This window comes from Manis javanica, chromosome 2 (genome assembly GCF_040802235.1).
Source record: "Manis javanica isolate MJ-LG chromosome 2, MJ_LKY, whole genome shotgun sequence".
Classification (NCBI taxonomy): domain Eukaryota; kingdom Metazoa; phylum Chordata; class Mammalia; order Pholidota; family Manidae; genus Manis; species Manis javanica.
Genome location: NC_133157.1, coordinates 146,989,695 through 147,061,783, shown reverse-complemented (window position 1 = coordinate 147,061,783; position 72,089 = coordinate 146,989,695). Strand labels below are relative to the sequence as shown.

The 72,089-nt window shown below is 37.1% G+C and overlaps 1 protein-coding gene and 1 long non-coding RNA gene across 2 annotated transcripts; both read left to right on the top strand.

Annotated features, from left to right (window-relative positions):
* Positions 1-5,744: 5,744 nt before the first annotated feature.
* On the top strand, positions 5,745-8,529 carry LOC140845289 (ankyrin repeat domain-containing protein 26-like). Its single transcript, XM_073219277.1, has 2 exons — positions 5,745-5,882; positions 6,567-8,529. The coding sequence occupies exons 1-2, from the start codon at positions 5,832-5,834 to the stop codon at positions 7,431-7,433; spliced, it is 918 nt and encodes a 305-aa protein (XP_073075378.1). The 5' UTR covers positions 5,745-5,831; the 3' UTR covers positions 7,434-8,529.
* Positions 8,530-35,054: 26,525 nt separating this feature from the next.
* On the top strand, positions 35,055-66,236 carry LOC140845281 (uncharacterized). The gene is made up of 4 exons (XR_012124087.1): positions 35,055-35,166; positions 45,117-45,199; positions 50,913-51,043; positions 65,472-66,236. It is a non-coding gene; the product is annotated as an uncharacterized lncRNA (long non-coding RNA).
* Positions 66,237-72,089: the final 5,853 nt, after the last annotated feature.

Sequence of the window (72,089 nt, the reverse complement as noted above, 5' to 3'; positions counted from 1 at the left end):
GTTGTTTCATTCCTGGAGATCCTTTTATCTCTCTCTTTGTCAGCTTCTATACGTTCCTGTTCTCTGGTTTCTTTTCCTTCAATGGCCTCTTGCATCATATCCATTCTGCTTATAAATCCTACCAGGGCTTGTTTCACTTCTGTGATCTCCTTCCAGACATCTGTGATCTCCCTCTGGACTTCATCCCATTGCTCTTGCATTTTTCTCTGCATCTCATCCCATTGCTCTTGCATTTTTCTCTGCATCTCTGTCAGCATGTTCATAATTTTTATTTTGAGTTCTTTTTCAGGAGGACTGGTTAGGTCTGTCTCCTTCTCAGGTGTTGTCTCTGTGATCTTTGTCTGCCTGTAGTTTTGCCCTTTCATGGTGATAGAGATAGTTTGCAGAGCTGGTACGAGTGACCGCTGGAAGAGCTTCCCTTCTTGTTGGTTTGTGGCCTTTCTCTCCTGGGTTAATAGCGACCTCTAGTGGCTTATGCTTGGCAGCTGTGCGCAGACAGGGCTTCTGCTACCTGACCGTTTGCTATGGAGTTTATTCCACTGTTGCTGTGGGTGTGGCCTGGCTGGGGCTGCTCCTCCAAAGTGGTGGAGCCCCGTGGGACAGGGAGCGGCCAGGAGGCTATTTATCTCCGTAAGGGGCCTCTGTGCTCCCTGTTGCCCAGGGGGTTAGAGTGCCCAGAGATCCCCAGATTCCCTGCCTCTGGTCTAAGTGTCCTGTCCTGCCCCTTTAAGTCTTCCAAAAAGCACTCTCCAAACCGAAACAACAACAGCAACAACGAAAGAGGAAAAAGAAAAGAAAAAAAAAAAAAGGAAAAAAATGCGCGATTTACTTTGTCCTCAGGCGCCGGTCCCAGGAACCCGCTCACCGGTCCTGCTGCCCTGCCTCCCTAGCACCAGGGCCCCCATCCCTGCAAGGCCTCCCAAAACCACTCGCCAAAAAAAAAGCAAAAATAGCGCGACCATCTCCGTCCCCAGGCGCTGGTTCCAGGCACCCGCTCACCGGCCATGCCACCCTGCCTCACTGGCACTGGGATCCCTGTACCACTAAGGCCTCCAAAAAGCACTCGCCAAAAAGAAAAAAAAGGGAAAAATGCGTGATTTTCTTTGTCCTCAGGCGCCGGAGCCCAGCCCCCACCCACCAGTCCCGCCGCACTGCCTACCTAGTATTGGGAAAAACGCGCGATTTTCTTTGTCCTCAGGCACCAGTCTCAGTCACCCGCCCACCAGTCCCGCCACCCTGCCTCCCTGGCATCCGGGTCCCCGTCCTTTTAAGGCTTCCAAAAAGCACTCGCCAAAAAAAAATAAAGGGAAAAACGCACGATATTCTTTGTCCTCAGGAGCCGGTCACAGACACCTGCTCACCGGTCCTGCTGCCCTGCCTACCTAGCACCGGGGTCCGTGTCCCTTGAAGGCTTACAAAAAGCACTTGCCAAAAATAAAAACCTCTCCAGTTTCTTTCCACCCACAGGTATCCGGGGGAAGGGGCTCTCGGATCCCGCCGGCTGGGGCTTTGTATCTTACCCCCTTCGCAAGGCGCTGGGTCTTCCAGGTGTGGATGTGGTCTGGATGTTGTCCTGTGTCCTCTGGTCTCTATTTTAGGAAGAGTTTTCTTTGTTATATTTTCATAGATCTATGTGTTTTGGGGAGTAGATTTCCACTGCTTTACTTACGCCGCCATCCTGGCTGCGCCTCTAAAATAAAACCTTTAATTCAGAAGTTTGTACTTTTATGTTTTGATACCCTGACATTCCCAGTTTAAAATCCCTGTATATCTTAGGGAATTCCCAGAGGTTAATTATTAGACTCTGAGAGTTTTCCAGTGTTTTAGAAAGCTTATTTGAATTCTATGCTTCATGTACCTAGAGTAAAACTTCTTTCTTACATCTCAATTGTTTTTATCACATCTTAACACTAATGATATTAAGCCACCCAGACGTTCCAATTAGCAGTATGTGTGTGTGTGTGAGAGAGCGAGAAGTCTTTGATTATTAAAAATGGACAGTGTAATTATACCCTAATAAATATTTGGTAGATTTTTAAAACAGTAATTCTGAAATGTTTTGGTCTTAGGACTCCTCTGTATTATTAAAAATTACTGAGAATTCCTAGGAACTTTTAGTTAAATGGGTTGTATCTATTGATAGTAACAACATTAGAAGTTAAAACTGAAAATGTTTAAATACAAATGTACATGATCATACATCACATTAGCCATTAGAGCTCTGATGTTTCACATACCATACCATTTCTCTGGAGCATTACACTGTGTGCTTGTAAAGAGAATGAGAATGGAAATGGCAAGTAACATTGAACTTTATAGCAAACATACTTGGACCTCTTGGACCCCATGAGCAGATGGATCTTGGGACTCCAGGGACTCCCAGGTGATGCTTCACAACCACCACTTTAAGCCAGGCTGGGCCTATGGATGAAACTTTTAGCAGTCCTTGTGATGGAAGGGCTTCAAAGTTTCCATCCAAATTTCTTTTTCTTTGCTCACTTGTTTAGAAAAGTTTAAATTTGATGATTTTGTCTTAAAAAGAAAGTGTTGTTATTCATTTCCTATCTCATGGCACTCTGGCCTCGACTAGCCCTCTTTTAACATGGAAACAGGTCACTCAAGGCTCTTTTCTCACATAAATTGACTGTGTTTACCCAGGTTAACAAGTGAATTCTGAAAATACTGGTGCATACTGTATGTAATTAAAGTGATGCCATTCCCTGAAGCTTTTTTGAAATCTATGTCTCAAGAGCACCCAGTACCTTTTATGCATGTTTAACATAAGTTGTTACCCATAAATTTCATTAATACGAACAAAAATCATACCTTGAAGAGTCTTAATTCCTGATAAACAAAGCTCTACAGAATATAGAATAGGTAATAGAGATTGATGAGCAAGTCAAAGTGATAGTAGAAAACATAAAAGTAGAAAAAATGACGGACCGTGGTTAATTAGGCTTGCCTTTGTGAATGGCAATACAGAGCATATAAAATGCCCATGTAAGCGGTGAGGGAGCAGTGTGTCTCAGTGGGGAGGGGAGGATGTGGGAGAGCTTCTCTGATAAACACGTTGCGTAAGTTAGCCAAATTTGTATCATTACTTACAGACTAACACGTGGAAACCTTGTTTTCCGATTTTTCAGGTTCGAACTCTCCTGGTATCACTGTCAGTGATGTGTCCAGTCAAACACCTCGGGATCTGAAAACTGAAGGTAAGTGTCCATTTGTGTCACTGTCAAGGAACAAAAATCAGTCAGCAACCACAGAATTTGGACAGATGACTCACAGAGATAAAGGAAAGATTAATATTGGAGCTGTGTTTCTGTTAGAGGATTATAAACTCTGACCTTTGTGAATCACAGCTTCCAGAAGACAGAGAAAGCACAGAAGGTAAGAAAAAAAGCACAGGGAATTCAACCCCTGATCACCTCTGCATGGCTTCGTGTAGTTTTGATTTTTCAAAAATCATTTTGTGACAAACTCTTTGTGGCAACCTACAAGCAAACAGAATATCTTTTAGCAAAAATTGGCATTCTTTCTCTCCCAAAACAACATATAAATAACAGAGAATTAGGAGAAAGAGTAATTTCTTCTAGGCTAGTATTGAGCATATACTTAAGAGTGTGTAACAGGATTGAGTTTAGAGTTTAGAGACTGTTTGGGAAACTAGGTAGATAGGTAAAGATTGCCTACTCAGACCAAACGTAGTCTCCTAGCTTTATTTTTATAGCCCTGAATTCACAAGTATTAGTTACAGCTACATTAAGTGTAACTAAAAGAGCACCTTTCAAAGCCAAAAATTAAAATATTCCTTGTATTTTCTATGACTTTACATAATTTAGAGTTGGCTTTCCCAGGAGTAATGGGAATTATTGGGAATTTACTACACAGTGCCGCCTCCGATATGTACACATAGTCTGTCAACTTGTCTTACAATTTTTTAATGAATAAATAATTCACAAGGAGTGTTGGTTATTTTGAGGAATGAATCATTTAAAACTAAAATACAGAAAACCAATTTTAATACTGCTAGGATAACAGCCTGTTATGAACCACATGTAATATGTCTGCTGATTAACCACATGTAATGTGTATTCTAACTTTATGCACCAGTTAATTCAGTGCTCTTTATCAGTCATAGGCTCAGGTATGTACTAAAATATTATATAATATTTTTCCTACCCCTATAGTTTTATCTTCTTTTTCTTTTTACCTTTAGAATTAACAATGTAGTTTAGAAAAGATTTTTAGTTATATCTGAGAGTAGTGATGACATTGAGCTGTCAGCCCAGTTATTTACCTGTACAACTAACTCGTTTGCTCTATTTCCTCGCAAGTTGGGCAGACCCAAAAAGCAGGACATTTAAAACAAAACAGCTACACAAGTTCCTGCTGCATTGGAAGATGTGAGATAGAAATACTACAGATTTAAATATAAGCAACTTAGACAAGTTCATGTGGACCATTGCTCTTCTTAGCTAATACCTATTACAAAGTAATGAGCAGAGTTAGTTTTCCAGGGACCTTCATTTTATGATGAGCCCTGGTAATTTTGTATCCTAAATATATTTCCAGAATCTTCTCAGTTCAGGCCTGTATCATCTTTATTTTACATTACTGCTTTATAATATGTCTGCTTCCATTTATTCCCTTGCTCTCCAACCATATTCATCCCTCCCCTCAGTTCTTAGAGTGACCTATCTCAGCTACAAGTAACAACCATGAAGCACCCTAAAACACATTTACGTCCAGGCATCCAAAATTACATATAAGGAAGGCTTTGGTAATCTGAGTCCTACCTAACTCCCTACCATCAGCCTTTTCTACTGCCCACCCTCTTCTCCGGCATTCTGAACTGCTGGGCATGCCAGCCTAACCAATCCCTGTATTTCAGTCAGATAGTCACCCCATCATGTGCTGCTCTGCCTGTCTTGCAGTGGTCCTGCATGCCCTCCGCATTCCTGCCCACTACCGATTTGGTTCTGGCTAACCTCACTGTTTAAGTCAGCACAGGTATTATCTCTAAAAACCCATTCCTGATTCCTGTTGTCCACAGTCTTCTTTAAACCTTTAAGTATTTAGCTGGAACTCAATAAATAACAATTGAGTAAAGTAACTAATGACTATTTATACAAAGATGATTTACAAGACTGTCCCCTATAGTTTCGGAGCAAAGGGACAAACACGTAGATGATAATTTATGGCTCTTATGGTAAAGACATACAAGAGACTATAAAACACTAAGGTAGGCCCAAAGAAACACCTATTCATAGGGGGAAAGACAGCCATAGTAAGGGAGGGCTTTGTACAGCAGTCTGAATCTTGTAAGAGGAAGAGGAGTTTGTCAATAATAGTGCAGCCAAACATTTCAGGTAAAGGAGGGGTGGTGTATACCCCAATAAAGTCATAGAAAGTAATAATTTTGGTTCCTGAATAATGTAGCTGAAGCCTAGCATGTTGTTAAGATCGTACACTTTTGAGGTAGAAAATAGAGTATCTTGTGGCTTTATATGTTTCTTCTGCATTTTTAAATTTTGGGTTTTTTTCTGATTATTTTGTTTGATGTCGGATGGATTTTTGAATGAGGCTTTTACATGTTTGTATGCATTTATCCTGGCAATTTCTAGTATTTCCCAAGTGTTTGTTGAAGTTGTACATAAGTTAGAAATATTTCCTAAATAAGTATTCAGATAAAGATGAAGCTTAATTTAAACTCTCAATTGATAAAATGTTATTTTCTCTTTGTTTAAGAGTATGGCTTTTATTGAACCATTCTGTTGTAGTTCAATTTAACTGAATATATCAATTTGTCAGCAGAACAAGACGTCATAATGATGTCAAAGAAAGAACGGCCTGATGGAAGTGACTATAACCACCAACAGGTATATAAAAAATTTTAATTTCTGGTTTAATATTGTTGACTATTCTTTAATGTTGTAACATAGTTTAAATGAAATTACCTTTTCAACTAGTCCTTCAGAGTCAATAGATCACTTCATAGGAAGTCTACAATTTTACTACTTGCAAGAATGAATGAGAAATGTCATAGAATACATCTATATATTCAGGTCTTCCTCATGCAAAAGTGTGAGGAAATGTGGATCAAACTAGGCAAATTGAGTAAAAAAAATAATTTAAAACTCATCACAAATGAGTTAAAGCAGAAGTTTGGTGATCTTTAGGAAAAAGAATTTTAGGAAATAAAATATGCCCAAATATATGCCGATCTAAGGCTCTTACTCTAGGGTAACTGAATTGGTTAGATTTCAGACTTTGAAGTCAATTTTTCAGTGTAGCTAGATTCATTATTATTCTAGTTTATGCCTTCTGAGTCGTAATTCTTCAGTTAAATTTTGAGTAAAGTTTGAGATTTGGATCCAACTTAGTTTTTTTTCAGTTGGATATCCATTAATCACAAAATTTTTCATTGTATAAACATTCAGGTTGTCCCCTATTTTCAGAGGAAATCATGATAAGTCTTTTAACTGAGTGCTAGCTGAAAGTTTCCTTTTACTTAGATTTCTGATAGTCACGAACATCTATTGCTTAAAATCTACATGTTGCAGGATAAAATTGCCATGCTAAAACCAGAAACACAAGCAATGAAAAATCAGAAAGAAAAGAAATATCTTGAGGACACTGAAATTATAAAAGAAAAAGATGATCTTCAAAAGAAAACAGTGATTAAGGAAACATCTACAAAAGTAATGTTCCAGTATGGTGGACGGCTTGACTTCCTGACATCTGAGAATACAATGCTACATTCTAAGTTGCAGAATGAAAAAGCAAGCAAAGAAAGATTGGAGACAGAAGTTGTATCAGACAATTCTAGACTGTCTACTGCTACCCGTGATCATGAGCAAAGTCAGGCATCAGAAAGAGAACTAGGATTTGCTTTCCATAGTCTTAGAGCAAGAAATGAGTGGTTTCTGTCTAGTCAGGAAGAAAACATGAGCATTCTTTCTCAACAGCTTTCTAAAGCTGAACGTAAAGTCAGTAGCCTGGAAATTGAGCTGAGTCACACCAGAGATGCCCTTAGAGAAAAGACTTTGGACTTAGAAAGTGTCCAAACAGACCTAAGCCACATACCCCGTCAAAAGAAGAACAGTGAACACAAGTATGAGAACAAACAAGATAAACTGAATAAATACATCAGAAAGCAGGAGTTCTTAGAAAACAGATTATCTCAACTACAAAGTGAAAATGAGTTGCTCCGACAGCAACTGAATACTGCTCAGAACAAAGCTAAAAATGAACTCCAAACTGAAAGGGAAAAATGTCTTACCCTAGAAGGAAGGAATAAAGAATTACTCGATGATTTTAATCGTCTCAAAGAAAGAATGAAACAAGGTGAAAATGAGAAAAGAGAACTAGAAGTAAGTATCCAGGAAAATAAACATTTTTCAAAATTCCTGAAAGAAAATTCAAAGTAATATTTGATTATGGAAAAGTGTTGAGTCTATTGAATATAAAAAGGATATAGACTATAAATATCTTAAAGGCATGCTTGTAGCCAGCAAAAAAATTAATTTGGCAGGTGCTTTGTTTTGAAGAAAGACATTTGTGTTGACTATGTTCATTTATAATTTAGTCTTATACTGCTTAAATAATAATTTTAGTCTTTGTGTTATCACATTTTAATACCGTGATGAAGCAGATAAGTGGAAATGCTCATACTTAAAATGAACCTCTAGATTCAATCAAGTGGATCACCTTGACAGTTATTCCAGATTTCCCAGATGAGATGAAGGGCCGATGCTGTATGTCACAGTCCTTTTCCTTCAGTAGCTTTTATACATTTTCAGTTGGTGTAATTTTATTGTGATTCATGTCAATTTGAATTAATTTGGAAACATTTTAGTCTGAAATCGTGTATTATGACCTTTTCAAAGGCATCTGCTCTCCAAAACATCATATTTTAAGACAAATGTGGTGACATATAGCAAAAAAACATATTTGATTTTTCCCATTGCTATTTAAAATCTACTTCAAACTTATTTACAAATAGTTTGCTCACAATTCTCATTTCAAGGAGAAATGTAGGTTAGTACATAACAAACTTACTGGATATAATAAGTGTGTCCAGTACAAAGAGAACTGTAACTGTCAGTGATTGGAGCTCTTTTTCAGACTAATGTGCAGTGGCAGCAGGATTTGTCTATAGCAGGAATGGAGTGCATTATAGGAGCCAAGGTCAGGGAGGCAGGTAGAGGCCTGGTTACCTAGGGCCTGAGTCCCACTGACATGACTTCACATTTATTCTCAGATGGGGATCTGTTGCAAGGACTCACACAGAGGATTCAGTATGTGAGGAACTCTGAAGTCAGTTTAAGTTACTAGGAAAAAAGAGGGAAAACCTTTCACAACATATAATTTACCACCTCCAAGTCTCACGTATATGGGTTGTTTTTTTTTTTGAGACTTCCCTAGGTGGTAAAGCTCTGCAAATTCTTAGGGGGAGTGGATAGTGGGGCCGAATTCATTGTCTTAAGTATACAATACTGATTAGGCAGGAGGATCACACAAAATTCAGTAAACAGGAATGTGTATGCATGAGGAAAAGGTGAATTGATGAATGCAGTAACATTTTTCAAAACACGTATGTTAGAGTTACATATTAACAACAAATATGTTATTAGGTACTTGTGAGACACAAACTCCAACAAGAATGGGCTGATGTGGAAATACAACGATTTGAGTCAGAGAGATTGCTAGAAGCTGCCTCCTACTATACCAATGAGAGACAGGACTTAAAGAAGAAATTAAATCAAGCCCTAAGTCAGGTATGTGTAAAATTTAACATACCAACAGTTAATCTATAGCTAATGAAATAATACACAGTGTTTTAGAATATTAATTTCTGTGGACAGCTTTTACATTTTCATTACAACAAATTTATTACAATTCTGTCTTTACAATGCACTTATTAAACTCTGACTTTAGTTCTGCCATTTATATTATGCATTTTTTCTTACAATATTTATCCTTAGGAAAACAGAATTACGCATCACTCTTCACATCAGTTGAGGCTTTATTTTTTAGTACCAACCATTGTTTTTTTTTTACAGATCTCTCTTTTGCCATGATGAGGCAATCCAAATAAAATCACAGCATAATGTTTAATGGAATGTTTCAGAAAGTTGTAATTTTTGTTACCTTCACTGTTGCAGATGTAGAATACACTTATTTTGTGGATTTCACGTTAATTGTACAAAAGGTCATTATATAAACCAGTTGAAATGAGATACTTCCCTCATTTCCTTCCTCTTTACATATTCCGTAAAAATATGGAAAAATTCAGATCATGTATAGTATGTATCCAAACATAGAGAATTAAGAAAATCATCTACATCCAGCTGTTAGTCAGAAAAATAGATATGAGTGAGGTGGAAAAAGAGTAAGGACAGGAAAAAGCCCACTGAAAAAGACCCAGAGTTAATCAGTTAACGCTCAAAAGGCCAGGATCAACTTGGCCTGGAATGTTTGAATATTCCCCAGATAAAGGAGGGTACCTCAGCATAGTCCATGTCTTTATTGTGTTAATTATGCAGGCCCAATTTATTTTTTCACTTTACCTATCTGCTGGTCTGTTTCTCCTTCACCACTAATCAAATAACTTGCAACCCAGGCAACTAATTTAGCATGCAGGCCCAGCTGTAAACAGCATAGTAAAAGGCAGGAAGTTAAGTAAGATTCTTATCTTACTCTTTCCCAAGTGGTACTTGAGGGTTCTGATGCTTTTCTACATTCTTACCATATCTGTCATCATCTGTCTTTTTTATTGTAGCCATCCTATAGTGGGTATGAAATGGCATCTCACTGTGGTTTTGATTTGCATTTTTCTGATGAATAATGTTTTTGAGCATCTTTTCCTATGCTTATTATCCACTCAGTTATCTTCTTTGAAGAACTGGCTGTTCGATTCCTTTGCGTATTTTAATATTGGACTGTCTTCTTATAAGTGAATTAAAAGAGTTATTTCTATATTCTAGATACAGATCCCTTATCAGATAAAGGGTTTTCAAGTATTTTCTCCTATTCTATAGCTTGCCTTTTCACTGTCCTGATGAATCCAGTTAATCTGCTTTTCTCCTTTGGTGTCATCTAAGTAACCATTGCCAAATCCAGTCACAAAGATACACACCTTTGTTTTTTCCCTTGGGTTTTATAATTTTTGCGCTTACATGTTGAGTTGACTTTGTATATATGCTACAAAGTAGAGGTCTGATTTTATTCTTCTGTATATGGATATTCAGTGGCCCCAGTACCATGGGTTAAAAAGATTATTCTTGACCCATTTAACCTTTTGGCACCCTCATTGAAAATCAGTTCACCAGAGTTTATTTGGTATTCCCAATTCTAATACGGTTGCAGCATGTCTATCCTTATGCCAGTACCAAATCAAATATTGTGAGGACTCTTTCACGGTCATCTTGAATATTACTACTTGCTTCTCTCAGCTCATGCAGACACTTTCAGCTTCAGAGAGCCTTTGTCCAGCTTGTGCCCTGCTGGCTGTGCCATGATGGGAAGTCAGGCTAACAACAAAGGTAGAGCCCATTCCCTTTCTTTTCTCCATTCACACCTTTAGTCTCTCACCAGTGTTCCTCCACCTCACTCCCATTTGCATGTCTGGGTCGTAGGATCTGCTGACTCAGTCTGTGTAGTTCATTATGTTTCGGTGACTCACTATAGGGCATAGACTGATCCATAGATTTCACCATCTAGGAAGGAAGAGATGAAGTCTGGGCTTTTGGCTTTCTCTTTGGAAGTCTTGCTAATCTGTCATCTTGCAATTCACAATTAAATCTTCTTTTGACCTGGTTCTTGTGTGTAATCCTGAGGCCAACCTTGTTCTTGGTGCTGATCCTATGTTCTCAGAAACCTCAGTTCTCCGTATCCACCTCCTTTTACTTAAATCGAAAGAGATGGATAGCTATACTTTATAGCTCAGTGCATAATTGACAGAATCCTATTTCTTCCTATCCCAAGAAAAAAAAATGTCAAGAGTACAATTCTTAAAAGTGAGGTAATTATTCAACCAAGTCATTGAATAAACAATTGACTTTATCAGAATTTCAAAGCTAAATTGTATGATAGGCAGAAGTACTACGGTGCAACATAAAGATGAGATGGTCTTACCTCCCCATACTGACAACCTTGAGGTAAGATAAAGGAGAAATTGTACTTAAATAGTCCAAAGGACACTGCAGTAATTTTACTACTGAGATTAAAAAGGATTCCTTAATGTTCTCTTTATTTCCTCACTGAGGAAAGTAAAATGAAGATTGAGTGCTAGACTGACTAATAAATACTCCATGCTGTCTACTAGAATTTCAGTTAATTAAAATCGGACAAAAGGCGTCATTTTTGGCTACGAAAGTATTTCAGTTGTTATTCTTTAAATCCTATGTCTCTCCTTGCTTACCAGTCTTCCCTATCCCCTAACTTGAGGAAAAATTCTGAAGAGGCATGTATGCCTAGGGGTAAGAATTTGTAATTGAAAGGAACCCTAGAAAAACTTCTTAGGTCTTCTAGTCATCTGCTTCTTCTCATTAGCATTGTTTTCCATTAATAAATTAATCTCAACATTTATTATAACCCATTTTAAAGGGGACTCATTTCTACTGTTTGGCACCCTTGTTGAAAATCAGTTCACCACAAATAAGTTAGTTTTCATATTATCCCTTTTTTCACCACTTTTCTGCTTATCTGTTTTACCCTAATAACCTCCCAGGTTCAGTAGCTTAAATAACATTATCTTATTCACAAAACTCCATCAGGAAAGTGTGGCCAGGACAGCTTGTCTCTGCTTCCTTCAGCTTTAGCTGGGACAGCTCGAAGGCTGAGGCTGGAATCATTTGGAGGCTAGTTCACCCACATGTCTGATTGTTGGTGCCAGGCCCTGGCTGGGACTTTAGTTGGGCTGGGCAGCTGGAACACCTGGCCTATCCAGGCCAACCAGCCTTGGAATTCATACAGCATCACCTTCACCATATTCTGTTCACTGGGAGAAAGTCAGTAAGGTTGGCCCATAACCTTCCTTTTAAAAAGAAATTAATGGATGTTTTAAAAGTAGAGACACATTTAAAAAGCACAAATTTAAATTACCCTCCCACATGAAAAACATACTCCAATCACTATGTTATATACTTGAAACCAGTGTAATATCATATGTCACCTATACTTAAAATAAAAAAGCCAAAGAGACAACAACAAAGTATATATCCATGTAGCCAAAACACTGGTCAAGATATATAAAACATTTCCATAAAAAAGGAAAAGGCAAAAAACACACACTCACCCGTACCCTATACCTGCATGCCAAGCCTCAGTGACGATGGCATCCAGTTCAGGCTGGAGTCTGAGATCTTACATCTTCATCAGGTGCAGATGGGACAGGAGCCTGGGCTGTGGTTTCTACAGTTTAGCCCTTGGAGTACAATTCCTCTCAATACAAAGATTGAGAACTGAAGAGCCAAGTCATCTACCACCACCCACAGAGCCAACATTCTGCTGACCTGCTCAAGACTCTCATTCAGAATGGAAAATGGGAGACACATTAGTCCATAGCAATTCTGAAAGGCAGCCTGCTGCAGGCTGCTAGTTCTCTGAGGAAGACTTAGTCCTAATCATGGGAATGCCTCTCCGTGGCCCTTTGCTGTGCCTCTGAGCTCTCAGTTCTGTCTTGTTCATAAGAGAGGACCTGTGTTTGCATCTGTTTTTTCAGCCTGCTTCCTCCCTGTAGAACTTCTAAGACCCAAAGGCCTCTTTTCATTTGTATTCTCTCCATCTCTCAGTCCAGGCTACCAGGCAGTGTTTTTGCTAATACTGTTTTTAAACAGTTTCCTGTGAATTTTATTGGGGTTCATGCCAATAGGAAAGGGACCCTCATGAGTCATTTTGAGATAAGCTCTTCACTTTGGGCTTCCTGTGAAGCTGTTGTAGGATGGTGCCTTAAAATGTATAAACTCTGAAGATCCTTAGAAGAAGTTGAGGCACCACCATACATCTTTCTGAGATCCTAACAAAGGATTTTACAGTCTTGGCTGCAACGTTTGGTTGTGTTTTCTCCTGGCAGCACCCTGGATTTTATCTCAGTTCAGAAGTCATTTCTTTTAGAATTATTTGGCAATTAGACATGAGGAAAGGCTGTAATTGGGAAACAGATATCTGACCCGAGTAAGCCCTAGTTCCTTTATGTGTAAAATTCTTCAGCTTATCTTGCTCACCGATCTTTACTTCCAGCTGCTTTGGAGCAAGAGTCCCCTTTCCTCCAGGTTCCAGTGTCACTGTCTTTCCCTGCCTAGAAGCCCTTGCTGTCAGCCTCTTCAGGGGCCGTCAGGCTTCCACTAACATGCTCCCGGAGGCCCTGCTGGTTTTCATTCTGACTCTTCTCCACCTCCTTTGAGGTTCCATCTATTGCCCTGTTCAAAGGCACTCTTTTTGTGTTTTAGTTGTTTTGTTTTGTTTTTTAATGGCAGCACCCCATTTTTAATATCAGTATCTGTGCCAGTTATTTATTGCTGCATGATGAACCACCTCAAAACCTAGTGGCTCAAAACAGTACTTATTTTGTTCACAAATCTACAGTTTAGGCAAGGCTCAGTGAGGCGAGCTTCTTTCTTCTCCACTTGGCATCATCTGGGATGATACACCACTGGGGACTAGCATCACCTAAAGGTGCCACATGCACTTGTTTGGCAGTTGAAGTCAGCTTTTGGCTGGCACAGAAGCTACATCAGTCTCAGTTGGCACATCTCTGTGAGGATTCACTAGGTGCCCTGGGTGCTTCACAGCAAGGGGGCTGGGTTCCTAGGGTAAGCCTCCCTAGAGAGAGAATAGAGAATATCAGATGGAAGCTGTATTTACACTTTCTAACCAAGCCATGGGTTCACACAGCAGTTCCACCATATGCTCTTCACTAGAAACCAGGTAGTAAGGCCACACATATGAAAGAGTAGGGAATTTCACAGGAAATGTAAAATTTGTAAGAATTTGTAAAAACCACATCCACTCACCTTGTCTTACCAAATAACCACTGTATCTAAACAAAAGTAGTTCTTCCCAGCTCGGTATCGCTGAAATTACAACAGGTTTTCTTTTTGTTAATTATGTTTTCTTATTTGGTGGTAAAAAACAAAAGATGACAAGATAGCACTATGGAGTTGTGGTATTGTTCAGAAAAATGTATGGATCATCTCCCTAAAATTCCATATTGCGAGATATGAATTCTCCTTAACTGTGACAACCCTTTCCTTGGAAACTGATTTGAATTAGCATAAAACATTTGTAGTTGAGAAAAAGGCTTATGGCATTAGAATACATATTTATAGATCATTAGAGTCTTATTTTGGGAGGCATTTATTGACTTAGGGCTAAATAACTCAATGTGATAGTTCTGAAACTTTTTTTTAATTATGAAGTGTTAGGATGGGGGACCTTTCCTACTGAGAGGTGGCATATAATAACTTTATGGAGAAACAACATGGGAATAAGAGCATTAAACCAAGTGCAAATGTTGTAATGGCAAAAATGACAGCAAAGGGTGTATTATTTTGACTCCTGGTAGTTTTAATTTTGTTCTTGATTGTCTGAGTAATTCAAGGTTCAGTGTTCTAAGATTCTACTATGGTATGAGTAACATTTTATAACTTAATTTATTTTAATTGATACTGGCTTTGACTTGGGCTATTCTCAGTCTACCTTCATTACAAAGCTCACTTATTTCATTCATGTAGGTTGTTGATCTTTCAAGAAAACTGGAACTTTCATCTTCAGAAGTCAGAAACCTTAAAACTCACATGGCAAGGATGTCACTAGAACACAGTAAGATGGAACAGTACAGACGGGACACTGAAGAAAGAGCAAGACCGAAAGCAGTAGAAAAATTAAAAGAAGTCGATTGGTTTTTACAGGTTAATTTATTAATCTGTAATGTGCCTTAATTCATCTCCCTGCAGATTACATTTTTGATATATACATTTATCTCTGTTTCCTCTACTTTTATGCCAGTTGGTTTCATATATTTCTGGGAGCATGGGAGCATGTGTTTCTCCTAAATATTTCAGTTTCCATCATTATCACAAAATCCATCTTTCAGAATCATTCTCATTAGACAATCAGAACTTTTAAGACTGGTTGACAAGAGGAAAAGGAAATTGTGATTTAAAAAGTATACCATATTCTTGGATTATATTGTTTAAATATTTTAACTATAGATTGTTATTCTTTGAAATGTCAGATTATATGAGTACTAAAATAAGAATGATTCAACCTTATTTTTATAATGCACATTTAATTCAGATGAGGTTAAGGTAAATATATTAAACTTCAAGTCTTTTTTTTCACATTTAAAATTGCTTTCTGAAACACTGAGTCAAAACTAAGGGAAACAAATATGCTATAATTATTCAGATTATACTTACTTAAAAAACGCATTCTTTTAATTTGTTTTAAAGGATGAATCACAAAAGAGATTACAGCAGTGGAGAGAGAAGGATAATTCTTCATTTAGAATGCAAATGGAATTCAGAATTAAAGATCTGGAACTTCAACTCTCCAAAAAAATTTCTCAAGAAGATTCCATTAGAGCTGAATTGGAGAAATATAAACAATTACACCAAGAAGAAGTAAATACCACCCTGTCATTGGCAAAGCAACTAGACAAGTAAGTCAAAACAGAATCATAGAAAATAAATTAAGCTCATTAGTTTGCCTCTAAAGCATTATTTCTATGGAGCCAGGTTTATAAGATTAGTAGGACTGAAAGCTAACTGGATAGTATATTCTGGAAAATGATATTTGTAAATGAACTTACATTTAAAATGTTCCTTCAAGACAGTTTTTGTACCCCTCTCCCCTTTCTTGGTTTTAAATGACTTTATTTTTTCCTTTTAATATTTTCATAGTTAACCTGATCTACTAGTCTTGAAGCTCATTGTTTTTGAAGCTTTCTAACTTAGACAGTGATATTATTATAAAATGACTTCCTAAAGAATTCCACTAAATAGAAATATTAATGAGTTTAACTATTTTTTGGAAGATTACATCTTAAACTCAAAGGGCCAAGTACTACTACTCAGCTGTCTTGCCTGAGGGCTTCAGCCCCAGGCAAGTTCTCTATGAATTCAGTGAGATGGAGAAATGACAAGGGAACGTTCCTGGGGTTAAAAGGTTTCTACCTGGCTTTATTCTCCCATCAGTAGTTGGACACTAGAATCACATGCACCCAACACTCTGCAGGTCCGTAATCCACATCTCTGCCTCTGGGAAGGGTTCTTTATATAATGACTCAGCCATTAATAGCTTATTGCCTATGGGTGTGGAAGCAGTGGCCTAGCAGCAGGACAATTAAATTGACCAGTTTAGGTTCTGGTGAGGATCCTGGCAATAGTAACTTCCATTTTCCTCACATTAGCACATCCGCTGCACGGAAGTTTTGTTTTCCTGATTGTAATCTTTGGTGTTATCACTAGAGGGCTTCATGGAACAAACTATCATAATTTTTCTACTCTACATAAAGGCATTCGTGTGAAATAAAGACTGACATAGGGATGAACAGCACTATAATTCACAAAGTGGTTAAAAATAACACTGTGGGGGGAGGAGGAGACAAGATGACAGCGTGAGTAAGGCAGTGGAAATCTCCTCCCAAAACCATACATATTTTTTAAAATAAAAACAAATACAACTATTCATAAAAGAGAGACCAGAAGATACAGTACAAAACCAGGCTGCATCTACATTTGTGAGAACTCAGCATCTCACGAAGAGGGTTAAGATACAAGCTGCAGCCCGGTGGGACCCGAGCACCCCCACAACCCCAGCTCCTGAGTGGGAGAAAAGGAGTTGTAACGGGGAAGGAGTGGGAGCCCAGGACTGCTAAACACGCAGCCCTAGTCATCCACACCAGGAGTGAAAACACACGGTACGTAGTGCACTGGAAATTAGGGAAACGGAACAGTAAAATCTGTGAGCAGGTCCCCGCAAACAGTGCCCGTTGGACAAAAGAAAAGTGAGTGCTTTTTCAAAAGTCTTAAAGAGACAGGGGCCTCACAGCTGGATGGAAGGATCCTGGCACACTCAGATCAGCAGCTGGGAACCCCAGAGAACTCTGGGTACCCTACCCCCTGTAAGGCAGCACAGCTCTAAGGCCTCTCACGGTGATAAACAGCCTCCCGTCCATCCCCCCTCCGGTGCAGCCCCAGCATGGCAGCGAGTAGCTTGGGAGAGGCCAAACCCACAGCAACTGCCCAGAGCCTACTCTGCAGCCATCAGGGGAAGACTCAGAGGCACCATCTGTGCACAACTGCCCAGCACAAGCTGCTAGGGGTTGCTGTTCTCACAGGAAAGGAAGGTGAAAGGACTTTGTTCTCCCAGCTGAAATACACACCAACTGCCCAAGACTACTTCTATCGCCATGAAAAGGCAGAAGAATTTGATCCAGACAAGAATAACCCTGACATCCCCCAAGAGGGAACCTGGCGACATAGTTTTAACCAATCTTCCTAAAAAAGAATTCAAAATAAAGGTCATAACCATGCTGATGGAGCTACAGAGAAATGTGCAGGAGCTAATGGATAATGTTGGGAAGGAGAATACAGAAATAAAACGATCTCTGGAAGGACTTAAGAGCAGACTGGATGAGGTGCAAGAGGCCATTAATATAATCAGAATCAGAGAACAGCAACACAGAGAAGTTGATGCAGAGAGAGATAAAAGGATCTCCAGGAATGAAAGATAATGAAGAGAACTGTGTGACCAATACAAATGGAACAGTATTCGCATTAGAAGGGTACCAGAAAAAGAAGAGAGAGAAAAAGGAATAGAAACTATCTTTGAAGAAATAATTGCGGAAAACTTCCTCAAACTGGGGGAGGAAATAGTCTCTCAGATGACGGAAGCCCACAGAACACCCGACAGAAGGGACCCAAGAAGGACAACACCAAGACACACAATAATTAAAATGGCAAAGATCAAGGACAAGGACAGACTATTAAAGGCAGCCAGAGAGAGAAAAAAAAAGGTCACCTACAAAGGAAAACCCAGCAGGGTATCATCAGACCTCAACAGAAACCTTACAGGACAGAAGAGAATGGCATGATATATTTAATGCAATTAAACAGAAAGGCCTTGAACCAAGAATACTGTATCCAGCAGGATTATCATTTAAATATGAAGGAGGGATTAAACAATGCCCAGACAAGCAACAGTTGAGGGAATTTGCTTCCCACAAACCACCTCTACAGGGTATTTTAGAGGGACTGCTCTAGATGGAAGCACTCCAAAGACTAATTAGATGTCACCAGAGAAAATAAAATCACAGCGAAGAAAGCAGACCAACCAAATACTAACTAAAGGCAAAAAATACAATCAACTACTCACAAAAGCAATCAAAGGGAAACACAAAAGAGCACAGAATAAAACACCCAACATATAAAGAATGGAGTAGGAGGAATAAGAAGGTAGAAAAATACAGAAACATCAGACAGTATTTATAATAGCTCAATAAGTGAGTTAAGTTAGATGGTAAGATAGTAAAGAAGCTAACCTTGAACCTTTGGTAACCACGAATCTAAAGCCTACAATGGCAATAAGTACATATATTTCAATAATCACCCCTAAATGTCAATGGACCGAATGCACCAATCAAAAGAAACAGAGTAATACAATGGATAAAAAAGCAAGACCCATCTATATGCTGCTTACAAGAGACTTGCCTCAAACCCAAAGACATGCACAGACTAAAAGTAGAGGGATGGAAAAAGACATTTCATGCAAACAACAGGGAGAAAAAAGCAGGTATTGCAGTTTTAGTATCAGACAAAACAGAATTCAAAACAAAGTAACAAGAGATAAAGAAGGACATTACAGAATGATAAAGGGGTCAGTACAAGAGAATATAACCATTATAAATTCTAAAAGGAAAGTATATAGCAATCCAGGCATATTTAAAGAACAATCCCAAATGAATAGTGTAAAGTGACAATTATTGAAATTGGAAAAAAAAGAACACATGAGGCCTAAGGTCAGTAGAAGGAGGGACATAATAAAGGTAAGAGAAGAAATCAATAAAACTGAGAAGAATAAAACAATAGAAAATATCAATGAAACCAAGAGCTGATTCTCTGAGAAAATAAACAAAATAGATAAGCCCCTAGCCAGACTTATTAAGAGAAAAAGAGAATCAACACCCATTAACAGAATCAGAAACGAGAAAGGAAAAATCACAACGGACCCCCACAGAAATACACAGAATTATTACAGAATACTGTGAAAACCAATATGCGAACAAGCTGGAAAACCTAGAGGAAATGGACTACTTCCTAGAAAAATACAACCTTCCAAGACTGACCAAGGAAGAAACAGAAAATCTAAACGGACCTATTACCAGCAACAAAATTGAGGTGGTAATCAAAAAACTACCCAAGGGCATAACCCCCGGGCCAGATGGATTTACCACGGAATTTTATCAGACATACAGAGAAGATATAATACCCATTCTCCTTAAAGATTTCTAAAAAAAATTGAGTGGAAGGAATACTCCCAAACTCATTCTATGAAGCCAGCGTCACCCTAATACCAAAACCAGGAAAAGACCCCACCAAAAAAGAAAATTACACACCAATATCAAGGGATGGAACATAGATGCAAAAATACTCAACAAAATATTAGCAAATCGAATTCAGAAATATGTCAAGAGGATCATACACCATGACCAAGTGGGATTCATCCCAGGGATGCAAGGATGGTACAACATCTGAAAATCCATCAACATAATCCACCACATAAATAAAAAGAAAGACAAAAACCACATGATAATCACCATACATGCTGCAAAAGCATTTGACAGAATTCAACATCCATTCATGATAACAACTCTCAGCAAAATGGGTATAGAGGGCAAGTACCTCAACATAATAAAGGCCATATATGATAAGCCCACAGCCAACATCATACTGAAAAGCAAGAAGCTGAAAGCTTTTCCTCTGAGATCAGGAACAAGACAGGGATGCCCACTCTCCCCACTGTTATTCAACATAGTACTGGAGGTCCTAGGCATGGCAATTAGACAAAACAACAAAATACAACCAATCCAAATTGGTAAAGAAGAACTTAAGCTATCACTATTTGCAGATGACATGATACTGTACATAAAAAACCCTAAAGACTCCACTCCAAAACTACAAGAACTGATATCACAATTCAGCAATTTGCAGGATACAAAATTAATATGCAGAAATCTGTGGCTTTCCTATACATTGACAATGAACTAACAGAAAGAGAAATCAGGAAAACAATTCCATTCACAATTGCATCAAACAGAATAAAATACCTAAGAATAAACCTAACCAAGGAAGTATAAAAGACCTATACCCTGAAAACTACAAGACACTCTTACAAGAACTTAAAGAAGACACTAACAAATGTAAACTCGTGCAATGCTCTTGGCTAGGAAGAATTAATATTGTCAAAATGGCCATCCTGCCCAAAGCAATCTATAGATTCAATGTAATCCCTATCAAAATACCAACAGCATTCTTCAACAAACTGGAACAAATAGTTCTAAAATACATATGGTGCCACGTAAGACACCAAATGGCCAAAGCAATACTGACGAGGAAAAATAAAGTGTGGGGGGATCTCACTCCCCAACTTCAAGCTCTACTACAAAGCCACATAAACAATACAATTTGGTAACAGCACAAGTTCAGAGCCACAGACCAGTGGAACAGAATAGAAACTCCAGATATTAACATAAACATATATGGTCCATTAATATATGATAAAGGAGCCATGGACACAGAATGGGAAAACGACAGCCTCTTCAACACCTGGTATTAGCAAAACTGGACAGCTACATGTAAGAAAATGAAACCGGATCATTGTCAAACCCCATACACAAAAGTAAATTCAAAATGGATCACAGACGCGAATGTAAGTCATGAAACCATAAAGCTCTTAGAAAAAATCATAGGCAAAAATCTCTTGGATATAAACATGAGCAACGTCTTCATGAACATATGTCCCCAGGCAAAGGAAACTAAAGCAAAAATGAAAAAGTGGGACTATATAAAGCTGAATAGCTGCTGTACAGCAAAGGACACCATCAATAGAACAAAAAGGCATCCTACAGTATGGGAGAAGTTCATATAGGACAGATCGGATAAAGGGTTGACATCCAAAATATCTAAAGAGCTCACACACCTCTACAAACAAAAAGCAAATAATCCAATTAAAAAATGGGCAGAGGAGCTGAATAGACACTTCTCCAAAGAAGAAGTTCAAATGACCAACAGACACATGAAAAGATGCTCCACATCGCTAGTCATCAGAGAAATGCAAATTAAAACCACTATGAGATATCACCTCACACCAGTAAGGATCTCCACCATCCAAAAGACAAACAACAACAAATGTTGGCAAGGTTGTGGAGAAAAGGGGAACCCTCCTACACTGTTGGTGGGAATGTAAATTAATTCAACCATTGTGGAAAGCAGTATGGAGGTTCCTCAAAATGCTCAAAATAGAAATACCATTTGACCCAAGAATTCCACTCCTAGGAATTTACCCTAAAACACAGTAGTCCAGTTTGAAAAATACAGATGCACCCCTGTGTTTCTCACAGCACTCTTTAGAATAGCCAAGAAATGGAAACAACCTAACTGTCCATCAGTAGATGAATGGATAAAGAAGATGTGGTGCGTATACACAATGGAATATTATTCAGCCATAAGAAGAAAAAAAATCCTACCATTTGCAGCAACATGGATGGAGCTAGAGGGTATTATGCTCAGAGAAATAAGCCAGGTGGAGAAAGACAAGTACCAAATGATTTCACCCATATGTGGAGTAAAAGAACAAAAAAAAATCTGGAGAAAAACAGCAACAGAATCACAGAACCCAAGAATGGACTAACAGTTCCCAAGGGAAAGGGACTGGGGAGGATGGGTGGGAAGGGAGGGATAAGGAGCGGGAAAAGAAAGGGGACATTACAATTAGCATGTATAATGTAGGGGACGCACAAGGAGGGCTATGCATCACAGAGAAGAAAAGTAGTGTTTCTACAGCATCTTACTATGCTGATGGACAGTGACTGTAATGGGGTTTGTGGGGGGGTACTTGGTGCAGGGGGTTCCTAGTAAACATAATGTTCCTCATGTAATTGCAGATTAATGATACCAAAATAAAAAAATAATAACAACACTGTGGTCTGCCTGAGGGAGTACGTGGAAAACAGAAAGGATGGATACCTTGGTGACGATGTTACATGCTAACTGCCTCCAGAGCTATTTTATTCTTTGGTCACCCACACCCTTTTTCCTCCCCTACAGATTGTTGCTCTCAATTATGCCTCAGTGCCTAATGCCTAATTTCTCTGAGATAATGAGTGAGACATAAAGGGTGGTAAAAGCAAATGCTTGAAAATGTCTTCGATGGATGCTTTATCTTTTATCTCTAAACTGGTTTACTAAATAGGTTTAAGTGTCTCCTCATGAATCTTGTAAATACAGCCATTCCAGAAGGCAGGAAGTTCTACTTGTAAGCCCTCTATATCATGAATAGCCGTTTCTCTCCCTTCCCTACTTTGAATTACTTGTTAGCTACTAGTCACCCTAGAAAAACATGTACTTAATTGTATACAATAGATCTTCAGCAGATTTTCAATGCTGAAACACTGTTTTGTAAGAAATTCAATTTACTATTGTGGTAACTTTTTAATGCAAGGCATTTAGGTATCACTTAGGGAAAAATGAAATAATAAGCATTTGTTTGCACCACTCTCCACAGGATTACTGTGAAGTTAGCAGAGATCAATAGCAAACATAGAGAGAAGGAAATGGACACATTCTTTGCCAAGGTTAGTTATACTATCCTTTTTCCCCCAGGTTTCAAATTTGTGATGTAATTCTTGTTCTTAATTTGTTGATATTCTAGTTGTTTAACTGATTAGTGCTCACTATTTAAAAGTCATAATTCTTTGTGCTTCTGAGAAAGGAGACAGAAATTTTATTTTTTAAAGTTGTTGGATTTCTCATTTTCAAGAGATACCTAATCTTAACTCTATTCAGTAAGTGAAACTAAACTGACACATTTTAAATTTCGTGAAAAGCTGCATATTGAAAAAGATGCATCAAAACTCCTACTTTCCAGAAAGGCAACAAAATCGTCATTAAAGAATTGAGTATTATTTGCCTTGTTTCTAATTCTAGAAAGTTATGAATCAGAAATTAAGTTTGAAAACTGGCTCTAGCCTCTATTTTTCCTGTCTTCAAGCAGATATTCTGAAATCTTTGTGTCCATATGCAGTAGAGAGAGATTTTGTAGTCATAGTACAGATAGAAAAATGATTTCACGTAACTTTTTGCAGGAATTTTTACATGACATTGTTATGACACTCCCACTTTCTTCATTTTATGTATTTTAGATCCTGTGCTGAAAAATTAATAGCACAGATTATACCTTATCTAAAAGTACAATAATAGAAAGCCCTTTTGAAGGAAAAATTCATTAGAGTAAAAAAACTGATAAAGCTTGTATACAGGATAGTTTTTCTAAGTCTTGCAAAGTAATGCAGTCAGTGTATAATATGACTTGAATTGGTTTAATTTCTTCTTAATAGTAAGATTAAATATCACCTTTCTGAAATCATGTATTTAACGCACACCAATATTGTACTTTTTATCAGATTAATCAAAATAACATTGCAGATATGTTATCTAAAATTAAGTAGGAATTTATTTTATTCATGTGATTATTTTTCTGTGTAAGCAATCCCTAAGGTAAGTCTAGTCTCTAAAACTATTAGTTAAAGGCCATACTTCATCAGCTATGTGTCACTCCCATGATAATGTCTTGCTTAATTTAAAAATGACAAATAATATTTGACTTATTTCAGATGGAGCAAGAATTTGACAAAAATATAACTAGAGCACAAAAAGAAGGTATGTTGCCAAAATGTATTAATTAAATTTAGATGTCACTGCTTTCTGAAATGAACTCTGAATAATAAATAGCAACTCTTTCCATTGTTCAGATAATAGGTATTATGTAAATATTTGTTTCTTATACATATCTAATAAGAAAATGTGAGGGCACAGCCATTCATAGTGAAGAATATACTTCTTCCTCATTTATTCAGCATGTTCCATAGATTTTTTAAAATCTCAACACATCCATCAGTCTGTTCTTATTTTTGGCTATACCTTTTCTTTTACTTCTGCTATTCCTTTAGAACTCTTATCCTGCACTTCTCAGAACACATGGGCTTTGTCAGCTTCTCATGTTTCTGGCAGTGATTTAAGGCCAAAAAACCAAGATGCACCTACTAATAGGCAATTTTAAGTGTCACTTGAAGGATGACATTTAAATCTCTAGCCATTGACTTGGTCATTGGTTTTGTCTTTCTACTCTCACGAAAAATTACAAATACCTTAGCAAGGAATAAAAACACCCAAATAAAATTTGGTGCTTGCCACGTCCTTCAGTCTCATCTCTTGCTACTTACCCTACTCTGCACATTTGCTCTAGCATTTCACTGAACTAGACTACTTACAGTTCCACAAATGTTCTTCCTCACCTCCAGCTCTTTGCAGATGCTTCTTCCCTCTATCTGGCACATCTTTCCCTTTTCCTGCAATATCAGTTTGGATGTCCCCTCTGTGTTTTCTAATAGCACCCTGTTTTATACCTGTCATGGTATACCTGACTGTGTGGGAACTGGCTGTCGGTCTGTTTTTCCCGTTTACAGAATATGGTTGTCACGGTGAACTGTGTCATCTTTATCTTCTATAGTTCCATCTTGTAATAAGAAAACCAGAAGCTCTGATACTTAGCCACAATTGGAATTAATTGTGTGTAACTATGGGCAAGTTATATTTCCTAGTAGTCTTGTATTTTGTACCGCAGTTGTGTAGAGATTTTTTTCATTTTTAACACTCTTAAAGGCCCCAACTTCTTTTTATTAACTTATACATGTTAACTCTAAAGTATTTTATATGAAGAGTATAATTGTTTCTGTTTCTTTCCAGATGCTGCTAAATTTGAATTTGAATCCTCTATAGCTGCTCCTCTAGGATCTATGGATGGGTTAACTCCCACTCAAGCTCTACTTTTGAAGACGTCACAGGAATATGCACAGATTTTGAGGAAAAACTATATGATCTGAAAGAAATGTAAAATGTACTTGTCTCATGGAGGGGAAAAAGATGGCTGACAGTGAGAGAACTGAGGCAGAAATCACCTCCCAAAACCACATGTAATGAAAATACAGCAAATACCAGTAACCCTAAAAGAGTGACCCAAAAGACAGCAACACACTGCCTACCTCTGCAGAAAAGAAAAGACCTTAAAAAAAAGGGTAAAGTAGCAAACTCAGCCCAGCAGATTAGGAACATTCAGGACCATCAGATGCTCCATTCCCCTGGCTGGCAGTGCAGTGCTGAGACCCCCCTCACTGTGATATGCAGCCTGCCACTCATTCTTCCCAGCAGGCATGAGTCCGCACAGCTGATGCTACCACCATTGCACCAGGTCACGTGGAGGGCAGCCCCACCTAGGGTACATAACACAGGGGCATAACACAGAGGTTCCTACCTCCATTCTCAGCCTACTGGACCTGGCAGAGGATACAGACACTGCAGCCAGGTAGCATGTTCATGCTACCAAAAGAACTTTTCCTCCTGGCAAGCACCAGCGCTGTGTACCTGTGACCCCACCAACCCTCCAGGTGTTGTATAGCTCCAGAGAGTAGAGCTGGGCACTAGAGGGTGCCACCTACACAAAGGTATTGTTCCATAGTCATCATCAGAATGATGAAACAGCAAAAGAATTTTGTAAAACCAGGATACCTCAAACACCTGAAAGAGGGCTCAGTGAAACTGAAGTCACCAATCTTCTTGATAAAGATTTCAAAATAAAAATCATAAACATGCTCACATAGTTACAGAAAAATATTCAAGATCTCAGGGACAACTTCAAGAGAGAGAGAAATATGAAAAATACAGTATCTGAAATAAAACACACACTTGAGGGATTTAAAAGCAGATTAGAAGAGGAGATGGTCAATGGAACAGGAATTAGAGAACAGGAATATAAAGAAGTTGAGGCACAGAGAGAAAAAAGGTTCTAGGAATGAAAGAATAATAAGACAACTCTGCAACCAATCCCAATGGAGTAATATTCACATTACAGGGCTATCAAAAGAACAAGAAGAGAAAAGAAGAAAATGCAGCTTTGAGGAAATACTGAAAACTTTCCCAGTCTAGGAAAGGAAAGAGTCGCTCAAGCCATGCAAGTGCAAAGATCTCCCAACTCAAGGGACCCTAGGAAGACACCACCAAGCCATATAATAATTAAATTGGCAAAGATCAAGGACATGGACAGAGTATTAAAAGAAGCCTGAGAGAGAAAAAAGATCACATACAAAGGAAGGCCCATCAGGATATCAGCAGACGTATCAGCAGCAAACTTACACACCAGAAAGGAATGGCATGACATATTTAATGAAATGAAACAAGGCCTCCAACCAAGAATACTCTCCTTAGAAAGATTATCACTTAAATTTGAAGCAGGGATTAAACAATATTCAGATAAGAAAAAGTTGAGGGAATTTACCTTCCACAAACCATCTCTACAGAGTATTTTAAAGGGACTGCTCCAAAGGCTAAATAGCTGTCACGAGAGAAAATAAAACCATAGTAAAGGTAGTAGACCAAGTAATTACTAAGCAAATGCAAAATTATATCAGTTACCCAAAAGGTCAGTCAAGGGATACACAAAGAATACAGGATATGACACCTAAAATAAACAGAGTGGAGGAGGATGAAAAAGAGGGGGAATAAAAGAACCTTTAGATTATGTTTGAAGTACTGTAATGAGCAAGTTAAACTTAGACTGTTAGATAGTAAAGAAGCTGCCCTTGAACCTTCGGTAACTGCAGTGGCAGTAAGTACATATCTATTGATAATAACCCTAAATGTAAATTGACTGCACCAATCAAAAGACACAGAGTTACAGAATGGATAAACAAGCAAGACCCATCTATATGCTACCTACAAGAGACTCGCTTCAAACCCAAAGACACACACAGACTAAAAGTGAAGGAATGGAAAAAGATATTTCATGAAAATAATAGGGAGAAAAAAAGCATGAGTTGCAGTACTTGTATCAAAAAAATAGACTTCAAAAACAAAAAAAGTAACAAGAGACAAAGATGGACATTATGTAGTGACAAAGAGGTCAGTCCAACAATAAGATATAACCACTACAGATATCTATGTACTCAACATAGTATTTGTTTCATGTATTTGCATGTTCCTAACAGAATTAGAGGCTGAAATAGAATGCAATGCATTCATTTTAGAAGATTTCAACACTCCACTCACTCCAAAGGACAGATCAACCAGACAGAAAATAAGTGAGGAGACAGAGGCACTGAACACATTAGAACAGATGGACCTAACAGATGGGCCTAACAGACATCTAAGGACACTCCACCCAAAAGCAGCAGGATACACAGCTTTCTCAAGTGCACATGGAACACTTTCCAGAACAGATCACATACTAGGCCACAAAAAGAGCCTCAGTAAATTGAGAAGATTAAAAACATGCCAACCAGCTTCTCAGACCACAAAGGTATGAAACCAGAAATTATTCCAAGACAAAAAAAAAAAACACACTTCATAATGCTCCTTATCTAAAGCTGAATTGGGTTTTACTTAGAATTGGAATAAAGATCTTACAAGTGTTTTGAGAGAGAGTTTTTTAATTCTTCATTTAAAGCACTAAATATTGCTTATCAAGGCTTCAAATGGTCCTCAATAGCTAGAGGCCTTTCAAAAAGCACACCTTTTTTTTCCTGAGGCCTTTTATGACCTCTGTGCCATTATTAAAAATTATTTATTTATTTATGTTTTTATTGTATCACTGATATACAATCTTATGCTCAGGTTTCACATGAGAAATATTGTGGTTACTACCTTCCCCTTATTATCAAGACCCCACCACATACCCCATTACAGTCACTGTCCATCAGCATAGTCAAATGCTATAGAGTCACTGCTTGTCTTCTGTGTGCTATATATACTGCCTTCCTCATGCCCCCCCTATATTATGTGTGACAATAATCATGATGCCCGTTAATCCCCTTATCCCTCCCTTCCCACCCACCATACCTAGTCCATTCTTGGGTTCTGTGAGTCTGCTGCTCTTTTGTTCCTGCAGTTTTTGCTTTGTTGTTGTACTCCACAGATGAGGGAAATCATATGGTACTTGTCTTTCTCCACCTGGCTTATTTCACAGGATTTTTCTGCTTCTTATGGCTGAGTAGTATTCCATTGTGTATATGTACCACATCTTCTTTATCCATTCATCTACCGATGGACATTTAGGTTGCTTCCTATTCTTGGCTATTGTAAATAGTGCTGCGATAAACATAGGGGTGAATCTGTCTTTCTCAAACTTGATTGCTGCATTCTTAGGGTAAATTCTTAGGAGGGGAATTCCTGGGTCAAATGGCAGGTCTGTTTTGAGCATTTTGATACCTCCATACTGCTTTCCACAATGGTTGAACTAATTTACATTCCCACCAGCAGTGTAGGAGGGTTCCCCTTTCTCCACAGCCTCACCAACATTTGTTGTTTGTCTTTTGGATGGTGGAGATCCTTACTGGTGTGAGATGATATCTCATAGTGGTTTTAATTTGCATTTCTCTGATGACTAGCGATGTGGAGCATCTTTTCATGTGTAGAAAGAGGTAAGGATGTTTAGCCATGTAAATATTTAGGGAAAGACCATGCTAGGCCCAGGGAACAGCCAGGCACATTCAGGAAATACCACTAGGTGTTCTTCTATTCCTATTTTTATTAAAGTTTTTATTAGGAATTGTGGCTCAATTAGACCAAATGTCCTTTCAGAATCTCTAATAGGATTAAAAACTCAAATTCTCTCTCTCTGTCTCCTATCACACTATCATCATCTATCTGCTATGTATTAATAGATAGATAATGTATATATTTAACTTCTTGATGCAGTTAATTACATTGATATTAACTTCTTGTTATTTATCCAGGTTTGCTATTTTGAAATAAAACCTAGTTGGTCATAGTACAATTTTATTTGTCGCTTGTTGGATTCCAAATATTACTAGAGTATTTAAAATTATAATATCCATGTTCACATTAATAATGGTCTCTTGTCTCTGTTCCTCATACTGTTTATGCCAGTCTTTCTTATTAATTCTAACTCTAGTTTGACTTAATCAATGAATAAAAGACACTTTAATAATTTAATGCTAGAATGATTTCTTCTTCAAGAATTAGAGGAAACAGTGTTGAACCCATCTGCTACTGACATCTTTTTTAAAGTAAAGCTTTTATCAACTTTAAAATTTATTTTAACTTGTTAATAGGATTTAAACTAGTTAATTGGCCATACAACAATAAGAAAACAAAGTAAAATATTGCTTGAATCATTGAGGAAGTCACCTTAGAATTAAAACAAATGCTGGAAGGCAGATCTATAGCCATGGGAGCTAGCTAACAATGGATTTTACTTGTTGAGTTAAAGTTCAGCTCACTTAGAATATAACTTTTCACCCACTTTTATTGCATAGAACCTTGTTCTAATGGGATCTTTTAAAATGTTGGAATTGCTTTTAGTCATTTTAGTCAATATTTTAGCTTTAAATATTCCAATAAAATTTGATCGACTGTTTCAACACTCTTGCTTTGCTCAAGTAACTGGTTCTTTTTCATATTAAAATTAATATATATATACTTATATTATTATTATATCTTGATTATTAGTACTGAAATGTATTAGTCAACCTTCATTCTTAGTTGTGTTACCAAAACCCAGAAATTACTGCATACTTGAACAGTTTTAGGCTGAAATTTTAGTAATTCAGAAATATTAAAATATTATTGATTCTTTTCAACACATAACCAGATATACATTTTTGCTGTGACTTTGCATTTCAAAACAACGTAACACTTAGACTATTATTGCCCATAGGCCTTTTATTCTACTTTTTTATGTATGGAGTGTTTTACACAAACAAAAATGCAGGAAAGATGATGAAATGAAAAAATGCATGAAATATATTCTTTGGAATGTCACATTACCTTTCTTGAGCTGTTATGTGCATGATAGTCCTAAACCCATCCAATATTCCATCTATTCCTAGCTTTTTCAGCATTGTTCTATATGCCTTGGTGGTAGCAATTCAAAGTGAGAGATGATATTTCTAAATCATCCCAAATTGCTTTCTTCTTTTGCATTGCTTCCTCCACATTCTACACTATATTTGATTTTTCACAATTGATTTACCCCTCTTTCCAATGGTGATGCAATATGATTTTCCTAGATATGGTTCTATGCCTTGTTTTCCAGTTGGGTAATTTCTACTTTTACACTTAATTTAATATCCAGCCCAAAAGCACCAGGTCTTGTGAATATTGTAGACCCCTTCCTTGGTCAAACAATTCTCTCTTAAGAAGGCCTAACCTTCTGCCCTGAGAACTGGCAGCCACTCTGACCCTATGTGTAACCTTTACGTGTGAACATACACACCTGTACCTGAACCCCAGGAAGGGCAGCATGTTGCCTCCTCTGCTCCTGCAGATTCCTCTGAACACCAGGGTGTGAAACACACAATGGCCAGAGGACCCTCTAAACCCACTGAGGAAAGCCTTTAAATTCCAGTTTCATCTCAAACTCTTACCCTATAATACATGTAATAAGTCAAGTCCTTTTTTCCCACAATTATGTAATGAAAGGCTTTTTTTATTCAGTGTGTGCATGGAGCCACTCCATTAACATGAAGAGTAAAGCATATTACTGTATCTAAAGTTAGTCTAGTTGTTGTATCTGTAAAGCCACCTGTTTAAAAATATTCCTCAAGGTCGTGCTTAATCTCTTTTTGTCCAGGAGTGAGCACTTTAAGAAAGTGATTTACTGCACTTAACAATGTCAAGAGGGATGAGTCCAAGGTGATATCAAATTCTGGGTGACGGTTTTCCCTTGTGGTTGTCCATGAGCAGCAGTGCCTACCTTCTTTCTTGAGCTCTCAATCCTATTTGGTCATTCTGACTTCATGCTAAGCTGCTGAGGAACTGTGACCCTCACAAGCTGAGTCACTGTTCTTATTGCCCTGAAGATGAGTGTGTGTACATGTGTTTCCAGACGTGTGCTTAAAAATACGTGCTGGCAAACACAAGTCCCTCTTTTCATCAATTACAAACAATCCCCAAGGTTGGATTGGGGGTCCGGGAAGACTAGCAGAGCCCAGAGGATTTTAGGGTAGTGAAAATACTGTGTATGATACAATAATGGTTGATACGTGTCACTATACATTCATCCAGACCTAGGAATGTTCACCACTAAGAGTGAGCCCTATGTAAACTGTGGACTCTGGGTGACAATGACGTGTCCGTGTCACCTCATCAGTTACAATAAACAGCCCACTCTGGTGAGGATGATGATGATAGGGAGCCTGTGCCTGTCAGGGCAGGGGGTCTGTGGGAACTCCCTGCACTTTCCCCTCAATTTGCCATGAGTCTAAAACTATTCTACAAAAATAAAGCCTTTATAAGTAAAAATATAAAGCAATCCCCTGATATGAGCATTTTGACCTTATACACCAAAGCAGTGGCAGAGAGCTGAATTCCTCTTTAAAATCTCATGTAAGACAGAGTGGCCTCCAAGGGGAAGGAGAAAAGGGTCAAGAAAACAAAACGATTCAATGATTCTCTTTTAACAGATAAATGGAACTTCAGAACAGTCAGTTCATGTTAGGTTTTTCATGGTTTAATAAACTTGTAAGTATTTATTTAATTCCATTTCTCTTTTCTGTTCTTACTGATTGTCATCGTTTACCAGTCTCTGCCACTTTGCTCACATACTCACCCAAGGCAACATGATAGAATAATTCTGCTCATACATTGTCAGATTAAAATATAGACATTTGATTCACATCATAAAATGTGAACAAAAATGAAAAAGAACTGGATTTATTGGTGCAGATTTCTGATTTTGTAGGAAGATGACATTCATCACTATTTATACTGTAGACCCAACATTTCCCAACCTGACAATATCAGGCTGGTGAAATATGCACTGAAAAGATGATATGCCTGCATTAATTAAATAAAAATTTCAAACTGTAAAGTTAATAAGTTACAGGAATGGAAGTGCAGCAGAGAGACACAACCAATAATATTGTAATATCTTGGTATGGTAATTGGGATAACTACACTTACTGTGGTGAGCATTTAGTAATGCATATAAGTATCAAATCACTGTTGTACATCTGAAATCAATACTGTATATCAACTATATTCCAATGAAAATATTATCTTAAAAATGTGTATGCATCAAAGACTTGAAATTCTGATTACCTAGATAACCTTAATTGACCTTTTATTAAAAATAAAACAAAACTATCTATCTTTCTGTTACACTTGAACAAAACTTCAAGACTGAGGTACAAATCTAAAGCTTTGAAAGAAAAACAGTTGCCCATTGCCTATTTTTGAGGCAACCATATTTAACATATTTAATTTGTAGATGTCTAATTTATTATGTTTACACTTAAGACTGTCATACTGTTATTCGTTAGCACTAGATATCACCTATTGTACACTTACTATAGAACATGAGTATTTATTGCATTCTGCCACCCCATATATTTCCCTGGCATGTAAACTTCCAATACAGTTTTAAAATAATGATCATAACAATATTAAATGTCAAGGGAAAACAGAAGACAAGTTGATGAGTTCATACTAAGCCAAAAACAAATGAAAAAAAAAATGGGACTTGCTTAAATGGTATTCTCTTGTATCTATAGAAAAGTAGGAGAGAACAAATTTATTCATGCTATTAAGTCTAGCAATCTATGACACAGTATATCCTCCCATTTATTTACAAATTTATGTTGTATTTGTTATTGATATTAAAGCCAATTGATATTTGCATATTATTTAGTATCTATGCTATTCCACACTAAACTTCCTTAATACCTTACTTGTTAATGTCTCATGTAACAATGTCTATAGGTTGTCAAGGATTTTCTCTATTCAAAATAGGGTTACCTCTAAATGACAGTTTTATTTCTTCTTCTAGTTCTTAACACATTTCATCAACTCTTTTCTTGCCTTGTTGAAGAAAGACTTCAAAAAAGACTAAGGAGAAGTGGACATAATGGACATTGTTGCCTCATTTCTGATCTCAAAGAGAGGTGTCTCAACAATTCACCATTAACTAAGATGGTTCTTACATTATTTTTTGTATATGTCCTTTATAATATCAAAGATACTACTTTGTACACTCAGTTTTCTCTAAGTTTTTATCAAATGGAGCTTATCAAATGCTTCTTTGCATCTATTGAAAGGATTATATGCTTCATTCATTTTAAAAGATTTTCCCTACTTTTAATGTGATGAAATACATTGCTTTTTGTGTGTGTCTGTTTTTTTCTGTTGCTAAGACTGGGTTAATTGTATTGTTCTGTCTTTAAGTGCACTCATTTTATCCCCTGCCATCTTCACTGTGTTACTGAACCAATCCAGAAAGTTCTTAAATTTGTTATTGTAATTTTTGGTTCTACAATATCACTTAGTTCTTCCTTAAAATTTGTATTTCTTTACTGATATTTTGTAATTTTTCATTTGGTCTGGTAATTTGTAGTTTCTTGTTGGTGGCTGTACAGTCCTTCTCAGATAATTCCAGTATGTGATTCATCTAGTTGGTGTTAGTTGATGGCTTTTCCTCATTCAAATTATGACTTTCATGGTGCTTAGTGTAAATGCTATTTGACTGCATCCCAGTCACTTTGCTCTTTATATTCAGAGACTGGCCTTATTTAAGATTTTCTTTTTCTGTTAATCAGGAATTCAATCTGTTTAGAATACAGGTCCTAGTCTGTTGATTCTGTGGACAGCATAATTTTTTGTGCCTGTTTGGTGTTACTTTGGTCTCGACTGGCTTACCTTGTGTCTTTGGGGCTCCCCCTGGTCCCTGCTGCTGCCCTTTGAGAAGGCGGGAGGTTTTTACTAGGTTGGGTCCCCTGGTGCCACTCACGGGAAAGAAATGCTTTGCCCCACAGTGAGTAGATAGTTCTGTTGGGTAGTATCACTGTTCATTGTCTCCTGCATTTTTTTTTTTTTAGGGTTTATAGTTGTACTTTTTGGGTGGTAGCAGGGAGAGATGCATCTATGCCATCTTATTGGGACCAGAAGTTTTTCTAAATCGGTTTGATAGCAAATTCTTTAATGACCTGAGGTTGAGCCTTTTTTTAGATGTTTAAAAGCAGCTTATGTTCCCATGTCTATTAACTACCTCTTTGTTAGATATTTATAATGCTCCTCTTAGTTTATGTGAGATCAAAAATTATAAATGTACTTATATCTTTTCTAGGTATGTTTGATATAAATAATTACTCAACTTCTTATACTTCTTTTAGTATTTCTTTCTTTTCTCTTGAATCATTTTTGAAGAAATTGGCATTATTTTAACCAGATCTATAAATTCTGTAATTTGGAAGGTGTTGAGAGTTATTGACAGTCTCCATGATTATTACAAGTTTTCAGGGAAAGGAAAAAAAGATACATAATAATATAATAGGAAAGTAATACCTATTTGTTTTACAAAAGAGTTTGAGTGAATTGGGCACTTTAATTTGAATTAGCTCTCTGTTGAACATCTGCAGGATAATTTATTCTTATTTCTCAAATTGGTGTGTAATAAATGATCAATAAATAGTTATTAATACCACGTCCCTCATAATGTCCATCAACTCAAGAGGGATCAAAAATATGAATGGAAGATGATGACATAGTGTATGAACAGGGGACTATAGAATAACGGGCAGAATAAGAAGGTGATGACTGTATCTTGACAATAATTTAGATAATTTGTTCCCTCTTTCATAAAATGTTTCTGACCAGCAGGGAAAAAAGAGAAGTGGGAAAGGAACCAATCACTTAAAGGTTTTGTGATCATATAAAATTTTGTGAACATACTGATAATGGTATCATTTTCATTCTCTGTTACTTTAGGTTCAGGTTCTTCGGAATGCTGGAGAAGAAGTGACCCAAACAGTGTCATTTTTAAAAAGGGCACCTGCTTTCCTCAAACTCCCACTAAAAGAAGATTGTACATGTAAGCATTTTTGAAGAATAGGTAAAATGCCCACATCAGCGTGTTTATTTTCTAAACCATTACTTCCTGACAGCAATTGGTAATTTGTTTTTAAAGTTGGGATTTCTGCCTGAATTACATTTTTATCTCATAAAGCATTCTTTTAACCCTTATGCAAAAGGAACAGATGTTATTTTTGTTTTAGAATGTATTCACCGCATTTACAGTTATTTTCCAACCTGCAATTGGGGACACATTTTAAAAATAAGTATCATATCAAACATAGATATTTTGTATCAAATTTCATTCAGAATATTTGATTAATGTATTTACTCTCACTAGAAAATGATATGCTCTTATTTGTCCACTAGACTTTTTAAATAGGCATTTACACGTAAGTTGTCCAGATGGGAACAGGGAGACTGAAAGAAGCTCCAGTCTATGTAGAAATAAAATGAGTTTCCTAAGAGCTACTTAAGAATTTCTGTATCAATTTTTGGATTATGAAACGAAATGTATATTATCTACCATTTTTGCTAAAAAAATCAAAGAAGAATATATTTTTTAAATATTTTACCTCAATATAATTATACTGAGGTATAATTTGCATGCAACCAAGTGTAAATATCTTTAAAGGCACAATTGGAAGGATTCTGAAAAATGCACACATTTGCATGTTTCCTCTGTGCGTCATCCCAATAAATAACAACCCAGAAACAATCATCAGTTTAATTTCTTGTCATCAGATATTTTTTCTTCTTCTACAACATGTTAGAGTGGAATCATATTGTATTTAGTCTCATATGTCTGGTTTCTTTCATTATGAGCAATCACACATATTTCAGTAGTTTCCTCATTTATATTGCTGTGTAATATTCAATTGTATGAATGTACTAAAGTTTATTAACACATTATCCTATTGATTAACAACAGCAGTTTCTGGTATTTTGCTACTTAAATAAAGCTACTAGAAACATTCTTGTACAAAGCTTTTGGAAGTCTTATAATTTTATGTCACTACCGTTAGTACTTAAGAGTGGAATTGCTGAGTCACAGGAGAGCTGTATAATGAACCTGTTAACAAACTGCCAACCCTACTTCTCAAGTGGACATATTTTAAAGATCTTTCACTGTCTACTCCAACAGTGTATAAGACTTCTGGTTGCTCTGTGGTTATTCTAGTATGTGATGGTAAAAGTTCTTTTTTACCCATTCGGCTGTATGTGTAGTGGTATTTCATGGTAGTTTAAATTTACATCTCTCTGAAGACTAATAATGATAAGCTCCTTATCATGTTTCATTTGGGTATATTATTGGCAATTTGCATATCTTATTTTGTAATGTGTCTGCTCAAGTTTTGCCCATTTCCACTGGTATGTCTTTATATTTTCACATTGCAGGAGTTTTAAAAAATATTATGGATATAAGCCTTTTGTCAGCTATGTATAACAAATATCTTTCAGTCTGTGGCTACCTATGTTTGACCTAAAGGTGTTGTATGCTTGCAGTTTTTAATTTTGATAGTGCGTAATTTATCATTTTATGGTTGTTTTTGGCACTTATGATTATTGCTTTATCTTCTCTAAGAAATATTAGCCTACATCGAGGTTGGAAAGAGAATCCCCTACATTTTTCCTAGAAATTTTGTGACATTGGCTTTATGTTTAAGTTTATAATCTCTTATATTAGTTACTTTTGTGTGTGTGTGTGTGTGTGTGTGTGTGTGTGTGTATGTATCTAAGGTAGGAATTAAGAATCAAGAAATAGCTTTTTTATTTTCATTAATCTGTATGCCTATTCTTCCACTAAAACCAAAGTGTTGATTATTGTAGAATTATAATGTCTTTAAACAGTCACCTAGGATAGGTTCTCCAACTTTGCAATTTTACAAGATTTGCTATTCTAGATCATTTGCATTACTGCATACATTTAGAAAATACCATCAATTTCTATAAAAACCTATTGTGCTTATGAACGGGACTAAGTTGAATTTATAGACAATTTGGGGAATTAACAAATTAACAACTTTTAGTCTTTCAATCCATGAACATGATAAATTTCCATTTATGTTTTAATTTTTCTCAGCAACATTTTGTTTTCAGTGCCTTGCATATCTTTATTAAATTTAAGTATTTTATGTTTCTATTCTACTCTACTATAAATGATGTTTTTAAAATTTCATTCTCCAATTATCTGTTGCTAACACATAGAAATAAAATTTACTTTTATGTATTGACATATTCTACATCATAGTTTAATTTTTTCCAGTAGGATTTTTTTGTACACTCTTTTAAGTTTTTCTACATGTACAATTATTTCAAATGCAAATAACAAGTTTTGCTTCTTCCTTTCCAACGTATATTTCCGTAATTCCTTTTTCTAGCCTAAAGCAATGGCAAGGATCACCAATAAAATGTTGAGTATTGAGAGCAGACTTCCTTCTGTTGCTCAAGGTGTTAGGGAAGAAATTTCCACTCTTTTACCATTAAGTATATTAGCTGTAGGTGTTCACAGAAACACTTTGTTAGACCTAGGAGGTGTCTTCAAATCTTGGTTATGTAATTTTTTTTTCATATTAACATAAATTTCAGGGAGTTGTCTCAAATTATTTTATAGCCATTGAAATATATATTTTCTTATTCTGTTGATATGGCAAATTTCTTTTTTTAATTTTTGTATTTTGTTATCATTAATGTACAATTACTTGAACAACGTTATGGTTAGTAGACTCCCCCCATTATCAAGTCCCCACCACATACCCCATTACAGTCACTGTCCATCAGTGTAGTAAGATGCTATAGAATCACCACTTGTCTTCTGTGTATATACTGCCTTTCCCATGCCCACCCCCACATTATGTGTGCTAATAGTAATGCCCCATTTTCCCCCTTATTCCTCCCTTCCCACGCACCCTCCCCAGTGCCCTTCCTTTTGGTAACTGTTAGTCCATAGTCCATTCTTGGGGTCTGTGAGTCTACTGCTGTTTTTTTCCTTCAGTTTTTGCTTTGTTGTTATACTCACAGATGAGTGAAATCATTTGATACTTGTCTTTCTCTGCCTGGCTTATTTCACTTAGCATAATACCCTCTAGCTCCATCCATGTTGTTGCAAATGGTAGGATTTGTTTTCTTCTTATGGCTGAATAGTATTCCATTGTGTATATGCACCACATCTTCTTTATCCTTTAATCTGCTAATGGACACTTAGGTTGCTTCCATTTCTTGGCTATTGTAAATAGTGCTGCGATAAACGTACAGGTGCATCTGTCTTTTTCAAACTGGGCTGCTGCATTCTTAGGGTACATTCCTAGGAGTGGAATTCCTGGGTCAAATGGTATTTCTATTTTGAGTTTTTTGAGGAACCTCCATACTGCTTTCCACTATGGTTGAACTAGTTTACATTCCCACCAGCAGTGTAGGAGGACTCCCCTTTCTCCTCATCCTCACCAATATTTGTTGTTGTTTGTCTTTTGGATGTTGGCCATCGTAACTGGTGTGAGGTGATATCTCATTGTGGTTTTAATTTCCATTTCTCTGACGATTAGCGATGTGGAGAATCTTTTCATGTGCCTGTTAACCATCTCAATTTCTTCTTTGGAGAAGTGTCTGTTCAGCTCCTCTACCCATATTTTTAATTGGCTTATTTGCTTTTTGTTTGTTGAGGTGCCTGAGCTCTTTATATAATTTGGATGTCAACCCCTTATTAGATATGTCACTTATGAATATATTCTCCCATACTGTAGGATATCTTTTTATTCTGCTGATGGTATCCTTTGCTGTACAGAAGCTTTTTACTTTGATATCATCCCACTTGTTCATTTTTCTTTTGTTTCCCTTGCCCAGGGAGATATGTTCATGAAGAAGTTGCTCATGTTTATGTCCAAGAGATATTTGTCTATATTTTTTTCTAAGAGTTTTATGTCTTTGATCCATTTTGAGTTAATTTTTGTGTGCAGGGCTAGACAATAATCCAGTTTCATTCCTGTACATGTAGCTGTCCAGTTTTGCCAACACCAGCTGTTGAAGATGCTGTGATTTCCCCATTGTATATCCATGGCTCCTTTATTGTATATTAATTGACCATGTATGCTTGAGTTTATGTCTAAAATCTCTATTCTGTTCCACTCATCTATTAGTCTGTTCTTGTGCCAGTACCAAATTGTCTTGATTACTGTGGCTTTGTAGTAGAGCTTGCAGTCAGGGAGCATAATTCACCCTGCTTTACTCTTCCTTTTCAGGATTGCTTTAGTTATTCGGGGTCTTTTGTCATTCCATATGAATTTTAGAACTATTTGCTCTAGTTCATTGAAGAATGCTGTTGGTATTTTGATAAGGATTGCATTGAATCTGTAGATTGCTTTAGGCAGTATGGCCATTTTGACAATATTAATTCTTCCTAGCCAAGAGCATGGGATGAATTTCCATTTATTAGTGTCCTCTTGAATTTCTCTTAAGAGTGTCCCATAGTTCCCAAGGTACAGGTCTTTCACTTCCTTGGTTAGGTTTATTCCTAAGTATTTTATTCTTTTTGATGCAGTTGTGAATGAAATTCTTTTCCTGATTTCTCTTTCTGCTTGTTCATCATTAGTGTATAGGCATGCAACTGATTTCTGTGTATTAAGTTTGTATCCCACAACTTGGCTGAATTCAGAAATTAGATCTAGTAGTTTTGGAGTGAATTCTTTAGGGTTTTTTATGTACAATATCATGTCATCTACAAAGGGGGACAGTTTCACTTCTTCCTTGCCAATCTGGATGCCTTTTATTTCTTTGTGTTGTCTGATTGCCATGGCTAGGACCTCCAGTACTATGTTGAATACAAGTGGGAAGAGTGGGCATCCTTGTCTTGTTCCCAATCTTAAAGGAATAGCTTTCAGCTTCTCTCTGTTAAGTATAATGTTGGCTGTGGGTTTATCATATATGGCCTTTATTATGTTGAGGTATTCGCTCTCTCTACCCATTTTGTTGAGAGTTTTTATCATGAATGGATGTTGAATTTTGTCAAATGCTTTTTGAACATCTATGGAGATGAAAATGTGGGTTTTGTCCTTCTTTTTGTTGATGTAGTGGATGATGTTGATGGCTTTTCGAATGCTGTACCATCCTTGCATCCCTGGGATGAATCCCACTTGATCATGATGAATGATCTTTTTGATATATTTTTTAATTTGGTTTGCTAATATTTTGTTGAGCATTTTTGCATCTATGTTCATCAGGGATATTGGTCTGTAATTTTCTTTTTTTGTGGTGTTTTTGCCTGGTTTTCGTATTAGAGTGATGTTGGTACAATTTCAATCTTTTTGAATTTGCTGAGGTTCTTTTTGTGGCCTACTATATGATCTATTCTTCAAAATGTTCCATATGTACTTGAGAAGAATGTGTATCCTGTTGCTTTTGGATGGAGTGTTCTGTAGATGTCCATTAGGTCCAACTGTTCTAATACACTGTTCAGTGCCTCTGTCTCTTTACTTATTTTCAGTCTGGTTGATCTGTCCTTTGGAGTGGGTGGTGTGTTGAAGTCTCCTGAAATGAGTGCATTGCATTCTATTTCCCCCTTTAATTCTGTCAGTATTTGTTTCATATATGTAGGTGGTCCTGTGTTGGGTGCATGGATATTTCTAACAGTTATATCCTCTTTATCATTATGTAATGTCCTTCTTTGTCTCTTGTTACTTTCTTTGTTTTGAAGTCTATTTTGTCTGTTACAAGTACTGCAACTGCTGCTGTTTTCTCCCTGTTAGTTGCTTGAAATGTCTTTGTCCATCCCTTTACTTTCAGTCTGTGTATGTCTTTGGGTTTGAAGTGAGTCTCTTGTAGGCAGCATATAGATGGATCTTATTTTTTAATCCATTCAATGACTCTGTGTGTTTTGATTGGTGCATTCAAACCATTTACATTTAGGGTGATTATCGATAGGTATGTACATATTGTCATTGCAGGCTTTAGATTTGTGGTTACCAAAGGTTCAAGGTTAATTCCCTTACTATCTAACAGCCTAATTTAATTCACTTTGTGTGCTGTTACAGACACAACCTTAAGTTTCTCTTTTTGATTTTCCTCCTTTTCATCCTCCTCCATTCTTTGCATTTTGTGAATCATATTCTGTACTCTTTGTCTTTCCCTTGGGTGACATCTATTTAGCCTTGGGAATACTTCCATCTATAGGAGTCCCTCCAAAATGCACTGTAGAGGTGGTTTGTGGGAGGTAAATTCTATCAACTTTTTCTATCAACTTTTTCTTATCTGAAAATTGTTTAATCCCTCCTTCAAATTTAAATGATAACCTTGCCAGCTATAGTATTCTTGGTTCAAGGCCCTTCTGCCTCATTGCATTGAATAAATCTTGTCACTCCCTTCTGGCCTATAAGGTTTCTGTTGAGAAGTCTGCTGATAGCCTGATGGGTTTTCCTTTGTATGTGATCTTTTTTCTCTCTCTAGCTGCTTTTAAAAGTCTGTCTTTATTCTTGATCTTTGCCATTTTAATTATTATATGTCTTGGTGTTGTCTTCCTTGGGTCCCTTGTGTTGGGAGATCTGTGGATCTCCATGGCCTGAGAGACTATCTCCTTCCCCAGATTGGGGAAGTTTTCACCAATTACCTCCTCAATGACACTTTCTATCCGTTTTTCTCTCTCTTCTTCTTCTGGTACCCCTATAATATGAATATTGTTCCGTTTGGATTCATCACACAGTTCTCTCAATATTCTTTCATTCCTAGAGATTCTTTTTTCTCTTTGTGCCTCAGCTTCTTTGTATTCCTCTTCTCTAATTTCTATTCCATTTACTGTCTCTTCTACTACATCTAATCTGCTTTTAAATCCCTCCATTGTATGTTTCATTTCAGATATGGAATTTCTTAAAGGTTGAATCTCTGACTTCAACTCATTCCTGAGTTCTTGAATATTTTTCTGTACCTCTGTAAGCGTGTTTATGATTTTTATATTAAACTCTCTTTCAGGGAGATTGGTGAGTTCAGTTTCACTTGACCCTTTTTCTGGGGTTTGTGAGATTTTGGTCTGAACCATATGCTTTTGACGTTGCATATTTCTGTGTGGTGCCCACTAGTGCCCAGGAGCTCCTGTCCCTGGAGCTGCTCAGCTCCTAGAGTGAGGTTGGGGGTCATAGGGGAGCTGAGCTGGTGCCTGGGGGGAGGAAAGATCTGTTTCCTGATTCCTGTCTGAGGAGCCTGTCTCCAGTGTCAGAGCCAGTGGGCCATCATGCATGTGTAAGTCTCTGCGCTTCGCGTCTCTAGCTTTTGTAGGTGGGGCCTCCCTCTGGCTGGCCTGATGCCAGCACAGTGACTGCAGGTTTGTGAGCAGTGCTGGCAGGCCAGAAGGAAGGTGCAGCAGGCTGCATATCACAGTGGGGGGACTCAGAGCTGAGTAGGCAGCCAGGGGGATGGGGCACCTGAAGCTGCTGCAAGTTCCCAACCTGCTGGGCAGAACGTGCCCAGACAACCTTGTCCAGCTCTCCCCTCCCCCGCGCAGGAAGCCCTGTGCAAACCCTGCCCCATCAGCAGCCCTCTCGCTGGGAGGAAGCCTCTCAGACTGCCTGCCTTTCCCTTGTCCCAAAGAGGCCGGGTGTAGAACCCCTCTTCCACAAATGGCTGGAATCTGTCTCTCAAGCTCTCCACCTGTCTGAGCTTCCCAACGTCCAGAGCACCACACAGTGTAGGTTTCTGCTCCCAAAGCAGACCTCCAGGGTTGGTGTTCAACAGTTCTAGCTTCCATCCCCTACCCTGCTCCGTTTCTCTTCCTCCTGCCAGCGAGCTGGGGTGGGGGAAGGGCTTGGGTCCCGCGGGATTAAGGCTCTCGTACTTCAGCCTGTTTTGTGAGGTCTGCTCTGTTCGTAAGGTCTGTATGCAGTCTGGTTCAGCCTTCTTTCTTCTTGTTGTTTTAGGGTTAGTTGTATCAATTAACTACATTTTCATACTATCTGTGGTTTTGGGAGGAATTCTCCGTCTCACGTCTCATGCCACCATCTTGAATCCTTGATATGGTGAATTTTTAACAATTGATTTTGAATGTCAAAACAAGCTTTTGTGCTTAGGATAAACACTACATGGTCATGAAGTGTTATGTTTTTTTGTATATTGCTGGTTTTAATTTGCTAATAAATTGTTAAAACATTTTTTTTCTCAAATCTGTGTTCATGAGGGATATCCATATGTCCTTTTCTTGTGATGTTTAAGTGGGATTTTGGAGCCAGGGTTTTTATGCCATCATATAAGTTGTGAAGTTATAACTCCTGCTCTATTTCCAGAAAAAAAATATTTTACAGTGACAAAAACTTTTTTAAAAAAATAATTGAATAAATTCACCAGAAGTAATGGGAGCCTAGAATATTTTATTTTGTATGAGTTAATCTCTTGAATAGATATGAGACTTCCCTGATAGTCTCTTTTCTCCTTTCGTAACTTTTGGTAAAATTTTCAAGGGTTTTTCCATTTCAAACAAGTTGTCAATTTATTTACATGAAGTTATTAACCATATCCTTTCATTATTATTTTTCATATGTATTGACTTGCAGAAATGCCACCTCCTTCATTCCTTGTATCTATAATTTGTATTTTCTCACTCTTTTGCTAGAATATTTTTGCTATAGGTTTTATTATTGTTTCCAAAAGACCCATTTTTATCTTAGTTAATTTTGTCAATTATTTTGTTTTCAATCTCACTGCTTTCCACATTTATTTTTACATTTTCTGTCTCCCATTTACTGTGTTTTAATATGCTCTTCCATTTCTACTTTCTTAAAATTGAAACATAAATGAGCTTACACATGCTTTATTTTGTACACTAAACCTTTACATTTTTTAATAAATCTTTAAATTTTAAATTTCACTTAAATATTTAAATTTTTTAAATCTTTAAATTTCACTCAAAAGACTGCTTTAGACACTGTCACAGAATTTGACATACTGGGGTTTCACTTTATTCAGTTCAAAATGGATGTTTTAAAGTAATATGTGTATGTATTAAAAACATTGTCTCAAAAGAGAGAAATGCTGTTAAACATCAAAAGAAAAAGTAGCTAAAACAAAGTATGAAATTATTAAGATTTAAAGAGTAGAAAAACTATATTCAAGCTAGTGTAGCAAAAAAAGCCTATAATCTCCTTAACACCAAGAAATGTATGAAACTTTAGAGTAATAAAAGAGAAGAAAAAATTAATTTACTTCCTTGAGCTCATTGGTTCATATGTTGAGTGTTATCATGACCTCTGATGCTTGTATTTAAGCATAATATTTTAAATAAAAATTGGGGGTCAATTACATCAGTAGCTCATATTTATCAACATTAAACTCCAAAAAATAATGTTTTTCAAAAAATCAATGAAACAGAAATCAAGAAATATGTATTCTAATCCTGGCCATAAAAATTATTAAATAACTGAAATCTTAGAAAATTGCAAATCGTTAAGACACATTACTCATCTTAAAAAATTAGATCTTAGTAGGTATCTCATGAGGATCTAATAAGCTTTTTAGTTGCAATTTCACAAAACTGGATAGCATCAATAAGAGCACTTCCAATTATAGAATATGCCAAGAACACTTGTAAAGACAGAGTATGTGCAAATGTTTTTTGCATCATGGAAAATGATGGTATTTAAATATAGTATTAGTTAGTAGGTTGAAACATGACAATAAATAGCATTTGATAGACAAACAAAATTCCACACTATTATAAGTATGGCTCATAAGTGGAGGTCACTCCAGATAATGAAATAAAGTAATACTTTATAAGGTTGTATGTTTTTCTGAAATTAATAGTAAATATTGGCAAGTCTCTTTTAGGGCCTCATTTTAGTCACTTAGCCTACAGTCAAAATTCTAGCTTTGATGTAAGTGAAATGAAAATGTATTTTTACTACCTGCTTTGCTTGCTATATGGAGTATACTAAAATATTTAATGTGGAATGCGTCAGTCAGGAACATTCTAACCAGCGGGCTGTTTTTTTCTCCCCACAGGTGCTCCCAGTGACCAGAGCAGCGGAACTTCTTCCCCTCTCTGTGACAGTGGCTTACACCTCAACTACCATCCCAACAATACAGTAAGATGAGCCACAGTTCAGATTAGTAAGGATGTAAAACAAAGAAAGCCTAAGAGAACATATATAGTTGTAGTGTGCAAAACTGCCCTTAATCCTGGTTTCTCAGATATATTTGAAATTTTTGGTTGCTTCATCATTTGAGTATTACGATAAAGCCAGGAAGGAAAAAATAAGTAGGTCAGGTTTTTTTTTATATCATTTTTCTCCTCTCATATCTATATTTAGCCCTTTGTAAGCTATAGAGACTTTTGAGAGGTCACATACAATGTCATATAATCATTTTGTAACATTGCATATTCCATGTAATTTCATGCTCTAAATGATTTGACATTACTTTTATCATTTTTCTTTCAAAATCAGATGGTTTAAAGTAGCAATTTAATGTGCTACTTGTTAGCAATTTCTTAGCAATCTTCTTGCTAAGGTTTCTAGCAATTGTCAAGTATACCAAGGAATTAATGCAAAGTGAGGATATCTAACCTTCTCATTATGTCAAAATGTAATGAATATTAAATTATACAGGTATTTCATAATTGATAAAGTTGGCATGCTCATTTTCTATATGTTTTATAAATATTCAATTATCTTTTTCATTTGGATTTTAGAGTAAACAAGTTTTTTTTTTTAATAAATATCTTCTCCTATGAAACCCCTTGTATTTTACCCTTCAAAATGTTCCCACACTTAAGGACAAAACAGTTCTCTCTGGTCATATGTTAAGCCTAACAGTTGTCCCCTGTGCTCACAAATGTGAAGAGCAGCAGAGCTGGCTTTAAGTAGAATTTTATTTTTCTCTTCTACAAACTAGTATATATGAGACATATAGTTTTTTCTGACTTGTATGATTCATCCTCCAGTTGAAATTCTTGACCTAATTGTGTATTTTACTTCAAATGCTGCACTTGAACATCTTCAGGCCTGCATGGCCTTCATTGCTCCACTTCTGTCCCTCACCTTGTGCCGCAGATCCCCCAGACCAAGTAACCTGTACAGCGTAAGCCAACCACCTGGGTGTATTTCATCTGGCCGCCTTCTTTTCGTTGCCAGAGAAATAATTGTCATTATAGAGGATGTTTAAAGCACTGATCTTCAGAAGATGGCAAGATCCTAATGACTGAATTAGTGCTGCCCTCAGCTTCCTTCTCAATTCTACAATCTTCTTACAGGCTCCGACCAGATCTTCACCTCTTATGTTAGCAATGGCTTTTCTCACCTTTCTCCTTGCAATGTAGATGCTTTGATACTTTTGATGCCCCTCCGGTGTCTTTGCTGGGCTGGTGCCTCTGCCTTCAGCTGCTGAGTGTGGCCACCCCATCCCCAGCTGCCCCTCCCTTAAGGAGCTTCTGCCTGAGACTCAGGACCCACGTGCCTCCCCTGCAGTGGCTGCAGCCAAGAACTTGATGGAATGGAAAGGCAGACCCCCCCCAAGGCAGGGCCTTGGCAGATGGCACAGAGCCTCCCATAGGTCTATCTCACTCGCCAGGTTGCTCCTGCCTCATTTATTGCTTCCCTCGTCCCCATAGGTTTCTCCTGAGAACTCTCCCTCCACATGTTACTCACACAAGAATCCCCATCTCACCTCTGCTCCTAAGACAAGAAGGAAGAGCTAATTTCTGTGAGAGTGTTTGGTAACATTTTTATTCTAATTCTCATCCTTGCACTCTTTGTAATAATAATTAGTAGAGAAGTCAGAGTAGAGGTCTATGAGTAAGAAGAACTCACATTTGTTTTTAACTCATTCCATTGACATACACAAAAACACCTATGTAATTGATTTATGAATTGTGTCTCTGTGTGTTTGCTTGATATAATGTCCTCTTTCAGAAAGACATAGTTAAAGCAAGAAAATCACTCAGTAATTCTGTACAAGACTGTTCTACATAAATCCAGCCATATAAAATTTTAACCAATTATTCATACATTTTTCTTACTGGAGTTATGTCTTTCTATTTTTAAGAGAAACATTTTATTTCCTTTTTTAGCATGAAGATTGAACATTCTTTTGACTTGCTGAAGATATCTAAGTCCAAGGGAATTAATGATACTTATGATTATAGAGAATAAGATCCATGATGTAAGAAAATTCAAATAAAGCACATTAAAAATAAGAAAATAATCTCAATGCATTTTAATTAAATGAGTATTTACTGAGAACCTACTCTGTAGAAATACTCCTCTAGGTACCATGGAGAAAAGTTAATTAAGGTTCCTGACTCAAAAAATTTAAAATTCAGATCTACAGACAAATGCATAAAGTGAACTGTAAGTAATACAAGTAGGATAGGAACACTGGATACCAGGATACCAACATTCTAATACTGGAGAAAAGGGCTGCTAGAGACTTTGAACATATGACTTGATTGAGGGACCATGAACAAAATATTGGCCCTGTCACCCATAGGGGAAAGTCTTTGGTCCTGATGGGGTCGCACAGACTCCCACAGATGGCGCTGTTCTCTTTCTCTTCCTATCTTGAGTAGGCTCTGATGAGGTGGAGAGTGGAGGACATTTCTACTCACAAGTTTGTAAAATTAGGAGCAAAGGCATGTTTTCTTCTGACCTATCACTAAGTAACAAAGAACAGTGGGAACCTGGAAGGAAGTATGCATTGTGACACATATTTTCCAAAGAATATGTGCATATTATAGAAAGTCTCCTTCAGAGAAACATTCAGTCCCCTAATCTATGTCTAAATCCTGAGTTCTCTCCTGGACCCAGGAAACTCCATTTTTTAATACCTATGCCTCAGTTATTCTCTGAAGCCAATTTTGAGTAAAGTAGGCACTATTTTAGTTTTCTGAAACAGCATTTTAAACATATGGGAAAATAATTCATATTAACATCACTCCACTGTCTTGTATAAAAATATAGTCTATCTTTCTAAGGACTTGAGATCACCAAATTTTAGGGTATATGAATATCTGGTTTCCCAGCCAAGGAGAAAAGGAATTTGCTTTGTGCTCACTGGGAGACTTACATTCAGATAATCAGCTAGCCAGATTCTGAGAAACATTTTTCCTAAGTGTATAACTTCAATGAATACTTTCTATGCCAGGTCCTCAACAAAATTTACATTAGTATTTTGCCCTGTATGCAATTCTATTTTGGTAACATGATTGTTCTTGAAGTTATTGTGTGACAGTATACCTTGAAATGTGTTAAGTCTTGGGAAAAGAGTCTGTTTTAAAGCAGAGACTATGTAAATGCTATCTTTCCCATTCATTTATTAATATTGTAGGAAACAACGTTTTTGGCATCAAGGAACAAATTTCTTGGAAAATAGCTGTTGAGGGCCTTAAAACCATAAAAATCATTATGTTCTTAGATCATCTTTTTTCCATTTAAAAATAACTCTAGGACTATTACAGAAAGAAGACTAGAAAGCAAATTTATATTCTATTTTCATAATTCAAATAAATAAGGATAACCTTCAAAGGATACTAGGTATTCCACTGTAAATAGCATATCTGTAAAGTGAAATACATTAAGCTGGATCAGTTCAGAAGCTGAAAGTGATGTTTTATAACTCTGATACACAAAGACATCAAGCTGAGATGCTATCTTAGAGGAATGTCAAAGATCACAGGTGTTTCCATATCAGCCAGTCTATAAAGTCTGTAAAATACAATTTGTAAAACATCATACTCTCCAATGTTCCATTGCCCATGTCTTTAATATTCTTTTACATTTTCTATCCCATTTCTTTATAGAACGTATAAAGTAAGGGGAACTCTCTGTGCTTTTCAAGACAGATCAGGAAACATCTTTAAATAATTTGCCTAAAATTACATAGTGAAATTGTGAAATATTCAAGAGAGAGCTCTCAGTTATTCTTTGCATGTTTTTGCCTCCGATCATGACTGTTTAATGTTGTGTTATGATAGGTCCCTGGAATCAGAAAGATGTAGGTCTGAGTGCCCCAGGCACTATCATTTGCAGGCTGGATGACCTGGGTAAATTCTCTACTGTACACCTCTGCAGAAGCCCCTGGGCCCTGGATCCTGTGAGCAAGTTCCTCCTGTAGCTGACATGGGCTTGGTTATAGGGCAGCTTGGTGAGACCTGGGCACTTAGACACCCTGTGGTCAGTTCTGTTCCCTCCGTAGGAACCTAGTCTGTTAACCCCAGTGTCCTTGTCACACAGGATTATTGTTTCTTCATGGCTTTCATGCAGAAAAGGTGGGGAAGCAATAACTTAATGCTTCTTAAAGAGCATTATGTTTTTCCTTTGTTAGAAGAGCCTTATGATAGCCTTATTTCTGGAGATAGGCACAGTATGGCACAAAGAGTTTAAATAACTTGCTGCTAGGTGGAAGGATTAGTTCACTGGGAAAGGTGGATCTTGAGCCCACGTGATCTGATTCTGATTCAGAGCCTGAGCCCTTACCACCCTTTGTACTGCCACCCAGCTGACCCCATGTCACATGCTGACCATCTATAACATGAAAACCAAGAGAAACATAAACATGGAACTAGGTTGTGCCTTTGTAATTACCAGATAAGCATTAAAAAAAACGGTCTTGTGTCAAACGATAGGTGTCTTAGAGGCTAATTACCACTGGAGGGCCCCACTGAGCAGTCTTCACCAGGTCACCCTTCTGGGTATTCTAAACTAATCCCAGAATTTAGCAGGTTTTTACTAGCACAAGTGGTGACAAATAACACAGTGTCAAAGAACACTCAACCTTTTGTGAAAATAATGGAAGTTTTTTTTTCTCCCAAGCAATTTTGAAGGAATTAATACCTGAAAGAGAAGGCTAATATTTCAACTAACAGGGTTTCAACATCTAGACTAAAATAGGACCTTCTTTGACATCGTCACTCAAAAATTAAAGAATCTATAAATTAGGAAAAAGTCAGTGCCAACAGTTCCCAGATCAAATTGAGCCTTGGAATCCTTATACCCTGGGCTGTCACAAATGTCCACACAAATACAGGTACTGGTCCCAGGAAGAAATTTCAACTGTGAAGCTGATAACAATGAAAGAAGCATACATCGTCATCAAGTGAAAGCTCATATTTTATTCAAATATATGTTTTCTCTATACATGAGGGAAAAACCCCACACTTCTAGTGAAACTTAAAATACATGTAATTTTAAACCAGCAGTAGTTAATTCAACATAACATGAAAACAATATGAGAAAAGACAAATATTTAATTAACATGAAAACCAAGGACATGCATTTCCTTCAGTACTTTTTAAAAGTTGTTGTATAAGAATACTCATTCTACCTTAAAGTATGTACAAGTTACTGATAAATTACAAAAACTTATACCAGTGTTTAGTGCTGAGCAGATACTCAGGAAATTTTGGCTAATTGAATGGACTACAACCCATTTTGTTTTTGTCACTCACTAATTCATTGCCATTTCATCTGGCCCATCTGTCCTGTTCTTCAGTGAATTAGGTGCTGTCATACCTTATTTTTCCTTCTTTCTCCCCTCCCCACATTTTTCATATGCTTTCACTACCCTTTTTAACCTCACTTTTCTTATAGAATTCCATTACTAAAGAAGTCAACAAGTACAACTGTATGCTGATGCGCATGGATTTCTTGTGGTATTCTATAAATGCCTTCTGAGTATCTAGGGGATAAAATATCCCCCAAATGAAAAGGATTGTGACACAGAAACTTAAACTACAGAAACTTTAAATAAAACACACACACACAAGAAAGAAAGAAAACACTACCAATGTTTGTATCTTTTCAGGACACATTGTCATGTTCCTCATGGCCAGCGTCTCCGGGCCTGCGATGGGAGAAGCGGTGGTGCGACCTGAGGCTGATCCCCCTGCTGCACTCGCGCCTCTCTCAGTATGTGCCTGGGACGGATTTGTGTCGGTGAGTTTGTGTTACTGTGTTCTGACTGTCTGCTGATGGAAAATGAGACCTACAGTCAAACTTATAACTTGAGTGTAATGATTATGATTCCTACCTTCAGCACATCTCTATTAGTAGGAGGAAGAACTACAAAAGAGTTAGAATACAGTAAGCCGCTTACAAATCTGACGGTGAACATCCTTAGCTAAAACCCAGCCTCTATTCCTAAATTATCATAATGGATTCAGTGCTGGTTTTATTGTTTTGTTTTTTATTTCGTGTGTTAGTTCAGTAAGTTGTTTTTCTCTCAAGGAAATGGTAGATTTCAGTGAAATAGCAAAATTTATTTTCTCATAGTTGATAGACTCAATTTTTCTCTTTTTATCCTGGTCAGTTTTACTAAGGGATTATAAATTTTATCAGTTTGTTTTTTCAAAGGACTAATTTTGGACTTTGTTGAAGCTCTTCATATGTGCATACATTACAAATCATGAGTTTCTGTTTCTTGTTTCCATTCCTTAAATTCTCTGGCTTGACTTTTTGTACTTAGAGTTTTTTGAGATGGAAGTTCTAGGGGTCCAGAAATGTTTCTGTAAAGCGTTTTAGGCTCTGCAGGCCCTAATGTCTCTGCCAGAACTATTGAACTATTGAACTCTGCTTTTGTATCTTGAAAACAGGCATAGACAATGTATAAATGAATGTGCAGGACTCTTTTCTAATAATAATTTATGAAACAGGCTGAATTTGGCCCATAGACAATAGTTTGTCAAGCCCTAGTTTGGTCATTAATTTTTCAGACTTTCTTTCCTAATATATGTAATCAGAGCTACATATTTCCATCAAAGTCTGCTTTAGCAGTACCCACAGTTTTACTATTACATCTTGATTTATTTATAGAATTTTTGAGTATTTCACTGTGTATAGTTTTACAAAGGAAGTGGTTGCTCTAGCTACTACAATATGTGTACATATCTTATCACGCTACTGTTGTTAATGACTTACCACTTTGAATGAAATACAGAAACATTATTTCCATTTAGGCCCTTTTATCTTGTCCACCTGGTAAATGAAATTATTTTAATTTCCTATATATACATCAAGAATTGTATCAAGTGGTATTATGATTTATGATTCAATCATCAGAAGTGGTTTAAAAAGCTCATAGAAAGAACAATAATCTATTATATTTAACCCAAGGCTTTCATAGCCCAACATTCTTTCTTCTCGAAGTTCCAAGCCTTCTGTTAACATTTCTATTCTATTTAGAGGATATATTTTAGCCATTCTTTAAAGGTGAATTTGCTAATATCAAATTCTCTTGGTTTTCCTTTGTCTGAGAATATCTTTATTTTATTCTTAAGGATCATTTTCCTGGATATAGAATTTGGAGTTGACAGTTCTTTTCTTGTGCCTGAAAAATATTGTCCCACTGCCTTTGAATCTCCACACTCACTCATAAAAAAAACGTTTTGCTTTGTTTTGTTTTGTTTTAATTTTCTTCCCTTCTTTAGTTTTCAGAAGTTTAATTATGCTGTTCCTTGGCACGGATTTCTTTGGATTTATTCTCCCTGGGCTTCACTTAGCTTCTTAAATCTAAAAGTTTATGACTTTCACCAAATGACGGAAGTTTTTGGCCACTGTGCTTTCAAATACTTTGCCAATACATTCTTTCTTCTCTTCTTCTGGCACTTTGTTGATACAAATGCTGGCATTTGTATTCTTGTTCCACAGATCCCTGAAAATGTATTCTTTTTTTAAAAACCACTTTTCTGTCTGTTATGCAGACAGTAAGTTATATTGATCTGTCTTCAAGATTTTTTATTCTAGCGTCTGTCATTTCTACTCTGCCACTGAGCCCATTCAGCATTTTACTTTTTTTGTTGTTGATGTGTTTTTCAGTTCTATCATGTCCACTTGGTTCTCTTTTATAACCTGTCTTTATATTTTTTGCTAAAAATTCTCTTTTTTTCATTTGTTTTAAGAGCATTTGTAATTACTTGAAGTATTTTTATGATGGCAACTTAAAATCTTCATCAGACAATCTCAGTACCTTGTTCTCCTCAGCACTGGTGTCTTTGGATTGTCTCCTCTCTTTCAAGTTGGCATTGGTAAAATAAGTGACTTTTTAAATTTCCTTTTGGACTTTCTGGATATTAAATTACAGGACTCTGGGTTGTAATCTTCTTTTCTTAGCAGGCAATCCCTTTGTGGAGGTGAAGTGTGAGACTGGATGGGTGTGTGTGTCAAGTTGCCTGCTGACACCATCCCAGAAGCAGTGGAATGCCCACTGACACTGCCTCTCGGCAGATGGCTAGGGTGTAAGGTGGCCCACCTCTCAGGCCCACCTACCGAATCCTGGTGGCAGGCAGAGGCCAGCTCCATCACCTCAGGGCCTTTGAATGGGGTGTCAGCTCGGTTCCCTGCTGCCTCCTGGAGGGTGGATGGGCAGGGCTGATGCCCACTGCTTTGTTGTTACAGGAGGTGGTAGAAGCTCAGTTTTCCATGGCGAGATCCTGCTTACGGGGGGTGGAGTGTGGAGGGAGAACTGGAGGCAACCAGCCACACCTGTCACCCCCTTACTCCTCCTTGGTGAGGACAGTGGGTAGACGCTGAACTCCCTGCTCCGCCGTGGCGGTCAGCACGGGCGAGGCAGAGCACTGACCAGCCCCACTTCCTACCACCTCCCTCAGCCTCATTGCTGGGGTTGGGTACGGAGGCTCAGCTCTCTCCTGGACCCCGCTGACTCTATCCTGGGTAGAACTGGAGTGCTGCCTGCTTCTTTCAGGTAGGGGATAGAAGATCAGCTTCCTGCGTGGCCCTTCAAACACCACCAGGTGGTGGAATCAGGATGGGTGGGAGACCAGTTCCCCATTCAGCTTGCTGAAACCTTAGGGAGAGGGACAGTGATTCCATTGACATTTGATGGGACTAGAGAAAGTTGTCAAAAAGGTCAAATACTTTTAGACTACTGATTTCCTAGGCCTTTAGCAAGGTAGAATGGGTTTTCTATGGAGCCTTGTTTTGTCTTGCTATTGGTGGTCCTGGGATTGGAGGCTTCTAGAACACTGCCTAAGATACTTCGGAGGCAGGCAGAAAACCCAGGGCACTTGCTACTTTGTCATTTCTTAAGTCCAAAGTCCCTAGGCAATCAACATTATTATCTTACCCTTCAGGGACGGCCTGTTTTTGTTGTTGGGTTATGTCCAAGGTTCTTTAGTTGTATGAGGGAGAATTTGGGAGGAACGGGGCTAGAACTGGGCTAAAATTGGGTATCCATAAGAACAGATATTAACATCTTTTTTTAGTATTCATTTAAGGATATTTTCTAATTTGGGTTATAATTACTTATTTGACACAAAGACTATTTAAAAGTGAATTGCAAAGTTTCAGAATATTTTTGGATTTTCTAATTATCTCTTCTGTTACTAAGGACAGTTTCATGCTGAACGATTTAAATCCTTTGATTGTTGAGATTTAATTTGATCCAGTATATGAATAACTGGCAAATGTTATATATGCATTTGAAAGACTGCATTGCCATTTTCCTTTAGTGCAGTGTTCTATATATTTATATAAAAAGGTCATATTTCTCATTAAGGGGTTCAGATCCTCTTCATCACCAATGATATTTTTGCCTGATAATTTTATCAGATATTGAAAGGTGTATTAATATCTCCCACTATGATGGCTGTATCTATTTTGTGATACTCCTTTTAGTGTGTCAGTATTTGCTGTATATATATATATATAATTCTGCATTCTTAGACACAAGCTGATTTAGAATTTTTATAACCTCTGATGCATGACCTTTTATCATTATGAAATGTTCTGTAGTTTGGAATTGCTTCTTGCCTTCAAGAATTGCACATGATATCTATTGGTTAATATTTACATTGTATATTTTATCCATTTATTTTCAACTTTTCTTTGTCCTACTTCTATAAAATGTGTCTCTTCAGAGCTGTATATATATTTGGTTTTTTTTCCTTCTTTTATCCAAAGTAACAATCTTAGTCTTTTAATTGGATCATTAATTCTAGTAAATTTTAATGTAATTACTGGTATATTTGGGACTATATCTGATGTTCTAGTATTTATTCTCTATTCAGTACTCTACCTTTTTTATGATTAAATGTTTTATCTCTATGTAACTGTAGATTCTCATATAGTTGTAAAAAATACTACAGAGAGATTCCATTGACCCTTTATCCATTTTCCCAGGGGGTATCACCATGCAAAACTACAATACAATGCCACATTCAGGAAACTGATGTTGTTAAATCTACTACTCATTCAGATTTCACATGTGTGAGTGTGTGTGTGCGTGTGTTCAGTTCTACAGAACTTTGTCGCACGTTCGTTTCCTGTGTCCACTAACACAGCCACGATGCGCAGTTCCATCCTCACAAAGACCTCCTGTTGCCCTTCCATAGCCATGGCCTACCATGTCCCCAACCTGTGACAACAGACTGATCTGTTCTTCTTGGCAATTTGGTCATTTTAAGAATGTTATACAAATGGACACCTACATCATGTAACCTCATAGGATTGCATTCTCTCACTCAGCATAATTCTCTGCTAAACCTTCCAAGGTGTTGCATTTTCCAGTTCATTTTTATTTCTGATATTGTTCCATTGTATAGACGTAGCACATTTTAAAAATTTGCCCTTTGAAAGACATTTGGGTTGTTCCAGTTTTGGGCTATTCTAAATATTTATGCATACATTATTGTGTCGACATACATTCATTTCTTTGGGCAAGTGCTCAAGAGCTTAATTACTGAGTTGTCTGATAATAGCACATTTAATTTTTAAAGAAACAAGTAAACTGTTCTTAGAGTGGCTGTATAATTTTACAGTCCCAACAGCAGTGTATAAATGATCCAGTTTCTGTATATTTTTGCCAGTATTTGGTGTGTTGTTGCTATCTTTTATTTTAGCATTGTGATAGGTATGTAGCAATATAAGACTGTGACCTGAATTTGCATATCCTAATGTATTGAACATCTTTTCATGTGCTTATTTGTCACATGAAATCTTTGGTGAAATGTCTCTTTGTCTCTTGATCATTTTGTGATTGACTTTTTGTTTTTTATTTACTGTTGAGCTTTGAATTTTGTATATTTCAAGAAAATGTCCTTTTGTCTCAACACACCAGTTTTTTATATTCTCCTTTTTTTAAAACTTTTTATGATAGTTGAATGATTTTATTGTTAAATATTCCTTCTATAATATTGCTACATATACATTCTTTTATTCTGGTTATTGCCTAAATATTACTCCTTATGTCTCAGCCCTTTCAGACTGCTATAACAAAATAACACAGTCTGAGTGGATAAACAACAGTAATTTACTTCATAGTTCTTGATGCTAGAAGATCAAGGCACCAGCACAGTCAAACTCTTTGATGAGGACTGTCTTCCTGAGTCATATCTACTGTCTTCTCCCTGTGTCCTCACAGGGTGGAAGGGGCCAGGTTCTCCCTGAGGTCTCTCTAATAAAATAGTAATCCCATTCATTAGAGCTCTACGCTCATGGCTTAAGCATCTCTCAAAGGCCCCACCTCCTACTACCATCACACTGGTGTTTATGCTGTCTACATATGAATCTGAGGGGGACACAAACATTAAGACCATAACACCATATACACATGATTTATTACAGTTTAATATAATTTATTGATTTTACTTCTTACAACAAAGCTAGAGACTTAGAACACTTTAATTTCTTTTCTGTCTGGGTGTATTTCTGATATGATTAGAATTATATATATTTAAAAATTCATCAAGATGTATATTCTTTTCACATAAGTATTTATTTAAATGTATCTTCTCTTTCTCTTTATTTCTTTCTTTTGGTTCTATTTTCCATCCTCCTTAAGAACTCTCTGGATATTTCCATTAATGATATTTTCTTAAAACATGTATGTTTGTGTTTTGTTTTGCTTTTACTTAAAAAAAAATTATGCAGATACATAATGCAAAAGTCTTTAGCTAAGTCAGTTTATGATAAAAAAGAAATCCTTTGCGTTTGTCCAAATGACTATACATTTTTATTTTTATGACATCTCAACACATCAACAACTTTTATCGATTGAATTAATTACACTAAATAAATATTACAGTAATAAGAAGTTATAAGTATAGCACTGCTCAGAGTGGACTGCATAGCAATTCAGAGTCGAGAGCTAATTTATTGTGCACTTGTTCATTCAATAAACAATGATTTAATATCTATAATTGGAAGGCATTGTGTTTGGTTCTTTCCCTGAAGGAACTCACAGGGCAGTGAGGGAAAAAAAAGGAAAGTATAAATTACTAATTCATGAGGACAAATACAGAAAATTGTTTACTTGGTTCCAAATCGAGGATTTTACTTGGTAGTGGGTTTTGCCCAAGGCCCATGATTTTAATTTCAATGATTTAATACTTCTCATATGGAATTCCAACAGAGCTGTTACAGTCATATACTATTCTGCATATATAAATTAAAGCATCACAGTATTTTTTTTTTAGTGTGAGATAGTTTATGTTCATCATATGGCACTGACCGTGATTTAGAAATATGTATTTCAATGCTGAAGGGTTATAATGCTGCAGGACATTACAGTGTCAGGGTATTAGAATGGGGCATAGAAGTTGGGGGGACTTTGACTGTTTTTTTTTATTTCTAAGCTTCATTTTCCTTATGTAGAAAAAAAGGATATGAGGATGTCTATTGTTGAGTGTATAATATATATATATATATAATTATAAATATGTATTATATATGTGTGTGTGTGTGTGTGTGTGTGTGTGTGTGTATTTTAGTTTTAGAAACATCGTTATTTATCTCTGTATGTCCAGTGGTTATCAGGCTTTATGGCCCAAAAGCACCCAATAAATATTAATTAAATGAGTTTTTTTGAGGCAGAATGCCATCTCTCTGGTTCTTTTTTTGAGTAGAGTATCATCTATTGCATGCTTCTCAAGTACTCTGAAAATCAACAGTACTGAAATAAAGTCTACTGATTTGTGCTGTTATTTTGGAAAATTCCAGTGATAGCACAATTCCCAGTGCCCTTCCAAGAGTGCTTAGCCTTTTTCTGCTGAGGTGTGAGGATATGTGGGCAGCTATGGATGAAGTTTCACATCTGAACAGTATGAAAGAGTGGTGGCTGTGAAAAATGTGCTGTTATCAAGAGTCTTATCAAAAGGGTGTCTAATGACAGAACAGACTATGACCCTGGCTTATAATAAGTACTCAATTTTTGTTGCTCATTGAAGGATTGGACTTTTAGGAATGTATATTTTACAGGATCTGAGGAGGAAGCAGAATCAGTGATTGTATGAAATAGGAAGAAACAAGTAAGTAGGAAAAGGCACTGACCCTGACCGGAGACACCAGGGTTGTAAGGGCAGAAGAGGGCTTGATCAGATCAACTACAGAAAAGAAATACCGAGAGGACTGAGAAAGTGGTTAGTTTTGAGGTGAATTTGGGTAGAGTAATTGCTGCAGTGAATTAGCTGAGAAATGTTTTGCTGCAAGGATCCTGGCAGGAAAGAAAAGGAAACCAAGTGTAGGAACCTGCTACTTGTAATGTGATGGGACAGAAGGGACGCCACATTCAAGGCACATCACGCCACGGGTGTGGAGGGGAAGGAGAGGCCAGGGGAGGAGCAGCTTCCCTTCATGGGGGTCCTACACCCTGGCTCTTCCATCTCTGTCTTCTTACATGTGGTCCAAGCATGCAGCTCCTGAGTGGGTCAACTGATTGGTGTTTTCCATTTACTCAGTAGGCCAGTAAGTCCACAAGGCCTGTGCTCCATGTAAACCAAGAACAGTCAATATTTTCAAAAAAATATTTAATTATACAGCATTAAACCCTACTTGGCTTCACCTACTCCACAATCTGTGGCAAGTGTGTCTTTTTCTAGCATGGTCTTCATATATACTCTGCCTGTTCCACATTGTTGTATCACAGACTAGCTCCCTTACATGGAGGACAAGGAGAGGCCAAAGAAAGGGGAAGACCACTCTAGTTGGTAGATGGCAGATGGAATAAGCAAGGGAACTTATTCACAAGGCTCGTCTTGGGTAGTCACAAGACCAGTAGATGTCTGCCCCCACCTGCCAGAATCTTAACGTTTATGGAGAGGCCTTACCTGGGCTCAGTCACATATACCGTCCAGATGGTCTCAGCACCGCCTTCCTCTCTCAGGGCTGCATCCTTGCAACAGCTCCCACTCTGTCCTATTTTGGAGGACAGACAGCTTTTCTCATTAGAGACATTCAGTGCTCTATAAAGACAGGCTTTGTCAGCTGTCATTCAAAGCTTGTTGGGTGAGGTTAGTAAGGAGTTCTATGTGCACTGTTATGTCCTCCAGGCCAAAGGAGGGGACAAACATGGTGGCCAAATGATTTTACCAGTGAAAAACAGAATGTGCCCACATAGCCTTGAGGAGAGGGAGTTTGGCAGCTTTAAGAACCTCACCTGGTTATCCATACCACACATGTTGGCCAGGGAAGAAAGCAATGTCCAATGTAAGGAGATGGAGTAAGTAGGTGTGGGATACGCCAGCTAGTCCCCCACCTTCTACCTTCTTCAATGGTACATGTTCCATCCCAGGTATAATGCCTTTCCATGGGTCTTGCTTGCAGCAGGACAATGGGATCCCAGTGGAGACTGACTAATTCCCCTCACCCAGGGGTGTGATGTAACTCACCATCGGGTGGGACAACCCCCTGCACATTCTAGCAGATAATTCCTTTCCAGCCATGGTGGAGCTTGATGCTCTCAACAGCATAGCATGTGGGTCCACAGTGAGAGCTGGGGCGGTGGCTGTTTTCCACAGTCTCCATGTCTTTACAGTACTGGGTATTTTGGTAGTGTCCCCAGTCTGGCATGTGGAACAATGAACCCTGCTTGTTGATCATTCAAATGTGTCAAGGCCTGGGGCATTACTTCAGTTTTCCTGAGCAAGGTGGTTTTACCTGTCAGTAACTTAATCTGCTGTTTCAGTATTATTCCATTCTTCCTTTCCACTAACCCTGCTGCTTGTGGGTCATAGGGGAAATGGAATCTCCATTCAACATTATGTGCTTTTTCCCAGTATTGCTCATCATGATCTCCGAAATATGATCCCTGGTCATTGTCTATTTGACAAAAGTATCCATACATGGTGTTTAGCTTCTCTAATCCCCTGTGACAGCAGCCTAGTTTGCTCAGAAACAAAAAAAGCTTGGTTAGGCTAGATGTAGTGTCCACACAGACCAAAACATAGAACCCTCTCGGGGAGGAAGGCGGTCAATATAAGTGATTTGCTAATCCCTTACCAGTTAGGAATGGCAGTGAATGGCCGAACTCTTTGGCAGCTGCCCTGGGTATTGTTTAGCACACACATAACATGATGTTACTGAATTAACCAAGTCATTTGTACTTCAAGGGTAATCTGGCATCCTGGGCAATATGCCATCCCACCCAGACACATAGTGGTTGCTCTTGCTGTCCACCCCATCAGCTGTATCTATGGAACGGTCCGTTGTTAGGCCTCATTCCTGGACTAGAGTATAAGCTTCGTAATTGTCTGAGTGTGCCAGGGAACAGAAGACAGTGAGGGTGCCTCAAGTGCTTACAGGCAAACCCAAATGTCTTTCTACCTATCCTGACTCGACAAGGACTTATTTGTGATCATCCACTGCTCAGCTTCCCATTCCAAGCCTGGGTTCCTTCCTGTAGGACATCCCAAGTGTGCATACAAAGGGTTAACAGCCAGGGCTCCTAAGGGATCAGCAGCTAGACTCCTCTGAGTTCAGCCCACTGCCCACTGTAGGTTGTTCCTCTTTCCAGCCTTGGGTATACGAGGAATTAGCAGGAATTTTCCCCAGAACCCTCTTTACAGGACATAGGGGCTGCCATAGGAATAGGGGTGGGGGCAGCTGGAGCATCTCCATGCTCTACAAGGCCTCATAGCATCTGCATTTCTAGAGACAGTGGCTCTGGACAGGGTACTCCCCTGCTGCAGGAGGGAGATGCCACGTAGTCAAAATGTGGGTTGGAGTCAACCCACCTATTAACCCACCCCTTGATAGGAAGGTAAAATATTATTGTGATATGATGCTCCTTCCTGAAAGGCTATATCTGAAGTGCTATATACACTGAAGAAGTGATTGCTCTATGGGGGTATATCACATTTCCATTCCCTTCTAGAGCTGGGACCAAAATCCAGGGGTGTTCTCTCCTTTGCTTGTCTCAGCCATACCTTCTGGAGTCATGGACACATCTAACTCGAATGGGAGCCCTGCTTGGGAAATGCTCAGAGCACTCATCTGTGTTCCTAGTATCTTTGTCTTCTCAAAGGCCATTTGCTGCTCTAATCCCACTCCCATATATATCCTTTCTTTACCAAGCAGTGTAAGGAGCAAAGAAATTGTGCCGGATGGGGAATAGAAGTCCTCCAAAACCCCCAAGTCCCTACAAAGGCTTACACCTCTTTCACCTTCTTAGGGGGTTGGATAGGCTTGTACCTCATCAATCACTGCTTCTATAATGACTAACACCTCACCCAGACAGACTCCCAGACTCCTTATGGCAGCGTCTGGACCTTTAATTTTCTGTGGATGCACTGCCCATGCTCTCCATTGCAGATGCTCCAGCTAAGTCTGTAGAATGTCCTGCAGCAGAGACACATCTACACGTTAATGCTTTACCATCAGTGCAAAGGGCCCATTTACTGATGCGGGGAAAGAGAAAAAGGGGCGGATCTCAGGTCTACATCCCATGACACACTGTGGGGCTCTGCAGGTAGCCTTGGGAAGCACCTCAAAGGTCCATTGTTGCCTCTCCCAAATTGATCTTCATTATCAGAAACCTGTACTTGTCAGTCTTTCCGTGAATCTCCTTGAAAATGAGGCATTTTTACAAGAACACTTTGGCAAAAGCATCGAAGTAAAATAATAACTATCTGTAAATGGCCAAAGACTCAAAAATGGCCATAGTTAAAAATCTGATGAGAGTTTATTATACTGCAATTTACAAGGAAATTTGGCTATTTCTATGACACATTTTAAAACATGATGGATAAAACTATACAGGACATAACAGATTTTAGAAATTGCATACAAATACACCTAAAAGAAGGTTTAACATTGCATCATTTTTACTGGGGTATTATTGACATACATTATATTAGTTTTAGGTGTTCAAAATAGTGATTCAACACTTATATACATAAGAAATGATCACCGTAATGAAACTAGAAACCCTGCCACCATGCATAGTTGTTAGAACGTTATTAACTAAATTCCCTATTCTATGTGTTACATCCCCATAACTATTTACTTTATAACTAGAAGTTTATACTTTTAATCCCCTTCACCTATTTCACTCTCACTCGTGTTCATTTCAGTTTTATGTCATTTCATATTTGACCAGTTACAATACTGTCCTAACTGGTCTAAGAGGACCGCTCCCTCCACAAATCTGACCTGTATGCAGAGGTCAGCAGGGTTTCTCCGTGGACTTAAACACCCTTGCGTGACACACAAAGTCCTCTTACTCTGAGCCTGTTGCTTTTCCATGATGATATCCCACACTCCCCCTGGATGTGCCAATCCAGCCACTCCAAGTGTGTATACATTAGTCTCCACAACTTTTGCTCCGTGTGCTTGGAATGCCTCCTGTCTCTGCCTTTTCCTATTCACTCCTCACACATATAACATTTTCCTACATATCTCTTCATGTGGTATAAAATCCACAGTGAATCTAAACCCAAATTATTACCTGTGTTAATACTGAAAATTATTTATGAATTTTCATAGTGAGGTGAATATTTTTCATACCAAGGAAAACCAAGTTTGTATTTTAAATGAATAAACCTACACTGAAATTCAGCAACTTTTGAGAAATAATTTTCATTGTCAGAGTAATGATTAAGGATCCTTAGAAACATACTTAAAATATTGAGTAAGGAGTAGAAAAAATAATCTGAATTTAAAACTTCAGATCATCTAACTCTTCAATTTTGTAACTTTTTTTGGCAAATGTGTGTGTGTGTGTGTGTGTGTGTGTGTGTGTGTACTAAGAATAATAATTTTGACTGAATATCTTCAAACCATTGTAAATACTATTAAAGTTTAATGTCTCACAATTCTAAATCAATGGGTAATGGAGTCTATTGATATGGAAATTATACCATCAAGTAAGATGAAACAAATAAAATTTTTTACTATTATTATTTCCAAAGAATTACATTTTCTAAACAGTACAAATAAAAACAAAAGCACCTCAGTTCATCCCAAGTGCTCCATGAAAGAATAAGAGACATTCTTACTAAACACTTCAAACATTGCAATCAAGACCACGTTAATGGATTATTCAGAAGAAAACTGTTCAGAGCTCCAGTTATTTGTGAAAGTATTTGGATCTTGTCATTTACTCTATAAATACTTGTTAAAGCTGTAAAGCACATTATTACATTTTCCTATACGGAATGTTGAGGCACATCTAAATGGAGTAATTTGCCAGTACTCTCATTTATCCAATTGTAAAGGCAGAAATATACTCAGACTGAAATCTTTATGATCAGCCTTATTTTATAACAGGCCATATGTGACAAAGAAACTGTTCAAATACTTCACTTACATTCATGGAAGGGTTTCCATTAAATCAACCTTTGAAACAGAATGTCAAAAGTGATGTATATTCATATATAAGCCTGGGTTTAGAAAAGAATAGTCACTCAGAATTATTCCATATAGGGACTACGTAAAATATACGATTACATAGATTTCAGATTTCAAATCTATGTGTTTTAATCAGCTAAAAATATCAAGCAGTCATGATTAATTTAAGGCACAGAGGACAAATATGTTCAAGACATGCTTTAATTCATGGTACATGAAGCAAAGGTTATGATAATCAGAGAGCGGAAACAAATGTATATTACTAAACTCAAATTAGCTCTCATTTTCCATGGATGGTTGAGCTTCTGTCTGTATATTTTAAATGTCTTGCTCACTGCTGAATATCAAAATTAAAGCTTACAAAGTCATGTGAAGTTGTAATACTCTTCCTATTATACATATTTTTTGTCATAAATTCAAAAGAATGTTATTTCATAGCGACAGACAGTAGTTGTACCTCTTAGATGTTTTCATGTGTTTTTAAGATAAAACAAATAATTATATTTGAACACTTCCCTGCTATCAGTTGAAAGTGGTCAAGGATATGAAAGTAAATTTCTCAAAAACGTTAATTTGGATGCAGAGTGCCTTAGAACTGAAAGGCTTTACCGCGTGCCCGGCTCTGAGGCACAGACTGCTCTTCCGAGAAGGGAGTGGGGACACAGGCTTAATGATGACGTTGAGCCAGACATATGCTCTGTGGCTGACTTTACGGAAGTGAAAACATGTATAATATCTACAAATACCTAGTTGTAAAGCTCAGAGAAGACAGTAAGTGCATGAACTTAAAGGAAAATATATAAATGTATGCAGTTTACATAGCCTTTAAGTAATGAACTACAGAACTTCGCCATTGCTTTGTAATTCACTGGGATTTAAATATAATGTGTGCATTTTCTAAAGTGTATCCTATTGGACAACAAGGTAATTCTCAAGCATGAGGCATTCCATTTAATGTGGGGTTTCTATCTATACTTGTCCATTAAGCTTATTTCTAAAAGTGCAAGAACTTGATAAAGAAAAAAAAAGTAAATCTTTAAAGCCATAGGGAGCCACTTAAGATTCTCTAGCACTTTGGTAAACAATTTAGGATGGCATAATCTACTTTTCTCTAACAAACAATAAAAAATCAACAGAAGGCCATAGGGATATTTAGACTGGCTATTGCATTTTAAATAAAAGTTGGTTGTTAACAAAATGTATAACATTCACATAAATTTAGACCATGAAAATTCAGATTTAAAGGTGAGCAATGAATTTCTTGTCCCAAACTGTCTTTGAGAAGATGAATAAGCTGAGATTGAAAGTGGTTAAACAACTGACAAAATGCTGCCGGTTATGACATAAAGTGCTATTTATATGATGTTTAATATTTGTATGATTTTTTTAATCTTTCCAATATAAATCAGGAAATGTATTGAAAAAAAATTCAACAGGAGATGTTTGTAGCCAGACTAATAGATAAACTTCTATGTATAATTTTATGGTAAACTGGGAAAAGAACCTTTCTAAAATTTCTTACACTTCCATTTACATAATACCTCTCAAAGGTGCTCCAAATTTATCTGCATTTCAAGATTTTGTCTAATATTTGAAATTGTATGTTGTCTGGGTTCATCTTTAGTGTTCCATCTAAACACAGAAATATTCATAAAGAGAAGTAAGCAAATGTGAATTGGAAGCTGTATTCATATTGTGTGAAGGAAGAGCTATCAACAGATATTTCAAGTTGCAAATAGGTAAATGAGATGATGTTTTGATCTGATCTGTTCTGACATATCTGCAGGCAGAATGCTTTTCAAGTCATTGCTGTGGATGGGGTCTGCAGTGGGATCATTCAGTGCCTATCTGGTGAAGAATGTATTGACTGGCTACAAGCAATAGCAACTAATATTTCAAACCTCACAAAGCACAATGTAAGTAGTGATTCAAGAAATACTTGGAGTTATGCAGCCTTGGTAAATTCAGTATATATGTAATTTTGCATCAACTTTCTGGGGTTGATCTAAGAATGAGCCATTTTTTTTTCCGACATGAAAGCTATTCTGGAAAACTTACCTAAGGGCAATCATTTTATCTTGAGAGTTTAGCCTGATTTATCACTTCAAGAATACTTTCACATATACATTTCCATTCACAAACATAAACATCTACATTAGTTAAATAAGTAGAAATAAATATTTAGCATGTAATCCCTAATGTGTATATATATGTAAAGTCATTCTGGACTAAAGCAGTACTGAATTCAGAAAGCATTATTGATATTCCTTTAATGATCTTAGAATTGCAGCTGGAAATGTTTGCCGTGCTGGGAGAGGAGAGTGAAAGGAGTCAGCGTGGAGCTGGAAGCTCTCACCTGAGGCTGTGCTGGCACAAGAATAGTTAGATGTCATCGTGGGGCCCAGAAATCAAACCTTAGAGCCATGTCTACGTTGCTAGGAAAGGTTTCTCAACTTTTTCTCCTCCTGCTCTAGGCTTTTCTTCTTTCCCCAGTCTGTTTCTTTATTATCTCTATCTTCTCATTATCACTATTCTTTAATAACCAAATCAAATCGTTTCTCCCCCTTACTTCTAGGGGAAGTATAGTGTAACAAAATATGCAAAACCATAAACCATATTGAGTTTTGATGTAGGTCATTAAGGATTATTTGATATCAGTTAAAGTTAAAAATCAAATAGATTATTTGATATCTATTTTGAAAAATACTAAATATCATCTATGCCTGTGTCAAACTCTCTTCTGCCCAAAATTCTTATATGCCTTGTTGGAGCGTTTAAGAAATCCCAAGGAAAGTTCAGAGGTCTAACATGTAAATGGTCTAGCAGAAATATGTAAGTCTTTCACCAATTCATGAACATTCATGCAAATAGGTAAATGAGATGATGTTTTGATCTGATCTGTTCTGACATATCTGCAAGCAGAATGCTTTTCAAGTCATTGCTCTCCTCACATATATAACCCTCCAGACATAAACATCTTTGCTTCCAAATCTAAGTAAGAGTGTAGCAAATATTTCTTCTTAAAATGAGAAGGACCAGCAGCCACTAAACACAGCAGTGCCATCATAAATGGCTATGCCCCCATCTCCTAAGGGGATGTGGAAGTGGATGTCCGGAAATGAAATTGATAGACATGGGTATGTACTTGTTCCACATTTCCTGGTAATGCAAACGTTTTCCAATTGGCTGTGTAATTTACTCTCTACTCAGTAGCTGACCATTCTCTTTTCACAGATCACCTCAACTCTTGGTGTCACCAGTCTTTTCAATTTTTGGTTATTTGGTATGTGTGAAATTATATTGCATTGTGGTATTAATAAAGGCAGATGACTTTTTTCCAAAAAATGGTGCCAGATTGGTACAAATACACCAAGACTTAACTGGGAACCTCAACTAACAAGGAGGCCTAGTTTGGACAATAGTGATCCCCAAAACCCAGTCTTTGCTAATCTGGTTGTGTCATCATATTAAAGTCATAGAAGATGGCGAGAGTTTTCAGACTGGCAAGGACAAAAACACCAAAGTACAGTACTTCTCTAAGGAGCATTCCTCTCCCTCTCATGCTTTACCTACATTTTAGGGCTGTTTCTAGGATTAAAGAAATCAGAAAAATACCTCATGAAAGTATTGCCTCTTATTTCATCACATGCAATAATTAGAGTCCTAAAAATGAGCTATGATCCTATATTTATATAAAAAATTAGAAGAACAGAATGTTAAATTTTAAATTCAAAGTTTTTTTCTATTTATCTACATCCAAATTTGCATTGATCCCAAATAATCCTAGGAATACTCTTATGAAAACTATGTTTCCTTGGAAGATATGTTCAGCTAGAATGCTGTGACCCAAAAGACAAGCATTTGAAAAATCAATGCTATATTTAAAAAAGTGATAATGCAAATGTCTCTATCATCTGTAAGGATAAAGAAGAACAAGAAGGAGAAGTCAAATTTTACTGCTTGCGTTTCAACCTTGTGAGAAATGCTCATCACGAAACTTAAGAAAGCAGACGATTCTCCCATCCAGTGTTGTTTCAGCAGCTGGGAGAGCCCTGCAGTATGATAGAGCCATTGCTCTACTAACAGTTACCTAGCTGTTCTTTCTCCTCCCTGTGATCACAAGTTAAGTAAGTGTCCTTGGACCTTGTAAGCAGCCCTCACTCAAAAGTACTAATGGTTACAAAATACCCTCACATATATATATATATGGAATCATATAGTGCTACATAAATGCTGAAGAGTTATTAGGCATAATAACAATATGTAAAAGTTGTGCTGACTTCAGTGAAGGTGTAATGACTGTGCGGATGATACAACGGATACAGCTGACTAGGCTGACTAGTATAAAGAAAGAATTAGATTGAGAGTAGCTAGAAAAGTTTTGTTTAGATAGCTGGATATTTTCTAGTCCTCTTAATTTTCACTCTAAAAAAGAACCTAGAAACAATATCTTGTATAAGCATATATGTGTAGGCCTATATAAATCTGACTCTTATTAATAAGTGTAAAAAGGAAAATACTGAGATAAATATCTGAGGGAATTCTATTCAGGAGATTAGCATGCAGAAACATAAATTTAAAAAAAGATCAACTGGAAAATGCACATAAAAGATTAAGGTAAAAAGTTTAAAAATAATTTCACTGAAATTATATAAAACATATATGTACACATGATTTGAAAAAAGAATATTAACATCTCAATATTATAGAAACATTTTTTAATAATGAATCATATTTTACTATACGGACCAGTTGAAGAATAGACATAAGAAAAGTTAAAAAGAAAGCAAACAAGAAAACAAAAACTGTACTGGAGTAACTATAACAATATGCCAACCGCCTTCTATTCTTTTTTTCTGGTGTCTGGCAGTAATAATTCTGTGGAATAGGGACATTTTCATAACTACTTTTGTGGAAATTCTGTAACATAGTGGCTATCTGAAAATTTTCTTTTTCCAGCCGATCATTGAACAAAATAGTTACAAGTATTCAGACACACTGTTTTAATTTAAGTTCATTGTTATTCAAGGTGGCTCCAAGATATCTACAATGTATTTAGTAAATGGTATACAGTAGGAAAGGATGCTTTGGGGACTTGTCTTAAAGCTGTACTTGCACAGGGGCTCATGTATTTTATTTAAATTATATGCTCACACAATGGGAAGGGAGGAAGGGCAGGAGCTATGGTTTAGTGTGCTGGGTTCCAGCTAAAGCCTAAGCCAGCTCCCATTGGGCATTTGCTATGATTTTGGGTAAGGTAGACCTGAATATATTTGCAAAAATTAAATTCTTGAATTGTGAAAACAAGACTTGCTTCAAGTAAATACTTCAAAAAAATGTTTTTCCATTCTTTATTATTTCACCAGATACATGATCAAGTATCTGTAGGAAGTCATTACCTTTTTTTTTCCATGACCAACTCATTTGAAATAATTGAAGATCTTGAAGTATGCTGGTGCTGTAATGGGATGAAACTCAAGAACCTGTCAGGGGCAGTGTATTTTGTGTGTGGCAGGAACCTGGATACCCAGAGACCAGCCAGCTTTGACAAGCTGGTTTCTACGATGACTCCTAATTAGCTCCCCTTGCTGGGAGGCACACCCTTATGGATCCTGTCCTCACTGGGGCTGGATATTGAGCTTAGATGGAGATGCTCTCCTGTTGAAATTTCAGAAGAGACTGCAGTTTCCACGGATTGATTGTAGCCTTATGAGAAATCTGGAGGCAACCAGCTGGCCACTCCTGGGTTCCTGACCTACAAAAAACAGAGGCAGTGAACATGTGCTGTGTCACTAAGTAATGGAGTTGTTATGCAGCATAAGGACTGTGTTCACACCCCTGCTGCTTCCCACCGGAGGCTCCAAGACAGAATCCTCCCTTTCCTCATCCATCTTCTGGTAACCGTCAGTGTGTCCTGACTTCCGAGGCTCATGCCACAGCACTGAAGTCTAAGTCACATCCCTCTGTGTGCCTGTTTTCCTTCACATGTCTCTTATAAGGATACTCATTGAATTTAGAGCCCACATAGATAATCCAGGATAATCCCACCCCAAGATACGTAATTAATTACATCCACAAAGATCCTATTTCCAAATAAGGAAACGTTTGAAAGTTCCAGGGATTTGGCTTGAATATATATATTTTTTGGGGGGTGGAAAAGGGGCAGTCATTTTTTTGGACTACGGTAAGAATGAATAGGGCAGACAAAAACATGCTTAGATTCATACATTAAATTCTGTCTTGTCTTCCATGGTGGGAAAGCTATCTGTTGAATTTTCAAGTTTTGATTCCACACTGCTAGGGGGTGAACCCAGAATTTCTCTCAGTTCACACATGGAATTAAGGTGTCCCCTTCCCCACCTCACTTCTCTGTAGGAGTTCTCCCACACTCTCTGGCTCCCAGGTAGTATCTGTCCTTGATCTTTCCAGAAAGTCAGAGTTTCTCTCAGAGTTTAGCCTCCTGCATTGTTGTACATTTCCTTGTGGGTGTGACCTCCCCTCAGGGCACAGTAAAAAGAGAGAGAGGAAATGATATGGGGTTCTCCTATATCAGGGACCCAGGTTCCAAGTTCCTCACCACATTCATATGAGCAGCTGTTCCACAGGCTGGCCTTGGAGCAGGGCAGGGAACGAAAAAAATAAAATGTCTTAAGTGTTTTTTTCAGTACCCCTGACTCACAGAGGGTCCCTTCTCAGGCCTCTGGTGAGAAAGATGGGCTTGTATCACAGTTTTGTTGTTCATGATCTAATTTGTCTTGATCTCATGTCAACTCTGGGAGATAAAGGAAGCAAAAACAAAACAAAACAAAAACCAGAGAACCACTATAATTATATTAATTATTATCCCCAGAGTCTTTGTTGTTATCTTCTTAAAGATTTTTCAGGTAGTTGCCTTTTATATTTTGCCCAGTGCATTTAGTTGTGGTCTGATGGAGAAATGGGCTACAGTGGGCTTATTTCTTCTCAGTTAAAACTGGAAGCAATGGCTACTTGCAATAGAAATAAATGTAAGCAGAAAGGCAGTTGAAAAATATCTGCACTGTACTGAAAAAAAATAAAGGCTATCCTATCTTGACATATCTTATAAATATCTTTTAAGAATCCAGGTAAAATTAAGTAATTTTCAATCAAATAGAAAGATACAGAGAATTCAACAAGAATAGACTTTTAATAAAAGAAATATTGAAGAGTGTTTTCTTAAGCAAACAAAAATAATTCCAGATATGAGCTTGGAGATGTGGGAAGCAAGGAATAGGGAGGAAAATGATAAGCATGTGAATGAATCTCAGTGGAAATTTTCTGTATAAAACAATAATAATGGTTTTCTTGAGGTATTTAGATGAACTGAATTGCATTATATTACAAAAGTAACATATATGTGCAAAGGAGGTAAATGTAGTTAATATTGAACTCTAATATGTTAAAAATGGATGTATTATTTACTACAGAAAGACCTAACATAATAGTCAGAGTGTATAACTTCCAAATTAACAAAGAATAAGAGGAAAAATAACATTAATACAGTAAAAGAAGGCCACAAGGAAAGAAAAGGGAAGAAAAATAAAATAGAACAAGTTGGACAAGTAGAAAGCACATAAAACAGTAGCAATTTAAATAAATATACATGTAATATTTGTAGTTGAGCTAAATGGACCCAATTATCCAGTTGTAAAGATTGTCAGACTGGAAAAAGATAGTAAAGTCCATATATTTCTTACCAGAGAAAGTATAAAATGAAGGTATTAGAAGAATGAAAACAAAAGTGTAGAAAAGTACTGAGAAATCAATAAAAAAAGGTATAGGAGCTTTGCTGATATCAGCTAAGTAAGGACACCACAGAAATGCAGAGAATTATTAGAGAATACTATGAAAAATTATATGCTAATAAACTGGATAACCTGGAAGAAGAAGATATCTTTCTAGAAAAATACAACCTCCCAATACTGACCCATGAAGAAACAGAAAATCTAAACCAACCAATAACCAGCAATGAAATTGAACTGCTAATCAAAAAACTACCAAAGACAAAACTCCGGGACCAGATGGTTTTACTGATGAATTTTATCAAACATTTAGTGAAGACATAATACCTATCCTCCTTAAAGTTTTCCAGAAAGTAGAAGTAATTCTCCCAAACTCATTCTACAAGGCTGGTATCACTCTAATACCAAAATGAGGCAAAGACACCTTAAAAAAAAGAAAATTACAGACCAATATCCCTGATGAACATAGAAGCAAAAATAATCAACAAAATATTAGCAAATTGAATTAAAAAACGCATCAAAAAGATCATCCATCATGATCAAGAAGGATTTATTCCAGGGATGCAAAGATGATACAATATTCAAAAACCCATCAACATCATCTACCACATCAACAAAAAGGACAAAAACCACATGATGAT

Coding starts and splice junctions, on each gene's coding strand:
- LOC140845289 (XM_073219277.1), top strand. CDS start 5,832: ATGATGTCAAAGAAAGAACGGCCTGATGGAAGTGACTATAACCACCAA. Junction 5,883..6,566: donor GTGACTATAACCACCAACAG/GTATATAAAAAA, acceptor TACATGTTGCAG/GATAAAATTGCCATGCTAAA.